The sequence below is a fragment of the Pelobates fuscus genome, chromosome 5, assembly GCF_036172605.1.
Source record: "Pelobates fuscus isolate aPelFus1 chromosome 5, aPelFus1.pri, whole genome shotgun sequence".
Classification (NCBI taxonomy): domain Eukaryota; kingdom Metazoa; phylum Chordata; class Amphibia; order Anura; family Pelobatidae; genus Pelobates; species Pelobates fuscus.
Genome location: NC_086321.1, coordinates 274,421,156 through 274,482,103, shown reverse-complemented (window position 1 = coordinate 274,482,103; position 60,948 = coordinate 274,421,156). Strand labels below are relative to the sequence as shown.

Genomic DNA, 60,948 nt, shown 5'->3' with positions numbered 1-60,948 from the left:
ACAATAAAATGAATTTTAAAACCATGCCCTGGAGTTCTGCCTATCAAGAGGAGGCACAGTTCAGACTGAAGGTCCCCTATTATTTATTATTCAGTATAATTCCACTTGGGCTTTATATTAAATAAGAAATATTCTATGGTCCCAGCTCTCAGTGAGTCATGCTGCCTGGTTACCATGGCAATGCCCTGACTCATTCACTGAGGGGAAGAGCATGAGGAACAGCGTGAGGACCTCCAGCGACGCTCTAGCACAGGAAACCTGTGCTAGAAACTAGGAAGTGACCTCTAGTGGCTGTCTAGTAGACAGCCACTAGAGGTGGAGTTAACCCTGCAATGTAATTATTGCAGTTTAGGAAAAACTGCAATAATTACACTTGCAGGGTTAAGGGTAGTGGGAGTTGGCACCCAGACCACTCCAATGAGCAGAAGTGGTCTGGGTGCCTGGAGTGTCCCTTTAAAGGGTTACTCCAACCACCAAAACCACTCCAGTGCTTTAAATTAGTCTTGGTGGTAGTTGTATGCGCAGTTTTTCAGCTTGAGTTATTTTTAATTGTGTGCTGGCAAACTTCATGATGGGCCTTATAGGGCATTAATCATGTAAATATATATATCGTTTTATCAAGGTTAGGGTAATGCTTTAATTAGCTAGCCTTTGAGGTTACAATCTAGAGGTTAAAATTATTTGAAACAAGAAGTAGCAGGGGGATTTGAAGATGGTCAGGGAGAACTAAAAATTAATTGCAGCCACTGGTGAGATGTAAATGGGATGTGGAGATAATTGAGTGAGATGTCAAGCAGCTGCACGAGCATGCTACAAAGTAAGCTGGAAAGTGGGGGGCAGGTGGGTAGTGTTTAGTGATAATTACATTGTGTTCCCCTTTTATTGGATAGTTAATTTGGGTAGAATAAAAGAGGTGGGGTATCTTCCAAGCTTCAGTCAATACCTGAAACTTTGCTGGGTGAGGAGAACATCATGTTGTTTTATCTTTTTATTTTTCTTCTGTTGGGAATGATACACTTTGCCTATACTGACCCAAGGCTTAAGCTACAGATGATTGGATGGCCAGTCTGTTTAAAACTGGCTAACTTAGAGCATGTCTGCTATTTGATATATTTGTTTATATAGAATGCTTAGGGAATATACCCCTAGACAAGATCTATAGAACACTGTATAACTAGTGTTATATCCTGTATGTTTGTGCTGTTGGCCTTATATCCTGGGTTTCTCCCTTTTGATCATAACTGCATAGTAATGTGTAATTTAGAGCTGTGTAGTCAATATCTTTACGTGTGTGTGTGTGTGGTTATATTGAAACTTGGCTCTTGTGCAAGGCCTGCACATGAAGACACACCTGCAAGCTTGCTATAGGTTAAGATAAGATGGATGATTTTATTAGGATTGGATAATGCTTGTAAAGACCACCCCTGTTTCCTGCTAAATATAACCTGTTACACAGCCCGGTGTACATATAGGGGATCAGTCTTGCACCGGGCCCCATGGATTGTGTGTACACCACTGACACAGACCATTTAAATGTCAGAAGTCACCTTGAGCCTTACTTTTGTCTTGTCCTGTTCATTGGGGCTCCTCACCATATGCTCTGGGGACTAGGAGACATAGATTTCCAAATTGATAAGACTGTGGCAAGGGGAAATGCCTGACTGAGAAAATACCTCACTAAAGTCCCTCTGAAAGTTGTTTTATTCCCTTTTTGAATTGTTAGGTGGATAAATATTTATTTGCAAAATCACTATGTACAAATACTTGATATATAGAGCTATATACAAGACTACTAAAGTGGGAATTTTTGAAATGTCAACTTTTCTAGTTAAGTAATTTTGACCTATAAGAATTCAGGATAACCTGTGTGCGTGCAGTGGCCTAGTACATAATTGTATCACTGACTTTATTGCTGCATTAGAATTCCATGATAACAAAGTTAACTGTATCCTAAAACCAGATTATCAACCTCCTTATGGTTTGATAACTGGTAAATGAACACTAGATGGTGCTATTGTCTAATAAATCTCTGAATGTTCCTTCCATCCTAGTTGCAGTTCCTTGTCTGCAGAAGCCAGTAAAGTCAAGCAATGAGTACATCAGAGCAGATGAAGATATTTGTTACCAGGAGAATACCCCCAGAAGGCCAGAAACTCCTGTCTCAGGCTGACAGGTAGGTACCACTGGTTGGATGTAGTCAGTCTTCTGAGGAAATGCTTTGGCAGCACTGGACCTAGCTCACATTATATCTGATAGGGTTGCCAAATACATTATGACTTTTTGCACATATGAGAAGTGATATCCTTCAATATATGGTACAGGTTGGGTTTTTTTGTTTATAGATAAACACATAACTTGCATCTTCCATGCTACCTTTTCTTTTTATATTAAAGTGAAATTTGATACTTTTGATTCTAAGGCCAGTACTGCTCAATGGAAAGCAGTGATGACTTGAATGTGTCCAGTTTGGCTGCTTTGACATTCACGTTGAATTCTTGATTTAGTGAATAACCCTGTAAATGGCAGAGAATTAAGCAGTGACACTACAGGCGTATGTTCTAAACCTCTCCCAACTCCCCTATTTTGGACCAAACTCTAGCGCTTTTTTGTTTAGTTTGATGTTGAGTGTATGACTTGGCTCTACCGCAATAATACTTACAGTATGTTTGTTTTTAAACTGCAATACATGTGCCTAGAAATCAGTCCAAGATGCACACATTTTGTTCTAAATTAAATTTTAGCTGCATACATTTTTCTGATAACATCCCTGAGCAAAACTTTGTTTATTTTTATTGTTTCTCCCTTCCCAATTCCAGCTACAATGTCAAGCAGTGGGATTCAGATGAGCCAATACCAAGGGATGAGCTGATTAAAGGAGTTGCTGGGGCTCATGGATTACTTTGTCTCTTGTCAGACAAGATTGACCAAGAAGTCTTGGATGCTGCTGGTATGGAGATCTCCTGCGTGATCCAATAGAGCAAATGTTATTTGACTAGTGTCATGATGGCCTTTCTCATGCAAGTTGCTATCACTTGTCTGTATAGCAGCTATGTTTCATAGCCCTGTAAACAAAACATATGTACATAGCTTGTAATGGATTGTAGGAACAATCCAAACATAACTACAGCAGTTGTCTGAGCTAGCCCTGCACTGCAGCATTTAGTTTAGGAGAGCTAAGGGAAACTCCAGATCACTGTAAGATGTGAAAGGAGCAGCACTTGGTGGACATGAAGTAAATTAAACTTTTCTAAAACAGCTTAACAATGGGGATATAGCAGGCCACTGTAGTTATGGTGCTTGGCATCTTCCTTAAAGAATACAGGAACAAGTGTTGGCACTGCTTAAATTGATGGGCTAAACAAAGTGGGCTAAAACTACAGAAACGAACATGTAATCATCTTATTATCATGAGCTGTGATTCACCACTTCATTTTAAATGAGTGAACACTTTTTTTTTTTTTTTTTTTTTTTAATTTGTATGCTTGTAGCACAAAGGTTTTACAGTGAACCTGATGCACCCCCTGACTTGTCAATCACTTAAGGATTCTTTGCTATGTCCACAGCATGTATAGAGGATTGGGTGACAGGGGAGAGCAAGAGAACCCTCCATCAGGCAGTTTTCCTGATTACTGTGATAGCAACAGGATTGGACTATAGTATTTATCTGAGCTAGCCTCACTCTTTACTATAAATGTGTATATGTGACGGATGTTGGTCCTCTGATTCAGTACTCACAATTTAGAGTGGAGGCATTAAGTTGGCTGGATGTCTTGTTTTTTTTTTTTGGGTGACGTTGTGGAGGTCTTTATGGGTAAAAGCCAGGGTTTTAGACTGACCTGATGACAATGCTCCATTAAACTCTATGAATGTTGCCATCATACATTTCTTCACTTCATAATGGGTGTGCAACTGTTGTGGACAATATGGGGAATTGTATGACCTTAATTTCTCTTTTGTTTCTATCGACAGGCCCTAACCTCAAAGTTATCAGCACGCTGTCTGTTGGGTTTGACCACTTGTGTGTAGAAGAAATAAAAAAGCGGTATGTATTCTCTATATAAAGGGCATTATTTGCAAATTAAAAGGCTCTTACTCCAATTTATTAATTTTGCCATGCAACTTAAAACACTTTCTATATATGCCTATCTAGTTTCATGGGAATAATGCACATTAGGCATGTGCATGGGAAACTTCGGCACGTGTCTTGCAGCTGCTTGGTAGATAACTCCCTAATTCCCACAGGCCCTAAATAAACCCCCTCCTGAAAAAAATGGCTGCTCACTGTTTAATAGACATGCCTTTACTCGCAGTATAGCTAGTAGGGGCATAATTTACTAATGCTAAGTAATCTTTACTTGGTATTAATAAATTTGGCTTTAAGACCAATTCAGATCTTTCATCCTTTTAGTAGATAACTCCCTAATTCCCACAGTATTAAGAGCTATCTACTTATTCATTCCTGTCACTACATTGACTGGCCAAGTAACTTTCATCTTATATTATTGCCATTTATATAGCGCCAACAGATTCCGTAGTGCTTTACAATATTTTGAGAGGGGGGAATGTAACAAATAAGACAATTACAAGAAAACTTACAGGAATAATGGGTTGAAGAGGACCCTGCTCAAATGAGCTTACAGTCTATATGAATGTATGTTACTTGATTGTTAGTGTTGCAAATGCTTACTGCTGAACCCTGGCTGTTTGTATAATTTTTATTTAAAATTGTGTACAGTATAACCTTCTTCCACTGGGTAAGTATATTAGCACTTGGGCAATACTGTGCTTCGGCCATTCGGAAGTACCCAAATGTCCGAATTGCCCGAATTCATAATTGCAGATGTAGAACTTGTCTAATCACAAAACATAAGTGCTCTGAACAGTCTGCACTAATGGGGAAGTTAAGATAGTGTTTTTGTTTAGTTTTTTGTTTTTTTTTATCCCTTGCATGCTCTGAGCCCTCTAAAGCCTCCAATCAAAGGCTTCTTTATAGCATGAGGTTGTGCTGAGCACTGCTAGGGAGCATCATCTGGTGCAGATTAAGGCAAGTTGGCTTTAAAAATCTGAGATGTTGGGGTGGCATATGGAATAATACAAAAAAGTTGCAGAAACATTTTAAGACTAGTGTTATTTTAAACTTAAAAGCACACTATATAGGGTCAGGAACACAATTGTGGATTCCTGATCCTATAGTGTTAAAACTTAATCTGGCCCCCAATGCCCTCCTAAATATGGAAGAATATTGCCTTTATTTCAGGCTGCTGCCTCTGCCTCATTGGCTGACAGAAGTGGTTGTGGTCTTAACCAACCACAATCTTATTCATAGGATTAGCTGAGATCAGGGGCAGAGCCAGCATGATTCAAACACGGCCCTGGCCAATCAGCATCTCCTCATAGATGAATTAAATCAATGCACCTCTATGAGGAAAGTTCAGTGTCTGCATGCAGAGGGAGGAGATACTGAATGGTAGTGCTGCTCAATGTGCAGCACTGCCCAGGAAGCACCTCTGACAGCCATCTGAGGAGTGGCCAGTGCAGTTATCACTAGGCTGTAAAGTAAACACTGTAAGTGCATTTTCTCTGAAAAGACGGTATTTACAGCAAAAAGCCTGAAGGTAATGATTCTATTCACCAGAACAAATACAATAAGCTGTAGTTGTCACTTGACAGGCGCACAGTCGGATTTGCCGGCATATGCGCTAACCTTACCCAAACCCCCATTAAAACACGGAGACAGGTTATACTGTTGGAAATAATTAGTCCACAACTTTATTAAGTTATTAATAAAATAATTAAGGAAAAACAAATGGGGTCATTGCCAACAAATCTTATTAAAGTTAACATCCCCCCCCCCCCCCCCATATACATAACATACCCCTAGCAATGACCCCACAATAATAATAGATGACAATCTAAATAACATGTTAATACAGAAACTGGCTGCCCAATATGACCACATTTCCACCAGGTTAAATTGTAGGGGTGTACCGAGACACCGCTACCCACCATATCCCTTGTAGGGGTGTACCGAGACACCGCTACCCACCATATCCCTTGTAGGGGTGTACCGAGACACCGCTACCCACCATATCCCTTGTAGGGGTGTACCGAGACACCGCTACCCACCATATCCCTTGTAGGGGTGTACCGAGACACCGCTACCCACCATATCCCTTGTAGGGGTGTACCGAGACACCGCTACCCACCATATCCCTTGTAGGGGTGTACCGAGACACCGCTACCCACCATATCCCTTGTAGGGGTGTACCGAGACACCGCTACCCACCATATCCCTTGTAGGGGTGTACCGAGACACCGCTACCCACCATATCCCTTGTAGGGGTGTACCGAGACACCGCTACCCACCATATCCCTTGTAGGGGTGTACCGAGACACCGCTACCCACCATATCCCTTGTAGGGGTGTACCGAGACACCGCTACCCACCATATCCCTTGTAGGGGTGTACCGAGACACCGCTACCCACCATATCCCTTGTAGGGGTGTACCGAGACACCGCTACCCACCATATCCCTTGTAGGGGTGTACCGAGACACCGCTACCCACCATATCCCTTGTAGGGGTGTACCGAGACACCGCTACCCACCATATCCCTTGTAGGGGTGTACCGAGACACCGCTACCCACCATATCCCTTGTAGGGGTGTACCGAGACACCGCTACCCACCATATCCCTTGTAGGGGTGTACCGAGACACCGCTACCCACCATATCCCTTGTAGGGGTGTACCGAGACACCGCCACACCCCCAGGTTCGGAGCCACCGACTGGCTCGAATCTACCAACCACGTGCAACACTGCCCAATCCACACTAAACCTCAGGATGCCCACTTTCTCCTCAATCTACCCTGATTTAACCAGGCCATTCCCCGGCCACAGCTCAGGACTTGACACTTAAAGCTCCTGAGCGACCCCCACCACACCGGAATAAGGCCTGTTGAATGCCTTCCTGAAGGCCCAATTTAAACAGATCACACCTTGCATCCGAAAACGTACCCCATCCCCCTGGAGTACCCAGGGAGCTTGCCTCCCAGTTCGTTGTGTCTCACTGTTACACCTCCCCCACATCTGATAAATACTGCCATCAATTTTTTTTTTTATTACTTTGTCCTCGCCACCGAGATTGGGTACCTAGTATGTCTCCAATGTAACCGAGGAACTATCTCGGACCGCACCACCACCACACCTGTGGCCAGCTCCCATAGCCAGTCCACCTCCCTATGTCTCCACCTGTTTATTTCCTTTTCCAGGACCATGCCGATATCCTTCCCGCCCTTGCGGATTACCAGAATGTCCTGGACAGTACCCCTAGTTACCTTCCGGAAAATTTCCTCCACTATTGCCTTGCCACCAAAAACCAAAACCGCTCCACCAATTCCAAAGGAAAGCCCAGTTGGGCTTGACCCGAACCACGGCTCCCTTCTGCGCCCCTTAGATGTAAGAGTGGCCCACCAACCATGTCACCAAACCTGAAACAAAAGTAATTGGCGACAAGGCATAGCCCCAAACACAAACCCATACGTCCATAGCCATTAAACCAAATAGACCGTCCGTAAACAGGACTTAAACCGTACTGACTGCCACCTGCCTAAACGTTTCCCCAGGTCCTCACTTAAAACCAGGTGGGACACCTCTGTCGCCGCCATTATCCGGGAAGCATGGGCCTCAAAGTGCCCGGGATCCAAACCAACATTGTCAAGCCCCTCCGAACAAACCCCTGCGGGAATTGAATCGTGACCGCACCGATCCATCCCCTTTTACCAGTAAGCCACACGGGATGTCCAGGCGAAGCTCCAAGTAACATGATGCGCTTGACGCCCGGCGTACCCCTGACCCCAGCAAGGAATATAGCTTTACCAAACCTCCTTTACCAGACACATCCATTCTTGTACAACCCTACCGAATAATTACCTTAACCGACTGAGGTTCGACAACAGTGTAGAACCCCCCCCAACACCCGCGTGAAAGGCACTCACCAGCTCCCCTATCCGAATTGCTCCTAACCCCCGAGAAGGCCACCGCAAACAAACTCACCTCAAAAGTAGAGTAACACACCACCAGGTGTTGCGTTACCCAAGGAAACCAGCCGCCCAGCACCGACATTTCATACCTCTCCGTAAGACCCGCGATGCCTGACGGACGTGTCAACATTCCGTCACTTCCTCCCTATCGTTCAGTTTGAACCCTAACACAAATGCCGCCATGCTCCTGTCCATTGCTGATGGAGCTAACGCTGAAAGAACAAGTGGCTTGGGAACCACAGCAAGGTATCCCTATGCCCCTCCTTTGACTGGGACCCCTCAGTGAAACCAACCGCCTCGTCCCATATATCCCAAACCTTCACATAGGCAGTCCCGGTGCCATAGGATTCCGTATCAATCCTCCAAGCATGGCGTCTCGAGCTGCCACATTTCCTCCAGACCGGCCTGTCCCTACTCCCCCGCCCCCTGGGGCTGCCATTCGCCGCTTGTCCCCTGGTGCGCAAGCCAAGTAACCAGCCCCTACCTTCCACCAACCAGGCACGTGGTGTGCCTGCACCCAATATTAAACGACCTGCACAATACAAATCGCCGCCATTGGCGTCCTGAGCCGAGGACCCGGCTGAATGGTAAACGGCATGAACCCCGCCGTATTGTCTGTGAATTACGACTTTTCGTCCCTTAATCCTTCACCTTTTAGAGCCACGGCCACTCCCAATGGAAATAACTCAAAAGATGCCAACTTCGAATTAGAGGACTTGCCTTTCATGCCTCCTGCCACCGCTCCGCGCACCAGCTGCCTTCCAGGTATGCTCCGGAATCTGTTCCCAGAGGCATCCGTGAACAACTCAATGGCTCCACAAGTAGCCTTCACCATGAAACTGCTACAGACCCATTCCTCGCGACTAACCTGACATGCGAACTTACAACTGCGATTTCTCAGCGTGACCTTCTTGGACCTGTGAACCTTCACCCTGAACTCCCGAAGTGCAGTCAACTGATCCCCAGGCAATTGACACTCTCCTACCACCAAAACAATTTCCAGCCTAAGCTAAGACTGTAGCGGAGAGCTGATTTCCCACAGCTGAACTCCACCAATATATCCAGAGGATGCAGGAACAAATACAAATCCAATAGGGTAAATAGCACGATCAGCAATATAATCCACAGATATCCCATCACCTTTCCCAATAACTGGACGACACACAGTATCAGGAGTAGAACTGAGCTTTACTGGCAACATTCCTGCTTTTTATGAGATTCTCCCATGCAAGGGAGGGATTTACATTAATCACACATTGCACCAATCATACAGACGTTGCCTCCCACACATCTCCTCCCCTTAGCTTAACAGATAAAACAATTATACTGCACATATTTTCTGCAACTTCTAGATGTACCCCAAATACATAGGGTACACCCCTAAATGTGGTATCCCCTGATAGCCCTGATCTGGGTGAATAACATATTCAAAAATCACCCAGATCGGACGAGGGGTTCGGGAGTTTATGGGGTTTAAAAGTTAGTTGGATTTCCCTTTAGTTCCACTGAAGCATGGCTCTCCAGCCCAACTTTCCAGCTCAAACCAGTTCCAATTAGTCTGGCAGTGTGCCTGGGACAACACCCTGCTGGAGAACAATGGGACAGGAAATGGGGGAGGGGTACACCTTCCTATTCACAATCTATACACAGTCAAATAAAAATCCATCAGGCCCAAAGACTGTCTTTAAAGGGCAATACCCCCCCAGGGCCATAATCACTGGGCAGGAGGTGAGCCATCAGCCCCCTCCAGGAAACTGGGGCGTACTCTGGTATAGGACCCAGTCCGCTACATGGTGCAATGTAAATCTTATAATCCAGGCATGTAAAACCTCAGCAATGGTAACAAATAAACGATAAATGGGACAGCCAAAACAGGGGTTCCGCTACAAAGACGCACGGTAGGATTCCCGCGACCGTAAGGTATGTCCACAATGGCCCAGCCGAGCCCACACAGCAAGCTATCTTACAGATAATGTACTAAGGAACCCCTTCCTGATTCCTCTTTCACCACCCACTCCCAGACGGAACCAACTTCCCGAAGTAGGAACATGTAATGGAACTGCCCCTTGGCAAGCAGAGGTTACCAATAGGCACCTGCAAACATGCAACCCAAAAGATGGAAGGGTCGTCAATAATCGAACGCATCCCGCTCCCCTGAACCAACTCGACGGCAAGGCTGAATGATGCCAAAGATACAGAACAGGTCCGCGTCTATGTCCTCATTTACCGATGCCCCTTTCGGGTGCGATAGGTTTTTTTTTTTATCAGACTGAATTTGCCTGCTCCTGGGGGCGCGCCGGCAGCCCCCAGAGAGCGAATTTCCTGCACCATCATTAGGAAACGGGGACTTTACCCCGATTACACCTACTAGGATACAAAAGCCCTAAGCCAATTACCAAAGTCTTCAGTATCTTGCGATACTTCCGCCTTTCCCCTCCTCTTTTCCGGCCTCCTTCCTATGATCCCCTTTTAAAATCAAGGAACTCCTCGAGCAGAAGACTTTTTTTTTTTTTTTTTTTTCTTCAAAATCCCTTAATCAAATCTTATCCTCCGCCTTCAAGTGACCTCCCAATGTCCCTGCGATGGACACATGCCCATTTCGTCACGCCACACCTGGAATATTGCCATACATCTAACTGTTCTCCTGCCCCGTCGAATGTCCCGGTACACCGTATTCCCCTTCCCTTCCCGGCACGCCATCACCACCGCCCTTCGGTGACCCCACCCTTCCGCACCGCAGTGAAGGACTTTTTTTTTTTTTTTTTTTTTCTTGATCATGACTCTAAAATGATTTTTGCAACGTAGAAAGTGTGGTGTTTGTTGACTCACCGCCCGAACCCCCGTCTGTGCTGTCCTTCCGTCCACCTTGCCAGGCTCTGGAGTATCCGGTGGACGCCGACTCCTGTCCGCGCTGGTCCTGCCTCAAGCTCGTAGTAACACTCCTTGACCTGCTGCAAGAAGATAACCTGGGTAGTCCGTTCATATATAGCCTTACCAGCCCTTCCTCCCTGCACTCTGCTCTGTCGTCCTAATCTCTGCTCCTTCTTGCTGCCTGGCCACAGGCGTCACACCTTGCCCTAGTGAAATCCTGCCAGATGACGCTGAAGCGCTGCACTGAGACCTCCTCCTCTCCCAGGAACTAGACCACCTCCTACCACACCGACTTCTTGATGGGCTCCTCCATCCCTCATCCAACCTCATGCTGCTGCTGTGCCTGTCATTGTCCCAGCGCTGCTCCCTCCCGTACTCACACCTGCTGACGCTCCTCCTGAGAACGCTCCCGCTTGCCTCTGTCCCTTGCGTCCATTTCCACCCGTCCTTGTCCTCTCTTTTGCCCTCTGCTTGCAGTACCTGGCCTCTCCCCGGCCGCCTCATCCACTTGTGGCCCTTAATTAATCCTGGTTGCTGGCCTTCCCCTCCATAGCTGCGCCTGTGAAGACTCTGCCTGCTGCTTTCACTATCCCCTTCCTTCACCTCTGACCTGACCCAGGGCTGTCACAGTCTGTGTCCCGCTGACCTGGACCCCCCCACCTGCCCATTGGGGGGGGGGGGGGGGAGGACCGCTTTTACACTGCTGGCACCTTGCATCATTCCCACAGTCTCTCAGGTATGCCACCAGGGGCAGACTCACCAGAACGTCTCTTGCCGCTCTCCCTGCCCGGCAACAATCATGTCATGCTGGATTCTGCTGTCCTTCGTGCTTTCCCGCCCCCTGCCTTACGACAGGGGGCGCTCTTCCTGTGGGGCCTCATCATGGCCTACCACCTTGCCTGACCAGAGCCGCGTCGAACAGACGGCGCCGGCCGCCCTCCAACTCCCGCCTGCTTTCCGACCTTGTTTTAGCTGTCCCCTTGCCGCCTCCTGACAGGCTCTTGCGCGGCCAAACTGCCGATGTCACTCCCAGGCTGCCGCTGGGACGGCCTCGCTCTCCTTGCTGGCCTCCGTTCTGTCGCTGCGTGGGGGGGAGCAGACGTGCTCGGGGGCCCCCCAGCTGCTCCTGCAGCCACCAGCCATGATTTCTGCCACAACCTTTGTGTCCAGGATGGTGGCTTGCTTGGAGTTCTGTCTGAGGCTGATGGGAGTGAGCATGCAGCAGCTCACTCCAGCCTCTCCTGTACCTCCATGCTGCTTCCTGCCTCAATACTGCTCTGTTCTTCTATGCTGCCTTCTCCCAGGCAGCTTTCACAACTGACAGGTAAGCTTAGGTTCAGTTAAAATGGCCACTTCATATAATGGCTGGTGTAAATATTCCCCCTTATGGCTCCGCCCTACCCAGCATGCTAGCTGTCACTAACTTCCTGTGGTTGCTATGCCTACCTCCTGGCTCTGTCAAGGCCTATTCCTCTTAGCTGCGCTGATCCATGGGCTACAATATAGGTTTCCCTTGAGGTCAAAATAACCAAACTAGACATTCTCTAAGTTGGCTATACATTCATGTTGCCTTCAATGTGAAACAGATTGTATTACTTGCGGTGCCAATTACTAAACCGAGAATTCAGACCATGATATAGTGGATAGGGGAGAAAACTTAATGGGTTAAGTACAGAAGAGGGGGACAAACCTGTTGTGTGTTTTTTTTTTTTTTTTTAAATGAAATCCTAGATACTGCTGAATGCAAAGTCTTTTTGGAGATAATGCTATGGATACCTTTGGTATTACAAGCATCAACTGAGTATTGACTTAAAGCTGGATGAATGGACCATAATGTGGTGTCTAAAATGTAATGTAACTCTATTTGTATTAAGTCTGGAAGGAAACACTGACTCTTATCTGGCAGCAAAGAATACCCTTGGTTACTGCTTGTCAACCTTAAATCAAGCATCAAAGTAGAGGGTTTTTTTTTTTTGGTTTTTTTTTTTAAACTCCTTAGTGCAGAAATATACCTTCTGTATGAATAGCATTTACACAGACAATACATGTAAGTGATGTGGTTCAATCATAGTGTTGAAAAACATTCTGCATGATACTATATTGGATTCAGTGTAAACTGCTTTTTATATTGTGCTGTTTTATACAACTCATGCAGGATTCTTCAGAATTATAGGGACTTCAAAGAACTTCAAACTTAAGGTTAAACTACTCCAATAACGGCATGGCTGATGTGGAGAACTCTTCCAATTCAGCTATTCTGACCTTAAATTTAAAATTATCTGAATTCCTGACCATTCTTTGGTGGTCATTACAATTGACACTTATCATCTTGATCAATAAAGTAAATGTGTTTCTGTTCAGACCTCTGAAACATGTGGTGTTCATGTCAATGGCATAGAACAAAGTCAACTTTATTTTGTAGGGGAATCCATGTGAGCAACACACCAAATGTTTCGACTGACGCTACAGCAGAGCTTACTGTAGCATTGCTGTTGACTACTTGCCGTCGCCTGCCAGAAGCAATAGAAGAGGTTAAAAAGTGAGTAATCAAATATGGAACTCCTGATTATGCAGTAAATCTTAAGTACTGTTACAAATATGATGCTCTTGTCCATTTCTAATCTTCCCACATTGACTCTGCCTAATACAGACACACTACATAATACGTATCTATATATAATTAGATGGCTTAATACATATACACAGCCCTCCCTTGTCCCTTATGTACTCAAGTAGGGGCACTGAAAGCAGCTCATTTCAAAATGGTACCTCCTGTCTGGCAAGGAATGATCTACTGTGGCAACTTTAAGTATGCAATACTTAAATAAGTGCAACTCACACTGGAGGTTTTATTAAGTTTAGTGGAATCCTAGAATGACTTCTTGAATAAGGAAGATGTACTTCTGGAACAGTACCTTATCAGAATATAAGTGAGTTACATATAGCTCAATTTGGAGTAGAAGCACATTTCATTGACAATTGTATCAAAACTGGATTGTAGTAGAAAATATTCTAGTCGTGCATGCTTTAGACAATCCCTACCCCCTACTAGGATTAAAGTCTGTTCCAGTGATGGAGGCAAAGTGTTCCTTGAACCCACTGTGCCCTAGTTGCCATGGGTGGGGTGAAAGTGGATGTTGGCAGCACAGGGGAGAGGCTGTGCCATTATTGGCTGTATGTGCTGGCATAAGACAACGTATGTACAGAATTGACACTAGCTAGCCTGGTAACATCCCAATGATGTAGGTAAATCTATGACCTGAGGGTTAAACCTCAGTATGTGCAGTGTCTCACTATGAAACAGACTTCTAGACTGACCACTTCAGATTAGTAAAGGGATTATGGTGCTTGGTGTAATCTCCATTTCCCTATCCCGATGGTGGTTCACATCCTGGCAAGTAGAATAAAACAAGTCTCCTCAGAGGTGCAATGTGATGTTTTGGCTTTATGGAGCCTTAATCATGCATGTATTTGTGGGGAGGCCTGCCCTCTAATACATTTTTCATCCATAGCCTTGGAGTGTTGCATATATGTATATATATTTTTTACTTTTTTTTTTTTTTTTTATTCTACTTCCTAGATTTGGGCAGATAGTGGTGTCTGCCGTATTCAGAGCACCTTTTGGGTGGATGGGCGGAGTACATTGTGGAACCGGAGTGCAGTGTGAAGTTTGTGGTTCACATCCGGTCTAGTTTGCATTGTACACTTTTATTTCTCATAACTGTTCTATAACAAATATTTGTTCACTATGGCAGCTCATGACTTAAAACTGATGCACTGGCCTTTCTAATGCCTTGTAGAAAATGTTCACTAGTATACAAAAAATCTCTAGTTAATAACAATGACTGATTTAAATTTACCTTTTTTGTTTTTAAAGTGGAGGATGGAAAACGTGGTCCCCAATGTGGCTGTGTGGAGCAGGCCTTTCTAACAGCACTGTAGGAATCATCGGCTTGGGCAGAATTGGTATATATTTCTAGTTGCTATTTTGATGGGTAGATCTGTTCTAACAAACTGTACATCTCAAGTAAATTTTTGTCTATCTCAATACAGTGACCACAAACACTGGTAGTCTAGATGTGTTGCCTTTGGTGCTCAGCTTTTTATGAAAGTTCATGTAATATATTAGCCAAAGCTTATTCTGGAAAATAAATGTAGCTACTTTAAAACATCCTTTCACAAACTGTAATTAAACAAGATCCATCTCTTGGTGATAAGGGGGTCCTAGTACTATTAAAACAGGGAAGGGACATAGACCAGCAGATCGAGTGGATTGCGCAGCGATTCACACTTCCCTTAGGGTCTGGGACGCTGCAGTACTTAAATACAGACTGGCTTCTGTACCATCACCCATGACCCCATTTTTGCGAAATAAAAAGTTTATACCGGGCATGTGCCCTCGAGATTTCAAGGGTATAGAAAACTCAGGATTACAGCGGTTGTGCGACCTCTTTGAAAACGGCACCTTCATCACATTCGATGCACTACAGAGCAGAGCTCCTCTGCGTCCCTTTGATTACTTCCGGTACTTGCAGCTCAGAGATTTTGCCCGGGGTTTCAGGATCAAGGCGGCTGCAACGATGCAATTAACATTCTTTGAAAAAATGTGTAAGAGGGAACAGTTCCCTACGGGCCTGATCTCGTGCTTGTATTCCCACTTGAGCACAAGTACGCTAGAATGGGGTGACATCACATACATACATAGGTGGGAGGCAGATCTTAACGAGGTATTGGAAGGAATAGAATGGCAAGAGATATGGGAGGCCGCGGCAAAATCGTCGGTGTGCGTCTCGCTGCAGGAACAATCCTATAAGACGTTATTCAGGTGGTACACAACCCCAGTAACGCTGCACCGGATGGGCAAAAACCCGACGGACCTCTGTTGGAGAGGTTGCGGTCACAAGGGCACGTATATCCACATGTGGTGGGAGTGCCTGGAGGCGCAAGCCTATTGGAAACGAGTAGCTGCTTTACTGAGGGAAATTTTAGGCAGGGAAGTGAGGCTAGACCCGTGGGTGTTCCTACTGTCTAGATCCATAGATGGTTGGACGAAAATGGAACAGGCCCTTGTCCAAAAGATAAATCTGTCGGCTAGGAGAGCTCTGGCGCAGGTATGGCTACAGGGGGAGACCCCTACGATAGCGACGGTGATACAAAAAATAAAAGACACCTTTCTGATGGACAAGTTGACAGCTCGGGTGAGGGGGACAACGAAGAAATTTGACAAACTTTGGGGCCCCTGGATAGATTGCACTGTCAGCGATTAAGACGGTAGGGACTGATTGGGGCGTCTAGATGTTACTAGGGGACCTCTGTGTTAGGCGTTTTTTTTAGGCGGACTAGATACGACCTACAGGGAGAAGAACTAATTAATCCTGTATGAGATAGTGGTGAGCGGGCATCATACCCCTCACGAGGCTTCGTGAGGGGCTTCACTCCTCGGATACCCCCCCCTCCCCCCCCCCCCTCCTCCTTCTCTCTCTATCCCATTCTCTAAGGCCCCGACCTCTCGGGCTCTACCTTTCATCTTTCTCTTTTCTCCTGTCTCTTAATCTTCTTACGGCTGAGCCGCACGTAGCGGAACTATTTTTGAGTGACACTAATGCTACAGGAAAGGTAGTACGCTGGGGTGCTAAACTCTATCGAGATGCTTCTTTCCTCAAATTTGCGATGGAGGTGCGGCCGACCTTATTCATCGGTTAACCGATTACTGTTTTATATAATAACAAAAAAGCCAGGCGGAACATCCAAGCTCCTGTGGGGTTTTTGATTTCTGTGGTGAACGGGAGTTGGGCATGCTTATGGGGATACGAGACAGGGTGACCTGGAAATTCATGCTAGTTCACTCCTCTTGTTGGTATTTCATGTAACGGTATCAATATACTTGCTTTATGTTTGGAATTTCTGTATTACTGTGCATGTATTGCTTGTGATGTTTTGCACTGGAATAAATAAAGAATTAAAAAAAAAAAAAAACAGGGAAGGGAGCAAATGGGCAACAAACTCCTGCCTTTACAAATGCCTACACTGTCAACTTATAATTATGTTCTTTCTGTAGCACTGTACAATGGGTGGACAAATAGACATGTAGTTGTAACCAGACAAGTTGGACACACAGAGGGGTTAAGGGCCTTGCTCAATTAGCTCACATGCTACAGGGAGTGGGGTAAAGTGACACAAGGTAAGGATAGTATTAGACTAATGACAGTTGCAAGAGAGGAATCAGTCGGGAGCTATTAACAGCTCAATTGATACGTTTTTATGAAGTGGATTTCTAATGAATTTGGTTTTGTGGAGACTGGGTGAGCATGATGGGGTTGTGATTTTTGAGCTTCTATAATACCCTCATGAGCTTGTTTGTCAAATGTTGTTCTGAATATAGTATCTAATGTTGCATCCTATGGAGCACTGCATAATGTTGAAATGGAACTTTGATATGGACAGCTGCAATGTCTGCTATAGCTATATAAATGTAATACTATCCTGTAAACGGCATTTTTAACATGTCTTTTGTTCTATAGGATTAGCTGTAGCACGTCGCCTTGTCCCTTTTGGTGTTAAAAAGTTCATATACACAGATTTCCAGGAAATACCTGACAATGCCAAGGAGATAAATGCTGAATATGGTAAGAATAAGGCTATAACTTTACATGGGAGGAGTATTATGGCACCACAACCATAGTGGAATCTAATTATGATGCTAGATTGGGCTTAAGTCCTCTGGATGCCATTCTATAGTAACTAGTCAGATATTTTTGTAATTTGATACTGATCTGGATCACACTGCTTCCAGTCTTCACAATACAAGAAGCCTTTCTCATTCTGATTTAGCAGTGTCGCTGTTCAAAATCTCGCGTCATTCGGCTGAGAGTCAAACTTTATTATATGGGAGTTATCGTTACTCCCTGCTACATGTGCTGGTCAAAAAATGATCAATCCTCTGAGTTCTTTCTGACTAGTGGGTATCACATCACAGCAAGTAAAGTTGGTTTGCATATGATCCTTGTCTCCTTTCAATTGGTGAAAGTCAAAATGTGACTGTTTAATCCTACTAGAATTGGGCTTTAAAAAGAGTACTTCAAACTATCACTTTAAACAAATCAGCATGCATACTGTTCCTGTGTGCTTTCTTGCAAATCCTCATTTAAACCAATGGGAGGCCTCGAATTGCCTGTTATGTATGTGCACATAAATGGGATTAAATATATCCACTGCCTCTGACACTCCTCAGTGCTGTTTGAAAGCCGCAAGACAACCTTGACTCAACAGTCGGTGAGTGGGAATACTTGCAGGTAAACAACTGTTTGAAATTCAAAGTTAATTTCAAATTTCAGGTCAAACTAGCTAAAATAGAAACTGACTTGGAGATTTTTACAGTCCAGAAATGTTGTCCTTTAATACTAAATTCACTTCATATTACTGACAATCCTCACTGTAATACATCTTGCAAAGTTCTTCAGTAACAACCAAGATGCTTTCTCATGACTTCACCACTGACTAGTAAATCAATGCTATTTTTCAGGATGGCTATTCCCAATGATCATGTAGCATGTTTTACTGTGGCAATAAATGTATAGATCGGATTAGAATCTGTTTCTATCCAGTGTTGTGTAGAAAAATTAAAACTGAGCAGTCTTCCCCAATGCTCAGTAACCTCTGTAGATGGGATGCTTGTATAGCTATTCTTTCCTTATTTGGCTAACTGTAACCAAACATTCATTTACATTGCTCTTTGTAAGGCAATATTCCAGTGGCAACTGTTCAGTATTGGGTAACTAGCTAGAGATGCCTGCATTCTTTGAGTAGGTACTGCTTTCACTGATTCTCCAACTTGTAAAACATTTTTGTTCTCCCCATTATATCTAGTCTCTAATGAGAAGATTGCAGAAGATTCAGATTTTGTCATTGTGAATTGCTGCCTAACCCCTGAGACTGAAGGGCTCTGCAATAAAGACTTCTTTCAGAGAATGAAAAAGACAGCTATACTCATCAACACAAGTCGGTAAGTCTGTGTTCAAACCAAATATTGAAACACTTTGGGGTTTTGAGGATTGTTCCTTTCTCTATTCTCTGGCCCTTCTGTAGTAGCAAGTCTATTTTGGTCTCTCTGCTTGTCAGGGGAAATGTCTTGTATAGACTTCCCAGACTAGCATGGTTTCATAACCTCTTCCGGTACTATGAAGCTTCTATTGGGTACTTGTGGCTTTGTGTAAACTGCATTATAGAGAGATGCATTGTCTGTAGAGATTATTGTATCTTTGCACATGGTGTATGCTCATTTAATAAGGCAAATAACTGACTGGTCTTCACTTGTGACTTTGCAGGTTAACATGGGCAGTTAAACCTAGTTAATTTGTTGGCTTTAATGCATAATGGAAACTGGTGACAGCACCTGCATGAATGGGCAGACTTGCCATAAAAACTGCAATGACCAGTAGTCTAGTTACAACTTGCAAAACAAATACACAATTTAAATGACCGCCAAGGAAGTACAGAAACAGTCTAGTGATTGGTGAAGCTAGATCACATGGTCCATGGTTTGTTAAAGAGATTTCACTACTAACGAAGAAAACTGATCTCTTATTCAGTACCCTTTCAGATGGAAGGTTGGGGAAAATCATTTACAAAAGTCACAGCCCAAGTCCTGACATTGACATGTTGAAGCTGTCAAAATGAATCTTATAAATGTTTGGGCTCCAGGCAATTCTACAGCTGTCTGTGAGACCGCAAGTCAGATGTTATGAGTACTGGTTACTTTGCACTCTAATGGGTAGCTAGTGTCTAAAATGTAAAACTTAACAATTAGATGAGCCACATCAGTCTTTCTGAAGAGAACGGCTCAAAATGGGCCAATATGTGTTTCAGTTCTTCTAGTAGGTGTAGCTAACCAGACTTGACACAAAAGGAGGGGAGCAAAAATCTCTCGGCATTAACCCCCTCCCCATCAAATAAACACTGTAAGGATAAAATAAAGCACTTCTACTGAAAATCTATGCCTTGCCAAGTAGCTACCAGGTGTCTCTACCAAGTAATCAATTGTAAAGATGCCTTATTTATCCACCAGTTATACAGACTTCTAGTTTATGGTACTATGTAGCTGCATGTTTAAATATGTAACACTTTAATAATTTTTTCTATGCTTGGAATAAACAGATTTTAGTCCTAATCAATTTGTCCATCTTGTCTAGCCAATCAACATATTGCTGTGCTTGAGTTCTGACTAGTATGTCGGACGTCTGTGGGAACATTTAGATGTAGCTTTAGGGACCGCTAAACTTTTTTGCACGCTTAATTTTCCATTAAATCTTAACTTTCTAATTAACAGAACAAAACACGGCTATCGCCTGCAGCATTGGTAGGAGTCTGACAACTGCGACTTCTCTTTACCCCATGACCTTTTACTATGGAGGGTAATAATGCATAGTAGGTTAGTGGGGTTGAAACTCCTAGCCATATAGGATGCTCTGACACCTTGCCCTAAGATCAATAGGGCCTTCTGGTTCTAATAAAGTCCAACTAAATTTGGCTTTGACATTACTTTTACTGGTCCCAAGGAAACTATTAACCAGCCACACTTCACTAGTGAGGGGTCTACAAGATCCTGAGCATACACCATCCCCATAGCATGTTTCACTCTAGGAATTCTATATATGTCTTGCACGCAAATGTAATTTATGTAGTACTTGTATTAAATATTGTAAATAACATATATGTATATGAACCATGAAGGTTTGTAATGTCTAAATCTGAGTATCTGGTCTATCCTCCCTACCCAGAGGTCCTGTAGTAAACCAAGAAGATCTTTATGATGCCTTGACAAGTGGGCAGATTGCAGCTGCTGGCCTGGATGTTACAACTCCTGAACCTATTCCAACAGATCATCCCCTACTCAGCCTGAAAAATTGTGGTAAGCTTAATTTATATTCATAAACTTTTTATGGCTTTTTGTCTTTCGAAGTGTTTTAGGAGGGGGATTTATAACCAACTCTGCAGCAGTCCATCCTCTAGCTTATGGAAACTTGTGTACATTTTAGTTTAACTTAAAAGCTGCCGGGGACCTCCTAATATTGGATCAGGTGGACATTGCTGGGATTTGAACAAACAGTAGGACAACAATATGTAAAAGAAGAGATCCATTAAAATAGGACAATTGGAGCCCAGACAGTAATTCTATCTAATGTTGGTAGTTTTAGTTCTTCTGACTAGGTAAGCAATAACTGCATATGTCAAGAGGGTGGAAAATGTTTCCTCTACAGACATTGTAATGATGGATTAGAAACCATTGCATGCACTTGTGCAAAATACACATCACAGCTCCAGTTTATGATTAACCTGTTCTGTTCTTCACAGTAATTTTACCTCATGTTGGAAGTGCCACTCTCGACGCAAGAAACGCAATGTCCGTCCTGACCGTAAATAATCTGCTGAAAGGCCTAGCTGGAGAGCCAATGCCCTGTGAAGTAAAACTGTAACAATGCCAGGATGTTGTCAGGACAAACTTTCATCCCTAGAAAATGACTTTCAAGACCTTCTGCATAACATCATGCTTAATTAAACGCATTGTCATTATCAAAGAATTGTCTGGGTTTTATTTATAACTTTTGTGACAGAAGTGGTATGCAAGTAGAACATCCTCTTCTAGTTTTGTTAACGGATATCCTACTTGATCTTTGCTATAGTATCTTCTACTAACAGTGAGGGTTTAGTTTAAATTAGTAGCACTCTTATTGCAAACATTGGTCGATTTGCTTTCTGCAGACATTACTGAAGATCCATTCAAGTGAGTTTTTTTTTTTTTTTCTCCTACATATTTGGGAATCTAGAACTCCTCACTGGGTTCCTGTAAAGAACTTATCAAAGTTTGCATCCCCTCGAACAGTGTTTTGCTTAAGAGACTTGTGTGATGGAGACCATACTACTAGGTACTGAAAGGATTTTGGGAATTTGCATAAACTTGTGAAATGAATAGAGCACCACTAGTTAACATGCATTTGATGTAACAAATCTTAATGGAGGATGCCTAAGAAGTGTTAAAGGAGCCTTTTAAGCTGCTTGTTAATAAATGGTCAAGGAATGTATAAAGGTTTCAAACATGAACCGTGCTGAATTTCACATAAGGCCACAGCCTCTGGGTGGCAGTGAGGAGAGGGATGGCACTGGCTACGATTAGTGGGCCCTCTAGCATCGTTGATGGCTCTTTATTTACTTTTTATTTAAATTTTTTTTAGGAGTAAATGACTTGCTTGGGGTAAATATTGACACCCTGAATTACAGGAGCATGCATTAGAACTTATTTTTTATTTTTTTATTTTTTTTATTGGCTGCCAGTAATTCTTGCAACCTCAATAGTGGTGTGTGTGTGTGAAGGTGTGCATGCTTGGGTTAGTGTATTAGGGAGACCTTTCTATGGGAGAGAAGGAAGGGTGTAGGAGTAGAAAACAAAGTGTGGGGGCAGTGGTATGAGAAGAGGAAGTGTCACAAATGCACGACTAGAACAAATCTGAACAGAAGATAAATGAATGGGGATAGAAAATGCAATATACAAACCCTTCTGCTTGCACTCTGCAAAACTACATCACTGCATTCAAACATTCCACAAATATACCCTTGGAAAGATTAATACTCTAATTTATATAACTTGTAGATAATTTCATTTATATCAAGTCACCACTGTCTTTAACTCCTTAAGGACATGTGACATGTCATGATTCCCTCTTATTCCAGAAGTTTGGTCCTTAAGGGGTTAAAATGGGAAGTCCAAAGGAAAAACCAAATGTATTGAGTGTTCTCTGCCAATGTGATGCCTCAAAAAGAAGCATTGAATCAAATGCATATCTGATACTTTATTTTTTTTTGCATCAAGCATGGATGTCTGCTAAATGCACAGACTTTAAATTGCCAGAGAAAAGGGGCATGCAAGTCTATTCACTAAAGTGAAAACTCAAAGTGACTGTCAAAACTCAGGACAAAGTAGAGTTCTAAGCACAGCTGTATTGGAGAACTGGTCATATACTAACCTCTAATTCTCTGAATTATTTTCTTTAGTGAATAACCCTGATGGACTAAGCACAACCACTACTTCATGAAGGTTAAGTGGTTTTAGTATCCCTTTAATTGGGCTCCGTTTGTCACAATTGCACTCCCTGCCACAAAACTTTCGCCTTGTAACATATTTGCCTCACTTTCAAATCGCTTGCTCCTATCATCCCTGTCACAACTGCCTCACATACCTAAACATTCACACAACCTACAGACTTCCATCCAGTCCTTCAACCGCCTATCCAGCTACATCCTCTAAAGGGGTCGTATTCTCTTGCCCACCTCACCACCCAGTTTTATGCATGATAATTACACAACCACTCAACCACACCCTGATGTATTGCCACCAACATGGCAATGCTTATTATCCAGATACACCTAAATATAGTCATATTTATCCATCTATTTGTATACAGTGGGGCAATTGACTTGGAAGCCTATGGTGGAAACAGGCACATTCTGCAGGTGGCCCCTCCATTTTCATTTTTTGTACTTTTTTTTTAAGAACATTTTGAAAAGTCTGTCACTGCAGATATGACTCTCCATGACTACAAGAAATGTAGTTTACCAGAGCAGCAATGTACTTCTTCTGTATTCACACAATACAACAAATGTGTCATTACAATTAAGGACCGCAATGCCTCCAATTATTTTACATAGAATAGCACTCTCGGACATTCAAGACTTTTTTTATTCCTAGTCTAAATTACTTACACTTCATGTAAATGATTTTTTGGTTGGTAGAATTGACTGGTCTAAACAAGAACATGGCTTTATTTAATTCCCTTATGGCAAACACCAGCCAGTAAAGATCACATGGCTATCATGTACACATTTGGGGTATCAATATTTAATTTCTTTAGTCATCCATTGGATAGTGCTTTTTGAGTTTTATGATCTTACTTTCTAAAAACAGGCCAGTTGAACATGTCAGGCTATCTTGGTGAAGAAACCCTGTTGTTATGGTGCCCAATATTGTGTTAACAAGCAAGTGTTAGGAGCTTGCTTTGATACTCACAATAAAATATAAGCTGCTAACTTTTTTTGCCTCCAACAGCTTTCCAAGGAGGGGAAAAAACACCTTCACATTCTTGTGTATAGTCTGCCAAAACCAAAAAACAAGTGTGGTGATAGAGGGCTTCTTTGTCTTAAAAACAGGTGGTTAGGTGCAGCACTTCAGTAATCCTTGACAAGGTATATGTGAAGTGAACCAGAGAAGGAATAAAAGTGTAATATTTAAAACTAGTGGTGAGTAAAAAAAAATGTGCACTCACACTTTCCTGGAGCTTCAATATAGCTCCAGTGTATGTGCCTTGGTGGAATAATCCCTGCCTATGGATCAAGTGCAGAGGCAATTCAAGTTCTAGGTGTGGTAGGGGGGTATCCTCATTAAAAAAAAATCGTATATGGTGAAGTATGTAGAGCTATGAAGCAAGGGTAGGTAAAAACTATAAAAATGTGCACTCACATGTAACGGAGCTGTAAAACCTGGCTCCTCTGATAGCGCTTGAAGTGGTATGATCCACACTCAAGGATACAGGTGTAAATGCAAAAATTCTTCCCTCCGTGTATATGTGGAGATAAACAAACAGAACCACAATAGTGTACACCACAAATGAGGATAAGCAGAAATAAATAACTTGAGCCTACTCCCATGCTAATGAGCAAGTTCCGGTTTGCTCAATCCAAAGCGCTTGGGTGGTATGATCCCCACCAGGGATATAGCTCCAGACAATCCGACAGCAGAAAAGTTAGGTCCAATTAAAGTACTTTAATGTTAAAAAATATAAAGGAAATATATAATATAGTGATAAAGTTGTAAACAATACACTTGACAAACAAAGTTGTAAACATGCGTTTCTCCTTGGATAGGCTTTATCAAAAGGCCATCTTAGTGAGGAAACCCTGTTGTAATGGTGCCCAATATTGTGTAAACAAGCGAGTGTTAAGAGCTTGCTTTGACACTCACAATAAAAGATAAGCCGCTAGTTTTTTTTTTAAGTTTTTTTTTTAAGTTTTTTTTTTCTCCTCCTCCAGCTTTCCAAAGAGGGTAAAAAACCTTCACATTCTTGTGTGTACAGCCTGCCAAAACCCCCAAAAAGTGGTGATAGAGGACTTCTCTGTCTTGTATCATTTGATGTAAGACTACAATACATCTGTCCAGGACCGGACTGGGAATGAAAGTGGGTATCATTCCACTTCACGCTATACACACTAGAGCTGGACATAGCTCTGGTAAATGTGTTATACATACCTCATATACTGTACCATTGGAGCCGTTCTTATGTTTTGTATGTACCTCTTCTTACAAGAACCCAATCAAGAACATCTAATCTTATCCAGTTTGGCTGTTTCTTTTAAGACTTTTATATCATTCTTTTAAATTTTTTATTTTTGTTTTATTAAGTACTTTATCTCTGCTAAATATTTTGGAATACTCAACCTTCCAGTAGGCGCAACCTTACTCCTTTGCAAATTGTGTTCTCTGTAAACTGAGGGGTATCAAGAGGGAACCCCTCTTATTCTAAGGTGTGCTGCCTTCCAATATAAAACCTAAAATATATTTTTGTGACTCTATTTAGCGCTGATCCTTTTGTGAAATCTATCCACGCTACATTCAGTGACCGGCAGGAGGGGAGCGTGTCCCCTCCTGACGGTTACTCTGTAATTGCGCCGTGCGGCCCTATAGTGTGCTGGCCCACTGGGAAATTTCCTGGTATCCCGTGGGCCAGACCGCCCTGCATCTGTCTCTGTAAGACACTTATCACTGTAAGATTACTCCTGAAGATATTGTATCTTTGCTTTTATTTTAAAGAATGGAATGAACAAATATTGTTTTTTTTTGTTTACAAAAACACACACACTTTGCTGTACAAAAGTGCTGTATCTGTGTGTATCTTGTTCACACATTTTGATATGTCCGTTTTTAAAAAAAGTTTCTGATCAAAATCGTAATGTGCATACACTAAACAAGTAAAAACTAAATAATATATATTGTATATACACACACCAAAAAATAATAAAAAATCTGGCACTCTGCTCAAAATTGAATAAATAAATACCTTGTTCAGAACATGGTGCTACACTGCGCTCCAAAGTATATGAAGTCTGCAAAAATGAGCACTTTTAAATCAAATTTAAGGTGTGTTAAGGTTCACATATAAATCAGTCAATATTTTGACCTTTATAAGGTCTTTAGCAAGATGCTGAAAGCAAATAAATACAGTGTGTATATATACCCCATTAAATTATTTGTTTTCAGCATCTTGATAAATACCTTATAAAGGTTGAAACGTTGATTGATTTATCTGCAAACTTTAACACACTAAATTTATTGATTTAAAATCCAGTGAGTTCTCTCATACTTTTGGATTTTATATACATGTGAACATACATTTATAGGCAAGACTGTTCACTACAGCATGAATATTTGAAACGTCAAGATGATTTCCATTTTGGCTATTTTAAAGGGACACTATAGTCACCAGAACAACTACAGCTTATTGCATTTGTTCTGATGAGTAGAATCATTACCTTCAGGATTTTTGCTGTAAACACTGTCTTTTCAGAAAATGCAGTGTTTACATTACAGCCTAGTGATAACTGCACTGGCCACTCCTCAGATGGCTGCCAGAGGTGCTTCCTGGGCAGTGCTGCACATTGAGCAGCACTACCATTCAGTGTCTCCTCCCTTGGCATGCAGAACTGAACTTTCCTCATAGAGATGCATTGATTCACTCCCTCTAGAACAGGGGTAGGCAACCTTCGGCTCTACAGATGTTTTGGACTACATCTCCCATAATGCTTTTACAGCCATATTGCTGGCAAAGCATCAAGGGAGATGTAGTCCACAACATCTGTAGAGCCGAAGGTTGCCTACCCCTGCTCTAGAATGTAAGCTCATGGAGCAGGGCCCTCCACCCCTCTGTTCCTGTACGTCCAGTTGTCTGGTTACAATTACATGTCTGTTAGTCCACCTATTGTACAGCGCTACGGAATCTGATGGCGCTATATAAATAATAAAATAATTCAATTCATCTCTATGAGGAGATGCTGATTTGCCAGGGCTGTGTTTGACTTGTGCTGGCTCTGCCCCTGATCTGCCTCCTTGCCAATCTCAGCCAATCCTATAGGAAAGCATTGTAATTGGCTCAGACCACCATTTCTGATGTCAGCATACATGGACAGTTCACAGGCAAACAGGGGCAGAGTCAGCAATTTAAGACTTGAATACAAGATTTTGCTATATTTATGGAGGCATGAGGGGCCCAGGGGGCGCTTGATGGTGATTTTAACACTATAGGGTAAGGAATACATGTTTGTGTTCCTGACTCTATTGTGCTCCTTCAAGTTAAAATTCTGAAATCACTTAGAATTTTTAAAAATGCAAACTTTAGTGAATAACACTGAGTCTGAGTAATAGGTATGTGGTCTAGTATATAAATTATATTTTTAAATCACTGAATTACACTCATGTGATCATTAAAAAAAAATAAAAAAATACATTTTTATCCAGTAACCTAAAATCACACTATAGAAATCTGGTAAATGAACACTAGATGGTGCTACTGTCTCCCAGATCTGTGGGACTAATCACACTTTTTCTTAACAGTCAGCTCCTCCCCTCCAGCCTGCAGTTCCTTGTCAGCAGGAGAGCAGTAAGGTCAAGTAATGAGAGCAGCAAAGCAGCTGATGAAGGTGTTCGTCACAAGGAGATTGCCCCCAGAAGGGCAGAAACTACTGTCTCAGGTTGACACGTAAGTATTCCTGGTTTTACGTTCCCTGCATTATTTATATACACATGGCGATGAAGCCAATCCTTAAGGAAAGGGTTTGGGCAACATTGGACATTGCTCTCCATTATATCAGTAAGGTTGCCATATACACCATGACTTCCTGGACACTCAGTTAGAACTGGATTTACATGACTAGAACGTGTTGGCATCCCCGCCCTTTACAAACTAATAAAATTAAACCTTAACAGTGTAAATACAATGGAAAATGTTGTATATACTCACACTCACACACACATAAAAAATGTATGTGTGTGCATGTGTAGCAGTACGTATAAATGTTGGAGGGCATGTCTGTGTATGTGTTTTTTTTAACAGTGTGGGTTGCAGCATGTGTAGTAGTGTTCGTGTAGCAGTGGTAATAGTGTAGGTTGTAGCAATATGTGTTAATACAACTTTAAAAATAAATTAAATGAGCTACCCTTTTCCTCTTTATTGCTGGGTAAAACTCACAAAGACGTTAATAACCCGCCAAAAATGTAACTAAAATGTTATAGGAGGAATAAGGAAATGGGATCACCACTTAGATTATATAATCCTATTCCTTATATATTGTGTGCTTAGTCTATTAATTATGTTAATATTTTGAATGTACAGAAATAGATTGTGTCTGCCATAGGAAACAATTTCCAAAAGTTTAGTTAGATATACAGATATATTTAAACTGTATATAGATAAGAGCAAATAACTAATAAAACTTCAACTTGATCCCTGTGGCAGACACAGTCAATATCAGTATATTCTAACAACGTTATTTACTAAAAGAAGAATTGTTGGGAATTCAAAGTGATTTGAAAGGGAGTTTCAAATATAAGGCAAAAGTAGTTGAGCTGGAAGCATAGCTAACTTGGAGAATGTTTCCAGTTCAGCTGCATATTCCTTAACCCTTTAAGGACGCCGGTAGTTCTATGCCGTCCTTAAGGAGCTGGTTCTAACCGCCGGTGGGTGGCATAGAACATCCCCGCCATCCTATGTGCTTACCGGGTCCCCGCTGTTGGTCGCGATCTGGGGACTGTCTGAGAGCCCAGGCAGTACCCATCCGGCAGATTCGGCCCTCACAATCACATGGCCGAATAGCGGGCTGCTGCTCTGCCTTCAGGGGCAGTGGCGTACATACTGGGGTTGCAGGGGTCGCGGCTGTTACCGGGCAGGCTGGCTGGTGGGCATGCGAGGGAGCACTCTCCCCTGAGCACTGTCTGCCCAGCTCGCTCGCGCACCGCACCGATGCCGGAGCCGGAATATGACGTCATATTCCGGCTCCGGCATCAGTACACGGCGCATAAGGGAGCAGAACAGGGTGCGCTATGGGGAGAGTGCTCCCTCGCGTGCCATGAGCACAAGCCGATGCGCACTTGCATGGAGTGAGAATTTCAGAGGCTTCTAAATGAAAAGCCTCCGATAGGCTATTTCCCTGTAAACAGACTGAATCTCTTCTAGGACAAAAGGAGAGGGCTTGCAAAGATTGCAGTTCATTGGGGTTATATCTACTAAACAGTAATTTCTATTTTCTTGCCTATTTGGGCAGTGGAGTGGCCCTTTAAACAGCCACAGTCTGGGCAGGGGAGCTTGCAAAGACTGCATGCAAGAGATCTGCAGGTTATGCAAGCTGTTTTAGATAAACCCCATGAAAAACTGTATAATTAAATGCATGATTGTTTTCATTGGCAGTATATCTACTAAACAGTGATTTTGTTTTTAAAAAAAATCTATTTGGGCAGTAAATGGTATCTTTAAGATGAAAGGATTTGGTGTTTAGAGTATCTCTTTAAGCGTCTTCAACTTACTTTATAGCACTCCCAGCCTGTCATACAATCTGCAGTTCTCTTACCAGTCATTATACCCTGTCCCTCTTCCTCACTTCGCAATCACATTCACACACCTTGTCACCCCTACCTTATTTCTTAGTCACTTACATAAAGAATATACTAACTAATATAATACAGTTCTGGCTTCTACCACCACAATGCTTCACTGTTGGGATAGTATTTTGCAGGAGATGAGTGGTGCCTGGTTTCCTCCAGACAGGGCTGGACTGCGAAAACATTTTTCCCGGGCATTTATTATCGACAGCGGCCCACTGAAAAGGGGGCGGGCCAGGTAGGGTGTGTTTTGTCATCCCCAATGACAAGCACGCCCCATCTCAAAGTGAGCATGTTGGTTCAATGCTCTTCCAGGGCAGACCATGTGCAAAGCTCTGCGGAAGAGCTCTAGCATGAGAAAAAGGCCCTGTATTTGTTCTGCACAGTGCAAGCAAATTTAATTACATGCTTGTGGTGTGTTTGCTTGAAACTTGTCTCAGGGGTTTCCATAAATGGCATACTCACTTACAAGGAATATAGTGTGTATGTCAGAAATGTAGTGTGTGTGTGTGTAGGGGATCTAGTGTGTGTTTAAAGGACCCAGAGTGTGTATAGGAGATCTAGTGAGTGTGTGTGTGTGTAGGGGATACAGTGTATATAGAGATCTAGTGTGTGTGTGTGTGTGTGTGTGTGTGTATCTGTAGATGATCCAGAGTTGGGTAAGGGATCTAGTGTTTGTCTGGAATATAATGTGTTTAGGGGTGCAGTATCTGTATGAGGGGTTCTGTAGTGTGTATATATACATATATATTTGGAAGTTGTGTGTGTGTGTGTGTGTGTGAGTGGTGCAGCGTATTTGGGGGCTGCTGTGTATGTGTGAGATGTGAAGGGTGTAGTGTGTATGTGTGAGGGATATTTGTGTATGTGTGAGGGATATCTGTGTATGTGTGAGGGATATCTGTTTGTGTGTGTTAGGGTGTTGTGTTGTGAGTGGGGTTGCTGTGTGTGTGTGTGTGTGTGTGTATATGTGTGCGCGCTAAGGTGCTCTGTGAGGGTGGTGTGTGTGTATTTGGAGGGATTGTGTTTTGGGGGAGGCAGGTTAATGCCGAGATTTATGTATGTATTTATTTTTTATAATAAAAAAAAAACAGGCATTATATTGCCCCTCCCTTCTTAGCTGTATCCTGGGAGGGGGACCCTGCTGCCATCCATCACCTGGTGGTCCTAGTGGTGAGTGAACTCTAGGCAAGGCTCTGGATCTCGCGAGAGGAACCCAGCGCAGCTGCAAGATAGAGCTCCTTTGGGTTCCTCTCCTGGCTGTCTCCCTCCCCAGCCGGCGGCCACGTTACACTGCATGTGGGCCAGTGAGGGAGATCCTTGATCTCCCCACCGGCCCGTCATGGAACACAGTGGGGCCGGAGCTCGGATCCTGTGATCTCCCGGCCGGCTTTGGCCCATGGCATTTGCCAGGTTTGCCCGATGGCCAGTCCGGCCTGCCTCCAGACATAACATTTTCACTTGAAACCAAAACGTTCAATCTTCATTACATCAGACCAGAGAATCTTGCCTGATTTAGTTCTTTACAAGCTTTGTTTTTGCAAATTCCCAACAGGTCTTTCCCAGCAAAGAAGCTAAATTTTAGGAAAGGCAGATACTTTCTGCCCCCAAAATAATCCAAGTGTCCTATATTCACCGTAACCATAACAATATGTCTTCTGCTACAAGAGAAGCATACATGCTATTGCGCTTTACATTTTTGATTGCTTAATTTTATCAATAAATGTGACTTGCACTAGGGGGCACTGTTTAATGGATGGTTGCGGGCATATTACAAAGCGTATTAAACTATAATTTCAAATAGTCTTCTTTGCATTTATAATTTGGTCACATTTGTCAAGACTTCATGTATATCAGATTACATTTTACAACTTGCTGGAGTGAATTTCACAACTGCCAAGAAAAGGTAGAATATGTCTTTGAAAAATGGCTAAAATGTGTCTCTTCATATCGGAAGAGTGTTTTGTTTTTTATAAACAAAGTGAACCTGCATGTTAGCGCTGGGTTAGGTAGAAAGCAAGGTGATGGTAATGGATTTGTTTAATCCACTCAAAATAATGATTTTAATGTGTTTTGCATTGCTTTTTCCATTTCTAGCTGCAGTGTCCAGCAATGGGATTCAGACGAGCCAATACCAAGGGATGAGCTGATAAAAGGAGTTGTTGGGGCTCATGGGATACTTTGTGTCTTGTCGGACAAGATTGATAGAGAAGTTTTGGATACTGCTGGTATGGAGATCTGCATAATCCAATGGGGCAGATATGTTATGGTATCCTATTTGACTCCATCTATATGATGCCCTTTCTCATTGCTATTATTCACTGCACAGTAAACTCTGTACATGTATTTAAAAGGTTACAGGAAAACTGCAAGCACCATAACTACTACAGTGTGCTCACCCCACTATTGTAAATAGCCAAGAATTGTTTGACTTCTTACCTGGGGTCGGCTGGGCAGACGTTCTCTGTCTGAGATCAGCAGATGCTCTCAGCCAATGAGCTGGTCCTGCACTGAAGTGCTTAATTTAAGAGAGCTAACAGAAGCTCTCTGTTGGATGTAATGGAGGCGGGAAGCAGACCCAAGAAAAGAAGTTAAACCATTCTAAAAAAGGGGGTTGGCATGCCAGGGAACCTCAGTTGTTATGGTGCATGGAGTATTATTTTACTCATACAGGAACAAGACTTGTTGAGGAAACTGCTGAAATTATTTATGGTCTATAGTAAGTGGGATAAAACTACACAAAAAGTGTAGATGTAAATGCACGATGTAAAAAAATTCATATTAGTCTGCATTAAAGTATACCATTAAAGTATACCAGTCAGTGGCAGCAGGTTTGACACTCTCAGGTGGGCCATACCCTTAGTTTCACCCAATGGGTATTGCTGAACAGGGGCACGTTCGGGCACCGCTTCCCTTTAACTATGCAACTGGGCCACGTTCACATTGGCAGCACTGGGAGGAAGTGAGGAGGAGGAAGAGGAGTCAGCCCAGGCAAGGAGTGTTAGTGTGTGTGTATGTGTCAGTGTGTGTATCTGAGTGTGATTATTATTATTATTATTATTATTATTGCCATTTATATAGCGCCAACAGATTCCGTAGCGCTTTACAATATTTTGAGAGGGGGGGGGGATGTAACAATAAATAAGACAATTACAAGAAAACTTACAGGAATAATAGGTTGAAGAGGACCCTGCTCAAATGAGCTTACAGTCTATAGGAGGTGGGGTATTAGAAACATTAGGATAGGAAATATCAAGTAGGAGTGAAGCAGAGCTGGAGGAGAGAGCAAAGCACTATCCCATAGGAGAGCAAGAGACAGGTATGTAAGGGAGAGATTACTCTGGGAGGCCATACGCTTTCCTGAAGAGATGGGATTTAAGGCCCTTCTTAAATGATTGAAGACTAGGGGAGAGTCTGATGGCAGTAGGCAAGTTATTCCATAGGAGAGGAGCCGCCCGTGAGAGGTCCTGCAAGCGTGAGTTGGCCGTACGGGTGCGAGCAGCGGTCAGGAGGTGGTCGCGGGCAGAGCAGAGGGTACGAGGAGGGGCATACCTCTGGATCAGTGAAGAGATATAAGAGGGGCTGGAATTGTTCAGTGCTTTAAATGTATGGGTTAGCACTTTGAATTGACTCCTATAGGATACAGGGAGCCAATGTAAGGACTGGCAGAGGGGCGAGGTGTGAGGACCGACTGGATAGGAAAATCAGTCTAGCTGCAGCATTCATTACGGACTGTAGCGGGGCAGTACGGCTTTTGGGGAGACCAATCAGGAGAGGGTTACAGTAATCCATGCGGGAAATTACTAGAGCATGGACAAGCTCCTTGGTAGCATCTTGCGTAAGAAAGGGGCGGATGCGGGCTATGTTTTTGAGTTGGAACCTACAGGACTTGGCAACAAACTGGATGTGAGACTCAAAGGTGAGACCAGAGTCAAGTATGACGCCAAGACAGCGCGCTTGTAGGGATGGACTCATGTGGATATCACTGACTTGAAGGGAGAGTGAGAGAGGAGGATCAGTATTAGGAGGAGGAAAGACAAGGAGTTCAGTTTTAGAGAGGTTAAGTTTGAGAAAGCGTGACGACATCCAGTCAGAGATGGAAGAGAGGCAAGCAGTGACACGTTGCAGGACGGCCGGGGAGAGGTCTGGTGAGGAGAGGTATATCTGAGTGTCATCAGCGTACAGGTGGTAGTTGAATCCAAAAGAGGCAATAAGTTTTCCAAGAGAGGCAGTATAAAGAGAAAATAGAAGGGGACCAAGGACAGAGCCTTGGGGAACTCCAACCGAGACAGGGCGAGGGGAGGAGGTATCCTTGGAAAAGGAGACACTAAATGAGCGTTGGGAGAGATAGGAGGAAAACCAAGAGAGGACAGAGTCACAGAGACCGAGTGATTGAAGAGTTTGAAGGAGGAGAGCATGATCAACTGTGTCAAAGGCAGCAGAGAGGTCAAGGAGAATTAATATGGAGTAGTGACCTTTGGATTTAGCGGAGATTAGGTCATTAGTCACTTTGATAAGAGCGGTCTCAGTAGAGTGGAGAGGGCGGAAGCCAGACTGAAGAGGGTCAAGGAGAGAGTTGGAATTAAGGAAGTGAGACACACGGGTAAAGACAAGTCTTTCCAAAAGCTTTGATGAGTAAGGGAGCAGGGATATGGGACGATAGTTAGAGGGGGAGGACGGGTCAAGAGATGTTTTTTTCAGGATAGGTATTACAGTGGCATGTTTAAGGTCAGCAGGAACAGTGCCAGAAGAGAGAGAGCAGTTAAAGATGTGTGTTAGGATAGGCACAAGACAATGATTGTATATGTCTGTGTGTGTGTATGTCAGTGTGTTATTGTACGACAGTTGGGATCTACCTTTTGACTACTCTTGCTCTAGAGGGGGGCACAAAAGAATTTCTTGCACCAGGGCAATTTCTATATTAATTCCACCACTGATACCATTTATAGTATACATAGCTTTATTTCAAATTAAAATATTCCGTACAAGCAGGCTGCGTTTACTGATCTTTCAGTTCCTGCAGTCTTCTGATGGCAGGTTTCACTGTGACGGCAGAGGTGGTGTTGTAGGTCCAGGCTCCTCCAGCTACAATTTTCATGCAAGATCCACAGTGCCAGATTCCAACAGCCTTTCTCTTCATTTTGGTCTTTCCACAGAAGTAACATGTGTACTTGGCATGCTGGCTGATTTCAATATTCTTGACCATCTTCCTTAAGGAATATGGTGCTTCCTTAAGGAAGACGGTCAAGAAAATTTAAATCAGCCAGCATTTAAAATTAAAAGTGAGATTTGATTTAGCAAATATATAGTTATGGTTGGTTTTTTTTTTTTTTTTGTAATTCTTTATTTTGCAATGACACAAGACAAGACTTGTACAGTTTGGCGCATGCAAGAGCCCCGCATTTCGTTGGGTTATGGTTACATAGTTTGCTGAAACATTAATACATGAGCCCAAAGAAGGGCAGCTCTTATTTGCGTACCTGCGTCCTGTACCAAGCATCATCGTTTTAGTAACATAAAAAAAAAAAAAAAAAAACACGTAATATTTTGCGATGACACAAAGCATGACATGTGTGGTTTGGCTCACGCAAGAGCCCCATTTTACGTTGGGTTATGGTTACACTGTTAGCTGAAGCATTAATACATGAGCCCAAAGTAGGGCAGCTCTCGTTTGCGTACGTGTGTCCTGTACCAAGTGTCTTCGTTTTAGTAGCATAAGAGACAAAACACATGATAGTTCCAGGTGTCATCGTTTTGTTAACAGAAAAACAACACAAGACAGAAACACGTGATATTCTGCAATGACACAAAGTAAGGCTTGTATGATTTGGCTCATGCAAGAGCCCCATATACCGTTGGGTTATGGTTACACAGCTTGCTGGTGTATTAATACATGAGCCCAAAGTAGGGCAGCTCTCAATTGCGTGCCTGTGTCATGTACCAAGTATCATCGCTTTAGTAACATAAAAATAAAACTAAACAAAATTTGTGAAAACAGAACATAACTTTGTAAAAGACCTGGGCCGGGGTACCGGTATCCTGGACCCGTGGAGGTCGAGTGGGATGGGGGAAGAGGGGAGGGGGGGGAGGGGTGCATCCTGGTCGCCAGTCCGATCATGGCAGTAGATCAGTCTGGTTATGGAGCCTATCTATTTAGGTAGTCTTCCCATAGTTCCCATGTCTTGGCAAAAGCTTTTGTGGAGCCACGTACTCTGGCCGTAAGGTCGTCCATGAGATGGCAGTCTTTGATTTTGGATATAACTGTGGATATTGGGGGAGGGTCTGGCTTTAACCATGTTTGGGCCAGGGCCCTTCTGGCTGCTAGGGTCATTTTGTTGAGCAGGCGTTGGGCCGACATGGGCCAGTCATCTACAGGCCTGGCTAGGATAAAGGTCCAAGGGTTTAATACAATATGTCTGTCTATGACTTGAGAGATCAATGCTTGGATTGCTGTCCAGTAGGGTTTTAGCTTGGGGCAAGTCCACCACATGTGAACATAGGTCCCTTTTTCACCGCAATTGCACCAGCATAGATCATTGGGTGTCTTTTTCATGTGGTAGAGTTGCACCGGGGTGGTGTACCACCGGAGCATTGTTTTATAGGACTGTTCCTGCATTGTCACACATATTGAGGTTTTAGTATTCGCCTCCCATATATCCTGCCAGTCAGTGCCTTCTAAGGTCTCCCCTAAGTCAGATTCCCATCTATCAGTGTAGTGGAGTGTTCCCCATTCTTGGGTGGAGGAGCAGAGGTGGGAGTACAACTGTGAGATCATGCCCTGTTAGTATCGTTCTGCGTGACAGATCCTCTCAAAGAAGGTCTGTTTGGTTTTAGCGGCTCTTTTCACGGTCTCTAGGGTGGCGTAGTGGCGCAGTTGGATATACCGAAAAAAGTCGGCTGGGGTTAGGGTAGTTCTGGTTTGTAGGTCTGCAAAGGGGACTATCGTGTCCCCTATGTATAGGTGAAGGACCCTTTGGAGGCCCGCTCTTTCAAGGCCTTTAACCCCTTAAGGACCAAACTTCTGGAATAAAATGGAATCATGACGTGTCACACACGTCATGTGTCCTTAAGGGGTTAAAGTCCCTGGGTCGCATACCCGGGGTGAAGGCCCTGTTTCTTAATATAGGGGTGAGGGGAGAGGTGGTGGTTGTCAAACCGTATTTTATGGCCGTTTTGTCCCACAAGTGAATGGAGTTAGTGATGGCTGGGCATGTTGTTCTGGGGAGTGCCCTGTCTTCCCTGGGTGTCCAAATGTAGAATTGCGGGAGATCTGATTGCATGAGTGCTGATTCGAGGTCCACCCACCTTCTGGTATCTGGGGGGGTGTGCCACATCGCTATTTGGGATAGTTGGGCTGCTAAGTAGTAGAAGTAGAGGTGGGGGAGTCCCAGGCCTCCTCTCGGCTTGGGGCGGTAAAGTATGTTGCGGGCTACTCTGTGCCTTTTGTTTTGCCATATGAAGCGGTCTATTGTCCGCTCGAGTGGTATTAAGTCCTGTTTAGTGACTGGTATGGGCAGGGCTTGAAATAGGAATAGGATGCGGGGTAGGACATTCATCTTGATCGAGTGGATCCTCCCTATCCACGATATTGGTTTGTCCGTCCATGTTTCCATGTCCTTAATGAGTTTGGCTATGAGCGGTGTATAATTTAGGTTGTATAGCATTGTAGGATCTGCCGGTAGCTTTATACCGAGGTATGTGAGTGCGGTGGTCGATATGCGAATGTGGTACTCTGATGCGATTTGGCGTATGGCCGATTGTGTAAGATGTAAAGGGAGGGCGCTGGATTTCTCCATGTTGACTTTGTATCCCGATAGCTCACTATATGGAGGAGGGGCAGTAGAGCTTGCATGGAGGGGATAGGGTTGGTTAAGGTGAGGAGTACATCGTCCGCGTACCCGGAGACCAGAAATTCCTGGTTTCCTATCGTGGCTCCTGTTATTTCTGGGTGTTCTCTGATTGCTTGGAGGAGGGGTTCGAGGGTGAGCGCAAATAGTAAAGGGGAGAGTGGGCAACCTTGTCGGGTGCCATTGCTTATGTCAAAGTGAGGACTGTGTGCCCCTGTTATCATTATTTGTGCCGTGACGTTTGTATATAGTGCACGAACTGCTGTTATGTACGGAGGGGGGATGTGTAGGTGGTCCAAGAGGGTGAACATGTAGGGCCAGTTCACGCGGTCAAACGCTTTTTCGGCGTCTAAGGAGAGGACTAGGGACGGTGTTTTGGCTGCGGTGAGCGTCCAGATGGTGTCTATGTTTCGTCTGGTGTTTTCGAATAGTTGCCTGTTGGGGATGAACCCTACCTGGTCTGCGTGGATTAAGTGTGTCAGGTGAGGATTGAGCCGTGTGGCCAGTATTTTGGCTAGTATTTTGCTGTCGTGATTTATGAGTGATATTGGTCTATATGCCTCTGGTTGGGTGTGGTCCTTGTCTGGTTTGGGTAGGAGTATGATGTTGGCTTGTGTCATGTCTTTGGTGGGGGCTGCTCCGTTCATGAGGTCCCGAAATAGGGTTTCCATGTGAGGGAGCAGTTCCTCTCTAAAAGTTTTGTAGTAGCTTCCCTCATAGCCGTCTGGGCCCGGGGCTTTATTGCTTTTTAGGGAGGATATGGCTAAGTTAATTTCGTCTATGGTGATCGGTGTTGAGAGTTCTGCAATAGCTGTCGTATGAAGCTTCGGGAGGTTCAGCTTTGTTAGGAAGTTTGAGGTATCCTGATGGGGGCCTACGTCAGCACGGTCCCTGGTTGTGGGCTGGTTGTATAGTGCTTTGTAAAAGGATGTGAATGTTTGCGCTATCTCTGATGGTGAGGTTTGTAGCTTTCCGTCTGGGGTTCGTATGGATGTGATGTGGGAGCGATGTGATCTGGGTCTCAGTGTGCGGGCGAGAAGCGTGTCCATCTTATTAGATTTGTCATAGTATGTCCTTTTGGTCCAGGTCAGTGCGCGGGCTGTTTCGTCCAACAATAGTTGTCTGATGGTCCTGCGAGTGTCTAGCAGGTGTTGCAACGTCTGCGGGTCTGGGTCTGTTTTATGTCGTTGTTCTGCTGTGCGTAGGGTGTCTAGTAATTGTGTAAGTCGTTGGGTTTTTAGTTTCTTTTTGTGTGTCGCAATTTTGATGAGATGGCCGCGAATTACGGCTTTGTGGGCGGCCCACACCGTTGCGATTGGGACATCTGGAGTCAGGTTGTCTGCGAAATATGTATTTATCTGTTGTTTAATGTCGTCTACGACTTGTTGGTCTTTTAAAAGGGAAGTGTTAAGTCTCCAAGTCCATGGTGTGGGACCGCGAAGGTCTGCCAGATATAAGGCAATATCTGCATGGTCTGACCATGCTATGGATCCGATCTCAGTTTTTTGGGTCTTTGCGAATCCGGTGTGGTTGGTGAGGAACAGGTCAATGCGGGAGTAAGTGTCATGGGGAGGTGAGTAGTATGTGTAGTCTTTGCAGCTAGGGTGTTGCGCCCTCCATGCGTCAATGAGTTTGGTTTTCTGGAGGAAGTGGTGTAGGTGTTTGTCTTGTGTACCCATACCGTGGGATCTCAGGAGTCCCGGGCGTGTGCTTCTGTCAATGGCTGGTGCTGGTGTGGCGTTCAGGTCGCCCCCTAAGATTAGGATTCCTGTTGGCAAGGACAAAACCGCGTCTGACAGGTTATTCCAAAATTGTAGCGATGGGCTGTTGGGAGCATATACATTGATTAAGTGGATGGGTTGTGCGTGTATGTGCCCCGTTGCAATGATGAACCTACCCTCTGGGTCTATAGTTGTGTGTGTGAGCTGTATTGGGCACCTTTTGTGGACTAGAATCGCCACTCCATTTCGTTTTTGAAAGGCACGAGCCTCAGCGGCTACCTGGTATATGTGGTCCCTGAGAGAGACCTGTGTAGATCTGGGTAGGTGTGTTTCTTGGATGAATGCGACATCCGGGCTTAGTCTTTTTAATTCCCTAAACAGCGTACGTCTCTTGCGAGGCGCGTTGAGGCCCTTGACGTTGAGAGAGGATATCTTCATGGCCATGTTAGTGGTGTGAAGCTGTCTTCTGGTGTGGTGTTAGTGGCAGGGAAGGGTCTTGGGCTAGATCTGCTCCCACCTCTGCTCCCTTGTTCTGAGCTGGTGTTAATATAGGTGATCGGTAAAAGGTTGTTAGGTCGATGGTTGACCAGGATGCTGGGTATGTGGGGTTGGGATGACCAATCTTGGTATGTGGGTATGGGTAGAGAGGAAGGGGGGAGGAGGAGGGGGTGGGGAGAGTGGGAAGTGAATCGCCTGGTCTTAGTTCTTGCCAGGCTACTGGGGGGTACTTGAGCCCTAATCTCCGGTCGGGATTCTGCCGTCGTGGGGGTTAGGGACATGAACCTCGTCACTAAGGATAAATCCCCGTTACCTTTGGTACTTCATTTGGTCTTGAGTGTAATGCGGCCAGGATCTGCTATGGCCAAGCTCAGGTTAGCAATATTGTGCCGCTTGGGGTGGTTGTTCACGAATCGTGGGTAGGGGGGTAGGGAGGGGGAGATCTTCGTGTCCTAGTCGTGCAGGGTTTAATTTTTTATTTATTTTTTATTATTTTTATTATTTTTATTTTTTTTGGGGGGGGGAATGTGAAGATTGGATAGGACGGGGTAGCAACGAGAGGATCCCATCATGGAACCATATGTCTAAACAGAGCAGATAAGCCGCTATGTCCGCTGAAGAGATGCCGGTTTGGGTGCCAGCGTTCTCGACACTTTTTTTTTTTTTTTTTTTTTTCCCTTACTAAGAAGAGTAATTTTTATTAATGTTGTGTTGTTTATTTAGTTTTTTCCTTTTTTTTTGTTTTTTTTTTATATTATTTTTTTGGGGTTTTTTTTTGTTTTTTTTTGTTTTGGGGGGAGGTGGCGGTGGGGGAGCGGGTCTGCCTGTTACTAGGGTGGGGTGAGTGGGGGAAGGGTCGGTTCATTGAGTGTGAGCGGTGGTCAGCGTGATATAGGTAGAGGCATAGTTTGGTAGCGTAAGCATGCATTAATACAAGGCATATTTGGACAACATATATTTGGTTATATAAAACGTTTGTTCATTCCGCAGAATACTGCGGTCTTGTCCGTGTGGAATTGTTGTAGAAATAAGAGTCCGGGTCTTCGATCTCTTGCCTCTTTGCACTCGGTCATGTTGTCAAGCTAGAGTGTCAGGTCTTTTGTCGTTATGTTGCTATATGATCCGCTAGGTCTTTTGCATGTGTTTTTTTTGTTTTTGTTTTTTACAGTGTTTTTTTTTTTTTTTTTATTTTTTTTTTCCTTTTCCCATTGTCTGAGACATGCAGTCTTAGTATTATATATACTTGTTTCTTTTTTTTTTTTTTTTGTATTTATGGGTGTCCCAAATGTATCGTCAGGATGTTTTGTCTGAGGGTGTATTATAGGTGTTCTCTGTCTGTGGTCGAATATGGAAACGGTAATGTGCCCAGGGCCCACTAGTGAGGTGAGCGTGGGGGTAAGTTACGTCAAGGCAAAACCATGCGGAGTCGTACCAGAATAGTGAAATAGCGTACGAGGCCTTTACCAAAGGCTCGCTCACGCTTAGCCGGGTTAGCGTTGGTAGGGGCACATATGTTTGATGTGCTGTGTGTGCCTAGCGGTTTTATCTAGGTGTGTGATCAGTGGTGTCTGGTATCTGGTGCATCATATAACCTTATACATTACAGTTCCGGTGAGAGGCCAATCAGTCCGGTCCTGATGGGTGACAACATCTTCCTAATCCATCAATCGGGCAGTGAAGGTCCGTCAATGTCCGCTGTGCTGCTGAACTGTGCTGCTGGGCTGTGCTGCTGCGCTGTCCGTTGGTGAGCCCCCCAACTCCCCTCGCACTGAGAGGGTGCTGCGGTGGACCGCTGTGGTATTCGCATGGTGGGTTGGAGTATCAGGGGATTCTGCAGCAGGTGTCTCAAGAAGGATCTCAGGGGAGGCGGGTAGTTGAAGCGTTGGGGCAAGTGTCGATCAGGGCTGCTCTTTCTCTCGTTGCCGGTCGTCTGTGATGTGTGGAGAAGAGTGTCTTGCTGAGTCGCAAAATGTCTATGAGAGAGTCTGCGTGACTGGAGTCCTATGCAGGGGTGGGTGCACGACTAGTTTGGAGGTAAGTCTGAGGTATAGGGAGGGCACAGGATTGCGGGCGGAGAGGTCTTACTCGGCTGCATCATACCAATCTCGAGGTAGTGCTTGCAGGGCCGGGAGCGCAGAGGTTGGTAGAGTGATGTTGTCGGGTGGTATAATACCCAGGCTTCGTAGAAAGGGGGTTGGATTTGCCCCTGGTAGGAGGACGTGGGGTCTGCCCTGTTTGAAAACTTGTAACTTGAAGGGATGACCCCACGCGTACCTCACTGCGTTAGCCCTTAATAGATCTGTGACCGGTCGCCAGTCTCTCCTGCGTTGGAGGGTGAGCGGAGTTAGGTCTTGATAGAAAGCCAGTTCCGCATTGTTGTGTTTCACCGGGATCTCCTGGGCCCGTCGCAGCACCGCTTCCTTCGTTTGGTAATGGAGGAAGCGCACGACGACATCCCTGGGCCTCGTGTTATCCTCTCTTCGAGCGCGTAGGGCCCTATGCGCCCTATCGATGTGCCAGTGCTCGTCCGGGATGTCTGGCAATAGAGGTCGGAGAATTGCGAGGATGGTGGCTGACAGTGGGCCTTCATCTGCTTGTTCGGGGAGGCCACGTATGCGCACATTGTTGCGGCGTGAGCGGTTTGCTAGATCGTCCAGTGCTGCTTCTGAAGCCTCCAACCGTGTGGTAAGACGGTTGATGTGGTCTGTGGCCAAGTTGTCAGCTACCACGGTGGATTTGACCCGTTGCTCTAGTTCAGCGGTCCGGGCTCCTAGTGTGTGGATCTCTGCCATTACCGCTTTAGAGCTGCGTTCGATTTCTCGGGCAAGGAAGGTTTTCATTGCAGCCATCTCGGCTATAATGTGGGCCGTTTCCGATGTTGGGGTATGCTGTAGTTGGTCGGGTTCGCTGTCCGTTGGTGAGGCTGAGGCCCTCGGGCTGGTCCGGCCGCCATCTTGGCGGGTTTGCCGCGAGGCCGCGAAAAGATCTCTCACCGTGGCCATCCCGCCTGGTTGTTTTTTGGTTTGTCTGCGAGGCGTGCGTTTGTCCATGGTGTTTGGGGAGTAGGGTGGGTAAGGTGATGTACCCAAATTCGTGCTGTTTTCTGCCTTTATGAGCTTTCTGTAACGGGGTTAGTGAGGAGCGCTAGACAGATGCGTCCAGCTTGGTTCCCGGTCAAGCCACGCCCCCTGTTTTGTTTTTTTAACCCCTTAAGGACACATGACGTGTGTGACATGTCATGATTCCCTTTTATTCCAGAAGTTTGGTCCTTAAGGGGTTAAATCTGAAAAATATATAGATCCTCTCTTCCCATGTTAATAATTTCTTCTGCATACTTGGCTATGTCAACAGCACAGCATGTATACAGAGGACTGAGTGATAGGTAAGAGCAGGAGAACCCTCCATCAGGCCGTTTTCCTGCTCACTGTGATAACAACAACAATATGCACTGTAGTATTAATATGCGCTAGCCTCACTCTTTACTATAGAAATATTTGAATGGAGTGACAGATGTCAGTCTATTCTGATTCTAATGCACTGCAGTCCTAGAGATTTACAGTAAACAAGATTATAATGGGAGAGGAGAGTTAAACCTCACAGGTGGAGTGGAGGCATCACTCTATGTCTTGAAAGCCAGGATTTTAAACTGAGTTTTTTTAAGACTGCCAGTCCACAGTTTCACACCTACTAGGAAAGGAATTAAGGTCTGGTAGTAACATTCATAGAATTCAAGGGTGCATGGTCATTATGTCACACACTGTTGCGGACATTATGGGGATATTATATTATCTTAATTTCTCGTGTGTTGCTATTGACAGGCCCTAACCTCAAGGTTATCAGCACGCTGTCTGTTGGCTTTGATCATTTGTCTTTGGATGAAATAAAAAAGCGGTATGTATTCTTTATACCTGTCAAATTCATTAAAAGGAAATCCTACTCAAAAGTATAAAAATAATTTTAAGTTGGCCACATCAATTGTTGTTGTTTAATTATATATATATATATATATATATATATATATATATATATATATATATATATATATATATATATATATATGGCTTTTTGCATGTCTTCCATGTAAGTCGAATGGGGGACAGGGAAAACATGTCAGTGTGTGTATTAATGATATTCTAGATATTGCTGAAGCAAAGTTGATCTTTTTGGAGATCATGTAAATACTTTTAACATCAAAGGTGTCCACTGCATTATTAACATTGATTTAAGTAAATTGTAGGAATTTCCATAATGTGGGGTCTAAAATTTTATACAAAAAGTTAAAAAAAAAAAAAAGTCATTGGAATGCACACAGATTCTGAGTATACAAAATATCGAAGAAACAAAGCACTTTTAGTTACCACTTAGAAACAGGATTTAAAGTTGATAAGACCAACATTGAACCCAGCTGAGTGAAACAAGATTATTTACTAAGGTGAAAATTGCAAGTGAAAATCAAACATTAGACCAGAGTAGCTGAAATGGAAGGATAGCTGACTAGAATATTTTCTAGTTTCGCTATTTTGACTTTAAATTTGAAATTCACTTGGAATTCTCACTGAATAAAATATAACCCTTAAAAACTTAAGTTTATGAATAAAACGAGAATTTCTGTGGTACAGAGAGGTTCTGAGAGAGGTTCTGTATGAATTAATAATGCTAAAACCATTTGAACAACCAATACCTGTTAAGTATGTGGTCACATCAGAAATTGTAAAAGTATAAAACAATATTTTGTATGATTCATGATACTAATGATTCTGTAATAGGAGATATTGCTTTATCTATGTAGAAATATGTGGTATTGGGTTCAGGTTTGATCAGCAATTTATATTTTATGTTGTGCCTTCCTTCAATATAACGCTTAACGTTTCTCTCCTCAATTTTTTTTTTTTTTTGTTAATAAGATTTTTATTGGTCACTGTGGTTGTATCAAAACAAGTACTGAGTGACTGTAAGTACACAGCTAAACCAGAATATGACATACAAAGTTTGAAAGCCACGCAGGGCTGAGTGAAACAAATAACATGTTGGTAAATAGGGACTCAAAGTCTCTCTCCTTAACTTATTTTTATTCTTCCCACCACCGTATCCTCTGTATATTCAATGCATGCATCAGAAATACGCATTTGTGACTTGTATTGTATGTTTTTGTAGGGGAATTCGTGTGGGCTACACTCCAGATGTTCTGACTGATGCTACAGCAGAGCTTACTGTAGCATTGCTATTGGCTACCTGTCGTCGTCTGCCAGAAGCTATAGAAGAGGTTAAAAAGTGAGTTATCAGATGTGGAATATATAAAAACTCCTGATTTTTTTTAGTATGTATCAAATAAGCCATACATCTTGAAGCCACTTTGTAACCCACACATCTTCCACATGAGAAGCATTCCCCCCAGTTGAGTTTATGAAATGATCAAGTAAGAGAAATAAGAGCAATGTATATGTTCAGGATTTTCATAAGACAGTGGAACGACTCCAGAATGACATTATGTGCCAAGAAGATGCACATATTCCGGAACAGTAGCTACTTAGACGATTATAAATGATGGTTACATGTAGCTAAGTTGCTGTTTTTGTCGGAGTAAAAACAAAATTGCAGTGGCAAAAACTGTAATGTAGAAGTAAAAAAAGGTAAATTCACAGTCTTGCATGTTTTCGACAACCAGGAACACTGTAATGCATCACTTTGAGACTACTGTCTCATTTAAAAGCTTTAGCTTTGAATAAGACTGTTGCCTCGCTCTGCAGGTTAAAAATAAAGCAGTTAAATATGATCATATCATATTTACCTGCTTCTATCTTATGCTTTTCACGCCCACTCCAGTGTAAGGACTTTTATCTATCCAATCAGTGTCCTATCCCTAGGCATACTGGAAAAGTGCATTGGGCATGCCTCTGCAGTTGGAAGACTTCTTCACCTTGCAACAGCTTGACAGGGTAAGAAGAGAGGGAGTCTAATCCGTGTGATTCATACAGAGCAGGCCCCAGTGTAGGGTTTCTCTCTCTTGCTGCTGAATAATGATGCCCTGTTTCTGTCATTAATGGACCAGCCTGAAACTGAGATGGGTGGGAAATGGTGGGGAGGGGGGAAACCCTTAGATTTTAGGCATGCCCTATAAGTCAATCTACCAAGTTTATAAATGTTTATGATATACTTTTTAAAGTTTTCTTGCTTTATTTTAGTTAGAATATTTGTTTAAGTGTTTGCTCGGTGGTTTAAAAAAATATATTTTTTTAAACCATGTTTAGTTAATTTGGTTTGTTCAGCAAATTATGCTTGTGACGTGCATTTTTTTTCACTTTATGATTATTTGATCAGATATTATCTGTTCACAATGAACGCCCGTAATTTAATAATGATACCCTGATTTTTTTTTAAATAACAGGCTAATGATTAGTGGAAAATGCCCACAAGAATCTCTAGTTCTTCAATAAAGTGCAAATTGAAATTGCTAATGGTTCATTTTGTTTCCTAAGTGGAGGATGGAAATCTTGGACACCAATGTGGATGTGTGGATCAGGCCTTTCTAACAGCACTGTAGGAGTCGTTGGTTTGGGCAGAATTGGTAAATACTTACGGTTCATATTTTCATGGGTTGATCAGTACTAGCAGAAACTGGGTACAGTTTGGCAACCAATAAACTCATTTGGTAAATGAATACTCACATTGCCACACTTGCGATGTGGTAATGCTAATATATCACATATTTGTATGGACGGTTGCAGTGTTTGCAGTACCTTTATAAATGCATTTCTTTCTAAAAAAATCTGCATTTTAGATTTGTTTTATAATTTGTTTTTTTTAAATACTTTTCATTCTTCAGGACTGGCTGTAGCACGTCGCCTTGTCCCATTTGGTGTTAAAAAAATTCTATACACAGGACGCCAACCCAGACCTGAAAGTGCCAAGGAAATAGACGCTGAATATGGTAAATATAATACTTTAATACGTTTAGCAAAATAATAAGAGGGGGGAATGAAAATTCAAAGTTCCAATTAAAGGCTAAAAGAGAAATATAGATGACTTGGAGAATCTTTCCCATTCAGTTATTTTGGACCTAAAATTTAAATTCACTTCCTGACAAGTCTTACTTCAGTGAATAACTCTGCAAGATAAAGATAAGCATTAATCAGAACAAAGATAATAACATATCAGAGGTCATGAAGGTTACATGAAGGCTGCACATGCTGCTACCCTATCCATTTTCTATGATCATGTAACAGGAGGAGCTTTGTCAGATTTTAAATTTTGTAGGCCTGATTAGAACATTGGCGTTTTACTTTTGACCCCCACCTGGTTCTTTTTCTTCACTTAATCTGTAAAACAGTTAGCTAATTTTCAGTCTAGAGCAGTGGTTTGCAACATGTGAGGCTGTCTACCCAAATGGGCCAGATTGGGAGATTAGAGCTTCTTAGATTCTTCCCAGCCAGCGTAGGGTTTCTAACAAAAAAAAAGTTAGAATAAGTCACCCTACACAACACCACAGACATTACACATACAACACCACAGATAGTTCCTACCACACACCCAATACTACAAGCAACCCACATGCACACAGTTAACATCACAGATAGCACACACAAAACCTTAGACCGTGCCACAAACAGCCCACATACACACACAACATCACAGACAATCGCCACTGCACACATATAATGCAAGCAACTCACATACACACACTTATCAGATACTGCACACAAAAACAAAACATATGCTTCACAGGTAGCTCACACAAATACAATTACCTGACACAGTCCACATACATGCACAATATCCCTACAAGACAGCCATGCATACATAACACAATAGGTAGCCTACACACACAATACCACCAATAAACCACACATATACAATTCGACAAATGGCTCGCACCACACATACACATGCACACAATATTACACACGGTCAACATTCACACACAAAACACTGCAAGCCAATCCCTCCACACACGCAATACCACCAACATTAATGCAATATGCAACGCAACGCAACTCCGCCTATATATACACTTGAATAACACTTCAGACTTAACACACAAAATACATACAGCCCACACACAAACACACATATACAATCTCACAGTCATCTGCTGAACCCATACATAACACAAACTGAATTCCTCAATTTAATTTAAAAGTTTCACTATGGCACAGCGCCACCGAAACATTGCCTACCCCTCGTCTAGAGTCCTGTTTGGTTAGCTGTAACACCATTATATTAGCATACAACATTCTGAGTTCTGATTGAAAAACTAAATATGCAAATGGTAATAAGTGTTTATCCAGCATTGGGTTACATAGGTGATGGGGACTATTAGGAACAAAAGTCTGATGCCATACCATATCTATACTCAGAATCCAATGATCACTAATGCCCTCTCATATTCTCCTGATGTAAATGTGTCAAATAAATAGATTTTCCACTTTAATTTTTAGTGTCTTGTGAGAAGCTTGCAGAGGAATCAGACTTTGTCATTGTGACTTGCTCTCTAACACCTGAAACTGACGGGCTCTGCAACAAAGCTTTCTTTCAAAGAATGAAGAAGACCTCTATTTTCATTAACACAAGTCGGTAAGCATGTGATCACACCTATCACTGAAGCACTCTATAATGTAAAAATATACACCCTGATATGTAAAATCAGCCTGCCTTTTTTATGGAAGGATTAGATCTGTTTTACAGTCATGTTGCTTGTCAGGGGAAACTTGTATCAGACTGGCATGTTTTCATAACACCGCTTTTTCCTGCACTGTGAAGCTCTGTTGGGTACTTGTGGCTTTGTGTATACGGCATTGTGGCATTGGTTACATTTACAGAGATTAAAGTGTATTTGCACATGTTGTATGCTCAGTAACATAGCTTTCACTGTTGAATAAGATTACTGCTGAGGTTATCAAAACCAATAACTCAGTGACTAGTCCTCACCTTCTGTGTGACTCTGCAGGATTTCGATTTGTACAAAATGGTAATTTTATGGATATAGTGAAACTTGCAGGTTTTGGGGGGTTTGGGGTTTGTTTTTGTTTTTCTCGGCAGTTGAGTCATATTCAATTATTGTAATAAGGAATTTCAGATGAATAATTATCTGAAACGTAAAGAAACATTCCCAGCCCATAACAGCTTAAACGTATTTAAGTTGCTATAGGGGTAGGAGATCAGGCACCTTATTACCTTTAGGAGTTAAACCATTAAATCAGCAGCCACCTAGCTGTTTATTCCTGGTACTGCACATGAGGAAAGAATGGAAGCTGGGAGATGGAGCACTGGACAGTTTAGCCACAGTTTTGGGTTTAAATCTGTGCCATATGGTGCCTGGATACTCCTGCCCGCATAACAATTTAAATAAACTTAAATTGTTATGCAATTGGAGTGTTTCTTCAATTACAAGCACTTAACACTTTCTTAACACAGTTCATAATGGGCAGTTAATGGAACACTTTAACATTACGAATAAAAATGTCTATTGCTCATAACACTATTGTGCCCTGTTAAAAGCAATGGGCCCGGAAACTTTGAACAGAAACATTTCAAACAAAAACATTTTACAGAAACATTGTAAAACCAGGTAAACTGTTTAACTTTAAGTTTAGTGGTTCAAGGAGGCAGATCACAGAGCCCAAGGTTTGGTAAAGAAAGCTTTCAATACTCATTAAGAAAACTATGGTCCAGTGGGAATAAGGGAATGTCCTGTGATTGTTGTAAATGAGTAGATGCTTTCTACCATTAATAAGCTTTGAAAAATCTGTAGGTAGATGCAGCCAAAGAAAATACGACATTTCTTGTGAACGTTCATTCTATTGAGAATTCTACAGTTGTTTGAATACAAAATCGACAGTACCGATAACATCCATCTGACTTGCTGTCTTACACAAACTACTGGGTAGCAAATGGGTAAAATGCTGAAACATCAACATAATGGATATAAAACTTAATATAAAACATGAACAAAAATTTTGGTTTGTAATATTTACATTTGAGTTACCTATCTTTTATCCTCTTTACCAGAGGTTCTGTAGTAAACCAAGAAGATCTTTATGATGCCTTGACAAGTGGGCAGATTGCGGCTGCTGGCCTGGATGTTACAACTCCTGAACCTATTCCGACAGACCATCCCCTACTCAGCCTGAAAAACTGTGGTACGTTTTATTTTATTTATGTTTAAATATGTTCATGGATTTTTGTCTTTCAAAGTGGTGGTTGGCAATATCCAACAAGCAGCTGTCTAAACCTGTCTGTAATCGAAGCAGTGAATTTGAAGGAACAGGTGGACCAACATCTTATGTATAAGGAAAGGGAAGAGCTTTTGGTTGTGTGATCTGGGGAGATAAGCTCGTAGAGCCCAGACTGTACTTGGATTTAATGTAGAAAATTTACTCTATTTCCTTCTGATAAGGTAAGCATAGACCAAGAGAGTGGACAATGCTTCCTGTACAGTCATTGCAATGTTGGTTTAGAAAGGACTGGATGCACTCATTCACACAAAGTAACTGTTTTTCTGTTCACCACAGTGATTTTACCTCATATTGGAAGTGCCACTTACGAAACAAGAAACGCAATGTCCGTCCTGACTGTAAATAATCTGCTTAAAGGCCTAGCCGGAGAGCCAATGCCCTGCGAAGTAAAACTGTAACTATGCCATCTGGACATAAACCATCATCCATAGAGAAGGATTTTTTGCAAGACATGCTCCATCTCTTGTCCTGCACAATGAAACAGGTGTTAACATGTGAAATAAATCGTTTTTCTTATTCTTTTGACAACTTGATGTTATAGTGTGTGTTCTTGAAGTTTAGTGTTGTCTAACACATCAGGGAGTTTGGCAATATATTATCTAAATGTCGAGGATTCCAGCCTTTTTTAAACCCATACAACTTTTCAGACATGAAGGATGTATAGCAAGCCGTTCACACACGTTCCAGTTGAAGAGCAGTGCTCTAGAATGATGCATACCACTTCTGTTTTGTCAGTGTGTTTCCTCCCTGACCTTGGATATTATATATTTTCAGTAATGGTGAAGGTTTATCAAGTATAGAGCAGCACACAATCTGGAAACAATGGAAAGATCTGCTTTGTGCAAACATCACTGAAGATAAATTGAGGCGAGCAGATTTAGGGAAGTAGGCCACTCACTTTACACGTGTGGCAAATGAGCAAAACAAGTCAACAAAGTTCAGCTGTAAAGTTAGGATTCAGAAAGATTTTGGCTAAGTGAACATTGGTTCATTGTAAATCACGTATCCAAGTTGGCTTCCCATTATCATAGACAATAATGCTTTTATAAAAAGAGTAATACTATTTTGGTGTATTGGGTGCTGTTAAACCTTAAAGGAACACTATAGGGTCAGGAACACAAACATTTATTCCTGACCCTATAGTGTTGAAACCACCATCTAACCTCCCTGGCCCCCTCATTCCTCCCTAAAATAGTAAACTCTTACTTGTATTCAATCCTGGAGCTGCTTGCTTTGTCCCTGTTTCCTTTTGACCTTCCCCTGCTGACATGATCAGAAGTGGTGGCCTGATCCAATCACAATGCTTACCCTTAGGGTTGACTGAGACTGAGAAGGAGGCAGATCATGGGCAGAGCTAGCACAAGCCAATCAGCATCTCCTCATAGAGATGAATTGAATCCATGCATCTCTATAAGGAAAGTTCAGTGTCTTGCGTGCAGAGGAAGGAGATACTGATATGTTGTGATGCATTTTAGGCAGCAATGACCCAGGAAGGATATCTAGCAGCCATCTAAGGAGTGGCAAGTTGTCAGGATCGAGACAGGGATCCAATATGCAGAATGCAAAGGTAAAGAAGAATGTATACCGGCCTTAGAATGGCCGGACTAACATCTGAAAGAACAAAGAATGGTCAGAGACAAGCCGAGGTCGAGGGAGCCAGAAGACAGGTAAGCGAATAACCAGCCGAGTCAAAGGGAAGGAGATAACAGAATAATCTCAATCAGAGCCAAGTCAAATACCAAGAAATCAAATCAGAGTAAGCACTATAGGAACAGACAAGCTAGAACCACGACAGGGCAATGATTCATTGCAAGTGAGTACTTTTTATATGTTGGCTCTTTAATTGATGACCACGCCCCCCAAACTTTCTAATTCTGAGGTTTCGGCGGGCCTTGACGTCATGACGTCGGCGCCGCATCATAAAAAGGGGTGGAGTTACCGCAGCCGGCGTCAGAACGGCCGAGAAGAGCGGAGGGAATAGAAGAATTGTCCCCAACTTGAAGAAGATGTCCCACATGCTGGATTCCTGCCAAAGCAGAAACAACAGCTACCCTGACCACCTACTATTCCTCTACTCCCTGCTGTAGCTATAATCACTTAGGCTCAGCTGTTGGGAAAGGAATAGAAGACCGCAGTACCATAACCACTGCAGGTCTTAACAGACACGCAAGGGGGTTAGCAGTACGATATGGTCTAAGGAGGCTATAGAAGCCTTTGAAACTCTCAAACAGCGGTTTGCCTCCGCCAACATATTGATACATCCTGACACCAGTAAACCTTTCATACTGGACGTTGATGCATCAGAGACAGGGGTAGGGGCAGTTACCATTGTTACTCCATTTCATCCTTGTGGTTACTTCTCTAGAAAGTTGTTTCCTGCCAAGCGTAATTATGATATTGGCAATAAGGAATTGTTGGCCATTATTCTAGCTCTCAAGGAGTGGTGACATCTTTTAGAGGGTTCCAAGGACCCCCTTTGATGATTACTGATCACAAAAACCTGGCTTACATAGGAGATGCTAAACAATTGTCTTCTAGACAAGCTAGGTGGTCTCTGTTCCTTTCTCTCTATAATTTTCTCATTACTTATAGACCTGGTTCTAAAAATGTAAAGGCCGACGCCTTATCCAGACAGTTTGATACTGAGTCTATACAAGAGCAAGAAAAGTCCCATATCATTCCCCCTGAATGTATCATTGCTTCCACTATCCTTTCATTGTCCTCTCCACTGCTTGGCTCCATCATGGAGGCTCAGTCTCAGGTGCCCTGCGGTAAACCTCATGACAAATTGTTCGTTCCATTAGGGGAAAGGGTTAATATCATGAAGGTGTTTCACGACAATGTGTCTGCTGGGCACCCAGGTTTTAATAAATCCACTTCTGCTATCATGAGGTCATTCTGGTGGGATTCCCTCAGGAAGGATGTTATGGAGTATGTGCAGGCTTGTTCTGTTTGTGCGGTTTCCAAAGTACCTCATAAACTCCCTTGTGGCTTGTTACAACCTCTTCCCGTTCCTGAGGTCCCATGGTCCCACTTGTCTATGGATTTCATTGTAGAACTTCCTAGTTCTAATGGTTATACCACTATTCTCATGGTTGTTGACCGATTTCTAAAATGGCTCACTTCATCCCTCTCAAGGCCTGGTACTGATCTTAATACGTGAGATTGTCCATCTGCATGGCATTCCTCACAATATTGTATCTGATAGAGGTTCTCAGTTTGTATCCCGGTTTTGGAGGGCTTTCAATAAGCAATTGGGGATTGAATTGTCTTTTTCATCCTCTTACCACCCCCAAACGAATGGTACAGCTGAGAGGGCTAACCAGTCTTTGGAGTTCTACTTGCGTTGTTTCGTTAATAGCACTCAAGACAATTGGTCCGAATTATTACCATGGGCCGAGTTTGCTAGGAACAATGCTGACCATGACTCCTCTGGGCATAGTCCATTTTTTGATAATAATGGCCGGCATCCTACTGTCCTACCTTCTGTTTTTTCTGATACGGCTATTCCTGCTTTGGATGACCGTCTGGTTTCCATCCGTGATACCTGGGTTAAAGTTCAATCTTCTCTAGGTACTGCAAATGACCGTTTCAAGCATTATGCTGATACATGTCGAGGTGCCAACCCTGTTTACCAAGTGGGTGAGAGGGTTTGGTTATCTTCTCGTAATATCAGGCTCAAAGTCCCTAGCATGAAATTTGCTCCTAGGTTCCTTGGACCTTTTTGTGTCCTTCGTAGGATCAATCCTGTTGCGTATTCTCTGGCCCTTCCGGCCTCCTTGAAAATTCCTAATACCTTTCATGGGTCCTTGCTCAAACCTCTTGTTTGCAATAAATATACTGTCCCAAGTGTCCCTCCTCCTCCCTTAGTTGTTTCTGGACAGGAAGAGTATGAGGTCTCCTCCATAATTGATTGCAGGTTTTCTCGGGGACACTTTACAGTACTTGGTGTATTGGAAAGGATATGGACCAGCCGATCGTTCTTGGGTTCCGGCATCTGATATACATGATGGCCACAAGATTCGCTATTTTCACGCCAAATTTCCTCTCAAGCCTGGTCTTGCCCGCACGGTGGGCGTTCTTCAGGTGGGGGATAATGTCACGTATTCATCCGCTTATAAAAATGTGGTTAATGGCATTTACTGTTCACACAGGAAAAGTTGTGCAGAGCAGCAACCAAATCCACAGAAGGGTTAATGCTGAGCAGCAATTATGCAAATGGAAACCTGGTAACTGCCTTTGGGGTCAAAGGCCAGTTACAGCCTATCAGATCTAGAAGAGGGGTATTGAGGCCCAGTTCTCATCCTGCTCAGTGCCATGTGGTGGTTTCCCTTGTGGTTGTCTGAGAACGCGTTATTGATTCTGGTAATTCTGGTTATTTGACTTTGGCATTGTTTTTGCCTTGTTTTCTGGCATCCCTGACTCCTGGCTTTTCCTTATCGTTGTCTCTTTCTGTATCCCTTGACCTCGGCTATTCCTGACTATTCTTTGGTACGTTAGTCCGGCCATTCTAAGGTCCGGTATACGTTACCTATCAGTCCACTGTGTTACACAATTCTATGTGCTGGATCATTCTGTAATCCTGACAGGTGGGCATGATGAAACAACATGCCCCCCATCTGGCTCCACGTCCTACCAGTGGGCCTCTCTGATTAGAAAATACCTGCGACAAATTTTGTTCCTAGTCAAGCCCTACACATAGTCTAAACTGAAAAATGTGTTCCTTCATATTTGTCATCACTTTGTATTCTTTTAATATTAAATCAGATAATATATTATATAATAATAATAATAATGTGTATCTATAATCATTTATGTATACATTTTATATATATATATATATATATATATATATATATATATATATATATAAGATAAGTTGATAAGCGAGTGCACTGGTTTGTGTATTTTTTTTTATATATATATATATATATATATATATATATATATATATATATTAGTGGTCGGTTAATATCGTGACCGTGAAATACCTTGTGATTGGAATTAAGTCGGTGTGGTGTGCCGAAATCAACGTAGGGGTAGGCCTGTAAAAAGAGGGCCCCCCCGAAGGATTGTATAAGTAAGAGGGTGAGGTGGGTGGGGTGAACAGCGTACATCTCGGAAAAGGCAGGAAGGGGGAATAGCATTTTATAGGAACGCTAACTCCTCCCACAAATACAGGCCTGCGGAATTAAAACTTGTGGTCGGTTAATATCGTGACCGTGAAATACCTTGTGATTGGAATTAAGTCGGTAGGCCTGTAAAAAGAGGGCAAAAAGAAATGCAGGAAAACACACTTATTAGCAACATGATAATAATATAAGATTTGCTTGCCTTGCCTCTTCTCCCATTGCAGAATGTATCTATATAATATAGCTGATTCCAATTAACCTAATTTATCATGTGTACTGGCGTACTGCTACTGGATGCGGTTGATGCGGCCCTTATTCGGAACGGATGTCCTATATAAGAGGCAGGGTCCCAACCTAATTTAATGCATAGAGTTCAAATGTAAAACCGAATTTAGAAGTAGTTAGGGGATTGTCTAGTAGAGTAAGTGTCTTAATTGTCTGGTTTAAATGTCGGAGTGACATGAGGTAATGGCCGCACCTTCTTAAGTTTTCCTTGATGAAACATGATTGCCTGTCTGATTAGCTGTAATCGAGAAGTTTCTAGGGCTCAGGAATCCATAGAAGGTTAAATACATAGAGGTTTATGACCAGGTTTGTGTGGTTCAAATGCTGTCTAGTGAGTCTAATAACGCCTGGAATTCCAGTCTATGGGTATGTTATTTGTGGAGTAATGAACCAATTACTTATACATTTTGTTATCCTTATTGGTAAGCATTTTAAGAAAAGGGGTATGGTTTGGAATGGCTGGTGATGTATGTCTGGTAGGTAGAGTTTGATAGTGTTGTATTAAAGTTTGGATGAAAGTGGCAAAATGCGGCAAATTAGACCATAGTTTGAATTGTATGCTTGTGGATATTGTATTCCACTGTGAACCCCCCAAGAATGGCCACGGCTCTATCGTATGTACTCTATCGTATGTACTATCGTTGCCGTGCGCCAATAACCGGGCTAGACCGGATTAGGTCGTTGAAATGCGGATTTTTGGGTCAGGTGTTTTGGCAGTTGGATGAGGCACGAAGAATTCTTAATTAACAACGGGGCAAAGGGTCCGTGGCAAATTTGGAGTAGCCTAGGATGCATTCCCAATACAGAAAGAACTGATAAGTGACAGTCAACCAGGACAGCCTGCGAACCATCTTCACGACGGTCAATGAAGATGATTGACCCGTAATAATTATGTCGCAGACTGCCATGTTGTCGGTATAACCTTTAACTGTCATGCCCAACCAGGATTCTCTATGTTAATGCAGCCGCCACTTATCGATTAAATTAGACTATGGCCGGTGTTTCGCAAAAGGAAGGTAGACGGAGTGTCTCTTTGGTCAACAATCCCTGTAACGGCTACCCAGGTAGTGAGAGGGTATCAGCCATTGGAGACGTCCTTTTTCCCGGCAAGTTGCTGTATAGTAATGGAGCTGGTTATTCCCATCCACAAGATCCAAGAGAAGAGTCAGGTTCAGCTGTTAAAAGTAAAGTAATAATGCAGTAAAAATCCCCTTCCAAGAACGAGACGAGGCTACGTTTTGAAGGGTCAAGAAGAACTAAATTTTAATGACAGGGATTCTCCTTTTATGCAATTCTGCCCATGAAAGGGAGACACCTACATAATTAGGACAGTAACCAATTACAAACATGTTACATCCCACACATTTCATCCCCTCAGATAAACAGTTAACATAATTATCACACATACATTTTTACCCGAGTTTTGGATGTACCCTAAATACTTGGGGTACATCCATATATCCAGTATCCCCAGATAGCCCCAATCTGGGGGAACAACATACTTCAAAAAACATCCCATTCGGTAAAGGGGTTCGGGAGTTATGGGACTTTAAAGTTTTGACCGACCGCACAGGCACACTAGCCGAAAATAGTTCCATAAGTTTTGGCCTTGCAGTCGGTCCTCGTTCGTGTGGTGAAAAGGCACGAAAATCCTGCCATCCATGAGTTTCCTGATGGTCGCTACAATCCCCTTATGTGGTATAGTCTTTCTACCGAACGGTAGCACGGTCGGTAGTTCCAGCACGAATTTACGGTGTTCTGGAGGTCTCAGCGGTGCTCGCCTACTCGAGTGTCCGATTTTGGTTCCAGACACTCGGCGGCAAATCAGCGCTGTTCGTGAACTAAGATGGCCGCGAACACGTGTAAAAGTCCCGAAATGGCAGCCACCAAGTAACTGGAACAAAGAGTTTGTGCGTTTCATAAGGATGGTAAGTGCTGACCTGGGAGGTAAAATACCACATAATTAAATACAAGGTGGTCCGGTGTTCGGTAGTTTGTGTTCATTCTTATACCTGCTGAATCTCTACCGTACGGATTGCATAAAATAGACGAAAGTGTTTAAATGTCCCGAACTGGGTTAAAAGTAATCCACATGAACCAGGTAAGCACATTCCATTGTGGTTATAGTCTCTGTTAATGTGCATGTACCTGGTTAGTGGTTAAAGGGCCGGTTTAGCAATAAATGTTTCCAGGCAAAGGTAAGGTTCTGTTACAATCCCTAATCATAGTTTGGAAATTGCTGCATCTGTACAAAAGACTGTGAATTGGTCAGATTGTGGCGGGATGAACACAGAAAACCCAATCCAGTGCTCTAATGACTCCCACCACATGACCAGGTCTGCCCTTGCCAGAGGATCTAATAACAATATCTCCATCAGGCAGACCTGGTAATAAGCGTAACAGTAAATGAATGATCTCCCCAGAGGGATAGTGCGCATAGTGAAGTTTCAAGAACCCAGCAATGATTGCAGGTCTTCCAATTACAAGTTCCCAGTTGAAGGAACCTGTTTCGTCTTCGCAAACGCGCACAAGCTTATCCTCGGGGAGACTTGCCTGCATGGTACTGAAATTTAGTATCAACCTATGAAATCAAGTTTGCCACTATTAAAAATCTTCTAGATAATGTATCACCGTGGGGCACCTAGTGATAATGAGGAGTAGCCAGCAGAGAACCTCCGCAAGTGTATCAAATAGGCATGTGCATGGGGAAAATTTTCGGTCCGGTTCGGCATTTTCGCAATTCAGCACTTCAACACTTCGGTAACTTCGGAACTTCAGCAACTTCGGCACTTCGGAATTTCGGGACTTGGGCACTTCGGGACTTCTATTGCAGCCGCTTAGTAGATAACTCCCTAATTCCCACGGTATTAGGGAGTTATCTACCAAAAGGCTGAAAGACCTAAATTGGTCTTTCAGACAAATTTACTAATACTAAGTAAAAATGACTTTGTATTAGTAAATTTTGCCCCTACTCGCTATACCGCGAGTAGGGGTATGTCTAGTAAACAGTGAGCAGCCTGTGGCCCGAGCGGCGAGTGAGGGCCCTAAAGTAAAATGATGGGGGGGGACCTATTGTCCTCCCCCCCGGCCCCCACCCCTGAGCGGCGGAACTAATGTCCTCCCCCCTGGCCACCACCCCTGAGCAGCGGGTCAGGGCCCTAAATACTAATAAGGGGGGGACCTAATGTCCTCCCGCTGGCCCCCACCCTTGAGCGGCGGGTGGGGGCCCTAAATTGGAATAAGGGGGGTACCTAATGTCCTCCCCCCTGGCCCCAACCCCTGAGCGGCGGGTGGGGGCCTTAAATACTAACAGACTGGCCCCCACCCCTGAGCGGCGGGTGGGGGCCCCAAATACCAATAGGGGGAGACCCTAAAAAAAAGTCGTCCCCCCTCCCCAGGTGACTAGGGGTCCCCAAACCCCTAGTCACCACCCTCCCCCCCCCCCCCAATACAACTTATCCCCCTACCTACCCCCCTCACCCTAAAAATAATTTGGGGGGGGGGTCCTTTAACTAAGAACCTGTAAAAAAAAAATTACCATTCAATGTTTTCTTTCTTCTAAAATCTTCTTCTTTTTTCAGCCCAAAAAAAGGGCAAATAAAAAAACATAATAACCGACGCAATTAAAAAAAAAAAAAAAAAACAGCAAAAAAAAAAATAATCCTTCACCCATGGAGGGCTTCGCGCAGACTGAGCCTACGGGAGGGACCCCAACCTAGTGTGGAACTGTGTGTAATAATTATTCCACCAAGTACGGGGACGGATGTGGCTTAAGTAGAACGTCAACTCTTATTTACCTCTGTATTCATGACATTTGATTCAACTTATACTGGCACATGGTTTTGACATGAGTCCCAAGGCATATGGCGCATACGTGAAGTAATCTGCAGTCACTAGAACTACATATTCCTGTGTTAAAATTACTACAAATTAGTGGGTGAGTACTCAGATAGTGAGGGGGGGGGGGGGTGAAAGGTGATGCATGGGGCCTACCCTGTGAGTTGGTGGGAGTGTTTGTGCAGACCCTACAGGAGGTTTTTTCTAATTTAGACAGTCTATCATTAATGGACTGAAGAGATGCCAGAATGGAGTTTAGATTTTCTAATATGTCTGAGATTTATCCTTGTGAGCTGGTACCCAACCCAGGATTCTCAGGATGCGTAGCTTCATGAGTTCTGCTTTCCTTGCAGTAGCTGTGAAAGGAATACCCTTTCGGCACAATTCAGCTGAGATCCTGGGGATAGTCCAGAATCTTAAAGAACCACTATAGTGCCCTGAGGGTGCCCCCACCCTCAGGGTCCCCCTCCCGCCGGGCTGGATGGAGAGGAAAGGGTTAAACTTACCTCTTTCTCCAGCGCCGGGCGGGGAGCTCTCCGCCTCCTCTCCTCATCTTCGGCTGGATGCGCATGCGCGGCAAGAGCCGTGTGTGCATTCAGCCAGTCTCATAGGAAAGCACTCACTTGATGCATTTCGCCGAAGCTTTTCAAAAGTGAAAACTTTTGAAAAAGCTTCGGCGAAACGCGTCAAGTGAGGAAGAATTTTGGACTATTTAACAGGACTGGTTTTATAATTTGCAATTTTCACTTTTTATTAATTTGAAATAAAGTATATATATATTTTTATACATATCCAGTCATCTTTCTTGTCCTCCTTCCTATTCATCATTGTTTTGCTGCTATATCTAGTCCAGTATATCCCAAGGTGGGGATTGTTCCACCTGAAACTCTCCAAACTAGAGCAGGTCCTTGCTCTAGTATATGTAAGTAGGATTATCCATTTTACTGAATTATTTTATATATACATACTATACCATGTGGTGCATTCTATTTCTGTTTTACATATAACGAACATCTATACCTATAAGTCCATCAACGATCTTGAACGCCAAGAAATCCACAGACGGGGATTATTTCGTCCAGGCTTACAAAACCGAGCTGATATAGCTCTTAAAAGTGTGAGTGTGAATTCAACACCTCTATTTCATCTAGTTATATTGTTTATACATACTGTACCATTATTGTATTTCTGTTCCTTTTTTTTTTCAAGCTACTTCGTTGGGCAGTATTTCATTATGCGTATGTATATTTCTGATTATTAGCGCTGTTCACCTCTCTGTTATATCTGTCCACTTTTTCACAAGGTTGAGGGAACACCTTGTCGGTGAACTGCAGCTCACCCCTAAGAAGAGAGCGCTTATTTCAGTTTTTTTGCATTAAGCAGAAGTGGTCTGGGTGCCTATAGTGGTCCTTTAAAGAGCCTGGCATGTATGGTAATTGAGATTCACTGAGGGTAGCAAGCCTAGTAGGGGTGTTCGGCTTAGCGGTTGCGCTAGGGAGGGATGGTTCTTCTCCTATGTTGGCTTCTTGGGACATACTGAAAAAGAACACCACAACAACAATCAAGTTTATGTAGAACTGGCTGGCTAACTAGTGCTGAAGCGAAAAGCTATCTACCCCATGACAGGTGAGGCCCTGCTAGTTGCCAAGTGGCTGGTGAGAGGCTCTACCTATGATTTGGGCATGGGGCTCAAACCACTAGCGTGGTGGCGGGGTGTCGGCCAAAAACGTGTGGCCGTGACTGGTGAGGCCCTAACTATAAACCCTATAGGCGGGTGAATGTGAGGCTCTAACTATGA

General features: G+C 43.2%; 2 protein-coding genes across 2 annotated transcripts; both read left to right on the top strand.

The window, feature by feature from the left end:
* Positions 1 to 943: 943 nt before the first annotated feature.
* Positions 944 to 21,456, top strand: LOC134612822 (glyoxylate reductase/hydroxypyruvate reductase-like). Its single transcript, XM_063457267.1, has 10 exons — positions 944 to 958; positions 2,052 to 2,173; positions 2,817 to 2,947; positions 3,970 to 4,042; positions 13,333 to 13,449; positions 14,788 to 14,876; positions 17,432 to 17,536; positions 18,777 to 18,912; positions 20,687 to 20,817; positions 21,261 to 21,456. The coding sequence occupies exons 2-10, from the start codon at positions 2,091 to 2,093 to the stop codon at positions 21,380 to 21,382; spliced, it is 987 nt and encodes a 328-aa protein (XP_063313337.1). The 5' UTR covers positions 944 to 958; positions 2,052 to 2,090; the 3' UTR covers positions 21,383 to 21,456.
* A 6,132-nt stretch (positions 21,457 to 27,588) lies between these two features.
* Positions 27,589 to 50,424, top strand: GRHPR (glyoxylate and hydroxypyruvate reductase). The gene is made up of 9 exons (XM_063455327.1): positions 27,589 to 27,706; positions 31,696 to 31,826; positions 43,483 to 43,555; positions 44,819 to 44,935; positions 46,141 to 46,229; positions 46,488 to 46,592; positions 48,100 to 48,235; positions 49,670 to 49,800; positions 50,173 to 50,424. The coding sequence occupies exons 1-9, from the start codon at positions 27,621 to 27,623 to the stop codon at positions 50,292 to 50,294; spliced, it is 990 nt and encodes a 329-aa protein (XP_063311397.1). The 5' UTR covers positions 27,589 to 27,620; the 3' UTR covers positions 50,295 to 50,424.
* Positions 50,425 to 60,948: the final 10,524 nt, after the last annotated feature.

What these genes read in the sequence shown, in the direction of transcription:
- GRHPR (XM_063455327.1), top strand. Translation starts at nt 27,621, where the DNA reads ATGAGAGCAGCAAAGCAGCTGATGAAGGTGTTCGTCACAAGGAGATTG. An exon ending in CTACTGTCTCAGGTTGACAC is followed by an intron (nt 27,707 to 31,695) that starts GTAAGTATTCCT and finishes TTCCATTTCTAG; the next exon opens with CTGCAGTGTCCAGCAATGGG. An exon ending in CGTTGGTTTGGGCAGAATTG is followed by an intron (nt 46,230 to 46,487) that starts GTAAATACTTAC and finishes TTCATTCTTCAG; the next exon opens with GACTGGCTGTAGCACGTCGC.
- LOC134612822 (XM_063457267.1), top strand. Translation starts at nt 2,091, where the DNA reads ATGAGTACATCAGAGCAGATGAAGATATTTGTTACCAGGAGAATACCC. An exon ending in ATACTCATCAACACAAGTCG is followed by an intron (nt 18,913 to 20,686) that starts GTAAGTCTGTGT and finishes CTCCCTACCCAG; the next exon opens with AGGTCCTGTAGTAAACCAAG. An exon ending in ACTCAGCCTGAAAAATTGTG is followed by an intron (nt 20,818 to 21,260) that starts GTAAGCTTAATT and finishes TGTTCTTCACAG; the next exon opens with TAATTTTACCTCATGTTGGA.